The sequence below is a fragment of the Amborella trichopoda genome, chromosome 9 (assembly GCF_054954075.1).
Source record: "Amborella trichopoda isolate Santa Cruz 75 chromosome 9, AtrichopodaSantaCruz75HAP2 v2.0, whole genome shotgun sequence".
NCBI classification, from domain to species: Eukaryota; Viridiplantae; Streptophyta; class Magnoliopsida; order Amborellales; family Amborellaceae; genus Amborella; species Amborella trichopoda.
Genome location: NC_142344.1, coordinates 2,260,422 through 2,329,618, shown reverse-complemented (window position 1 = coordinate 2,329,618; position 69,197 = coordinate 2,260,422). Strand labels below are relative to the sequence as shown.

General features: G+C 35.9%; 9 protein-coding genes and 1 non-coding gene across 17 annotated transcripts in view; 4 read left to right on the top strand and 6 right to left on the bottom strand.

The window, feature by feature from the left end:
* LOC18437644 (transcription factor ILR3) overlaps nt 1–4,164 on the top strand; it is a 6,051-nt gene extending 1,887 nt beyond the window's left edge. For both annotated transcript variants that reach the window (XM_011626363.3, XM_006847847.4), the window contains exons 3-6: nt 1,064–1,126; nt 1,743–1,820; nt 2,115–2,277; nt 3,713–4,164. In XM_011626363.3, coding sequence (XP_011624665.1) covers nt 1,064–1,126; nt 1,743–1,820; nt 2,115–2,277; nt 3,713–3,979 — 571 coding nt within the window. In that variant the 3' untranslated portion in view covers nt 3,980–4,164. The remainder of the gene's footprint in view (nt 1–1,063; nt 1,127–1,742; nt 1,821–2,114; nt 2,278–3,712) is intronic.
* A 1,475-nt stretch (nt 4,165–5,639) lies between these two features.
* Nucleotides 5,640–8,278, bottom strand: LOC18437643 (Pentatricopeptide repeat (PPR-like) superfamily protein). Its single transcript, XM_006847846.4, has one exon. The coding sequence runs from the start codon at nt 8,039–8,041 to the stop codon at nt 6,185–6,187; it is 1,857 nt and encodes a 618-aa protein (XP_006847909.1). The 5' UTR covers nt 8,042–8,278; the 3' UTR covers nt 5,640–6,184.
* A 4,016-nt stretch (nt 8,279–12,294) lies between these two features.
* Nucleotides 12,295–21,478, top strand: LOC18437642 (large ribosomal subunit protein eL13z). 3 transcript variants are annotated; one of them, XM_011626360.3, is made up of 5 exons: nt 12,295–12,391; nt 17,992–18,107; nt 18,262–18,395; nt 18,542–18,700; nt 20,961–21,478. In XM_011626360.3, the coding sequence occupies exons 2-5, from the start codon at nt 17,999–18,001 to the stop codon at nt 21,180–21,182; spliced, it is 624 nt and encodes a 207-aa protein (XP_011624662.1). In that variant the 5' UTR covers nt 12,295–12,391; nt 17,992–17,998; the 3' UTR covers nt 21,183–21,478. The 3 variants fall into 3 exon arrangements, with proteins under 3 accessions (XP_011624662.1, XP_006847908.1, XP_088703146.1); XM_006847845.4 differs by having other exon boundaries at nt 17,977–18,107; XM_088847020.1 differs by having other exon boundaries at nt 12,295–12,575.
* A 2,013-nt stretch (nt 21,479–23,491) lies between these two features.
* On the top strand, nt 23,492–28,665 carry LOC18437641 (homeobox prospero protein). 4 transcript variants are annotated; one of them, XM_011626361.3, is made up of 5 exons: nt 23,492–23,583; nt 24,193–24,364; nt 24,634–24,696; nt 26,059–26,203; nt 28,157–28,665. In XM_011626361.3, the coding sequence occupies exons 2-5, from the start codon at nt 24,324–24,326 to the stop codon at nt 28,421–28,423; spliced, it is 516 nt and encodes a 171-aa protein (XP_011624663.1). In that variant the 5' UTR covers nt 23,492–23,583; nt 24,193–24,323; the 3' UTR covers nt 28,424–28,665. The 4 variants fall into 4 exon arrangements, with proteins under 4 accessions (XP_011624663.1, XP_006847907.1, XP_088703147.1 ...); XM_006847844.4 differs by having other exon boundaries at nt 23,492–23,839; XM_088847021.1 differs by lacking the exon at nt 24,634–24,696.
* A 259-nt stretch (nt 28,666–28,924) lies between these two features.
* On the bottom strand, nt 28,925–30,585 carry LOC110007592 (uncharacterized). Its single transcript, XM_020669457.2, has one exon. It carries the CDS (start codon nt 30,090–30,092, stop codon nt 29,016–29,018), a length of 1,077 nt encoding a protein of 358 aa, XP_020525116.2. The 5' UTR covers nt 30,093–30,585; the 3' UTR covers nt 28,925–29,015.
* A 6,654-nt stretch (nt 30,586–37,239) lies between these two features.
* On the top strand, nt 37,240–40,123 carry LAP3 (Calcium-dependent phosphotriesterase superfamily protein). The gene is made up of 4 exons (XM_006847842.4): nt 37,240–37,659; nt 38,227–38,511; nt 38,594–38,761; nt 39,379–40,123. The coding sequence occupies exons 1-4, from the start codon at nt 37,292–37,294 to the stop codon at nt 39,776–39,778; spliced, it is 1,221 nt and encodes a 406-aa protein (XP_006847905.1). The 5' UTR covers nt 37,240–37,291; the 3' UTR covers nt 39,779–40,123.
* Nucleotides 40,124–40,252: 129 nt separating this feature from the next.
* On the bottom strand, nt 40,253–43,078 carry LOC105420939 (pentatricopeptide repeat-containing protein At1g08070, chloroplastic). Its single transcript, XM_011626495.3, has one exon. The coding sequence runs from the start codon at nt 42,479–42,481 to the stop codon at nt 40,691–40,693; it is 1,791 nt and encodes a 596-aa protein (XP_011624797.2). The 5' UTR covers nt 42,482–43,078; the 3' UTR covers nt 40,253–40,690.
* A 3,822-nt stretch (nt 43,079–46,900) lies between these two features.
* Nucleotides 46,901–52,293, bottom strand: LOC18437637 (BTB/POZ domain-containing protein At3g19850). The gene is made up of 3 exons (XM_020669453.2): nt 52,225–52,293; nt 50,375–51,544; nt 46,901–47,761 (listed from the first exon to the last, which is right to left on the bottom strand). Exons 1-3 carry the CDS (start codon nt 52,285–52,287, stop codon nt 47,387–47,389), a joined length of 1,608 nt encoding a protein of 535 aa, XP_020525112.1. The 5' UTR covers nt 52,288–52,293; the 3' UTR covers nt 46,901–47,386.
* A 7,463-nt stretch (nt 52,294–59,756) lies between these two features.
* Nucleotides 59,757–66,024, bottom strand: LOC18437636 (large ribosomal subunit protein uL2x). Of its 2 annotated transcripts, none has more exons than XM_088847014.1 (3): nt 65,774–66,024; nt 64,126–64,591; nt 59,757–60,373 (listed from the first exon to the last, which is right to left on the bottom strand). In XM_088847014.1, exons 1-3 carry the CDS (start codon nt 65,844–65,846, stop codon nt 60,028–60,030), a joined length of 885 nt encoding a protein of 294 aa, XP_088703140.1. In that variant the 5' UTR covers nt 65,847–66,024; the 3' UTR covers nt 59,757–60,027. The 2 variants fall into 2 exon arrangements, with proteins under 2 accessions (XP_088703140.1, XP_006847902.1); XM_006847839.4 differs by having other exon boundaries at nt 65,974–66,024.
* LOC148780291 (small nucleolar RNA snoR118) lies at nt 62,771–62,856 on the bottom strand. Its single transcript, XR_016041826.1, has one exon. It is a non-coding gene; the product is annotated as a small nucleolar RNA snoR118 (small nucleolar RNA).
* Nucleotides 66,025–69,197: the final 3,173 nt, after the last annotated feature.

Sequence of the window (69,197 nt, the reverse complement as noted above, 5' to 3'; positions counted from 1 at the left end):
GTACCCATAAATGATTTGTATATCATTCGAGGAGATCAGACTCTAATGGCATGATGATATCTGTGTCTATAAGATTCACTTGCCTTGGAGCTAGTGGGGTGCATCCAATGTGTCTATAGGATTCACTTGCCATGTCTACTTGGAATCAGTGACTTGATAGAGATATGGCTGAGTGTATGATCCATTGATTGATCTAATTTTCCTGGTTTGGATTTGCCTGAGTTCCGATAGTGGTGTTTTGTGTTCATTTGTCCTGCAAAATGGTACAGACCAAGAGTATATATTTAGTGCTAGTACCATCAGGTGTTCAGAATTGGTGGCTCAAGAGAGGTCTAGTGAGGAGCCACTGAGCCAGTATTTTTCGTGTCTTATACCCCTAGGGTAGATTGTTTCCACTCTTATTGCTATGAAAATTTCGAAAATGACATATAATGCACCTTAATCTACAGCTACCCCCCCTCCAAAAAAAAAAAAAAAAAATTGAAAAAGGAAAAAAAAAAAAAAAAAAAACTCCAGGAATCTTTATTTCTAATGGACCTTTTTGGATAGACTTCATCCATGGAAGAGCCTCTGGAACAATCTGTCGTCAATGGAAGTTAATGGTTGTTCCCAAGCGGTGCAAGTAGACCAATCCTTTTTCAATAGAAATGCGTGCGGCACTGCCTTGTGACCATATTATCCTTTTGCAAATGGTTTGATGACTAAAGTTTTATTATAAATAAGTTAATGCCCAAGTTAAGTATGATCAGATGTTATAACCTATGACAAATTTGTATTTATTTAACTGTATATTATTTTGTAAATTTTGACTTTTGAAAGTATGTTATTTTTAATTTGTTGTGTTTATGTATTATAGATATGATCATATGTTTCTCATATCATCAATTGTTTTCTGAAAAATCTCAGTAGTTATTGTTCTTAAATTTTGACAAAGTATTTCAACTCTCATCCTTATAAGCTATTATTTATTATTATCTTGAAGTTCTTTATGTTCTCATTCTGAGCTAGTATTTACTGTTATCTTCAAGTTCTCATTCTAAGTGTTTTACATCTTTGATAACAGTTGGGATATTGACTGCATAAATGCAAATGCTGTTGGCCCAGAACAAACAAGCTCAAGGAAAAGGTAATACTCCTTTTTGATAGTTTTATACATTGTAGATTCTGTTTTGATATCTTATTGACAATTAATTATCCATTAATTTTTAGAAATAGATTAGATATTGAATTTCCGATGTTCGAAATCATGAATGCTGGTTGAGATACAGTACAAGGTTCCGTTATGGGATTAAGTATTTGGTGCAAAGTGGTCTTCTGCAACGATAAAATGGAATGTGATTCTGGTTAAATTCTTCATTTTGGTTCTTTTATATGTGGGAACTGCGTTCATGTCCTTGGTGTCTATATCTGGGTTTTTGTCGTTGCTGTTTGGAATATTGCACTTTCTCTTTAAAACTTATAATGGTGATCTAAGGTCAATGCAATATGTCTTGTACAGAGGGATTTTTTTTTTGGCAGGTTTTAAATGATGTGCTTAGCGGCCGAACAAGATGTTGTTTTTTGAATATGTGGCATATATAGAACTTTTTTTTTTTTTTTTAATCAATATTTTTGCATTTTATTAAGTTTATAGGAGTATGGATGGGGTGCAACTGTTTGATATTCAGAAAGTATTGTTGCATATTTGCCCACATTTTTATGAAGAATATGTAATATAAGATATCTGCGAATCCCTTTTCCAGAGCTAGAGATGAATCGTGCTGTGCACCTGGGTCCAAGGCCTGTCGCGAGAAAATGCGGAGAGATAGGCTGAATGACAGGCATGCTCTCTCTCTCTATCTCTCTTCCTAGCTTCCCCCACCCCAAACCCCCTCCCCCCCCCCATCTCTTTTCCTTCTCCCTCCCTCCCTCCCTCCCGCCCTCCCTCCCTAGTCCCTCTGTCTCCCACTTGTTTCTTATAGTCAATTGTATTTATGATCGTTATCATTATACCTCCCTCCCTCCCTCCCTCTCCTATTTGTTTCTTCATTGTCTTTGTATTTATCATAGTTAATTATTTGTGTATCACTCGTCGTGATCGACTTCCTACCTGTTTGATCGTAACTTTAATTTAGGTTTTTGGAGTTGGGATCTATCCTCGACCCAGGGAGGCCTCCTAAAGCTGACAAAGCAACCATTTTAAGTGATGCTGCCCGTGCCTTGAGTCAGCTACGAATTGAAGCACAGAAGCTCAAGGAAGCAAATGAAAAGCTCCAAGAAACTATTAAAGATTTGAAGGTTGGCGCGCATCTTACTTTCATCTTCTTTTGGTGTCATGTGAGAACAAGTGAAAGTTGTGCTTCATCATCATCATCATCATCTGAGCCTTATCCCAACTATTTGGGGTCGGCAAAGTGAAAGTTCTACTAATTAAAACAAAATGAAGCAACAGTTCTGAAATTCATCTAATTAAGTTATGAAATAATGATATTTTGGTCCTCAACCTTGTCGTTGTTCTAAGTACGTAGATTACTTTTGTCATTTTTTGATGATTAGATTGCTAGAAAACATTCTTTATAACAATAAGTATGCCCTTGCTCGTGATGATCAAAACTCTTTTGAAAACCACGTCTTTTGTGAGTAGTTATAAGTTATGACCTAAATTGCTCTGAATAATATATCTGATAGATAATTGAGATGTCTCAAAACCTAACCTAAGCATCTTACTGCTTAAGCCAGAACCAGAGACAGCTTGAATAGTGCATTACCAAAACTGAGAGTGTTCCAAAATCTTGGTTTGTGTTGGACGAAGTTCACTTTATGTAAGACTAACAATGGGCTGGGTGGGCCGGCCCAGTCCTAAAAACTAGGGCTTGTGCTCAGTGTTCGCAAACTCGGCCGGTCCAACTTGGAACTGGCCAGTCAAATTGGAACCGGGCACTGGTCGATTTGGTTTTGGCTGGTTTTGGTGGTCCAACTGGGTATTTTAAAAATATATATGTAAAATCCCAAAAAATAAGGCATTTGTTTGTATTGTGTTTTTTAATGTTTTTTTATCATTTTGGCAAAGATTGAAAAATGTTTTCTCCATGAACACTTATTTTTAAATTTTTGCTTTTTTTTTGGAAAATTTTGAAAATACCCCTGTGCACAAATCGATTATTTAAAATTCATTTTTTTCACTACTTTTCAACTTCTTTTGGATGTGCTTTGTTTAATTATGCTTTAAACATATTTTTCATATTTTTTTGGATTTATTTATTTTTTTTATTTTTCTTAATACCTTTTGAACTAGTGGGGACCTACCCGCTGAACCAGCCGGTTCACTGGTTACTCGGACCCAGCCCTCGGCCAATTTTTGAGGCCTGTTCGATTTTTCGAACACTGCTTGGCTACAAAATGTGGCCTGCGGCCCAGTCTGGGCTCTCCATCCCTATAGTGACCAGGGCCTGGCTAGTCGGCCTGACCCTGGTGCAGTCCATTGCCAGCCGTACAAATGTTAGCAAGTCCCTAGTTATTATTATCTTTGATAAAGAACGAGTAATGGGATTAGTTTAAGTTTCATGATAAATGCAACCTAAGTACATAAGCTGAGGAGAAATTACATAATCTGACTGACATGACCCAAAAAAGCAATAGATTGAGAAGTTAGGATTGTTTTTTGGTTGCTACCAATGTGATTATTATTCACAGTTGAAACCTCTCAAATCTCTTCATGCTTTGGGGTTTGCAGGTGGAGAAAAATGAGCTACGTGATGAGAAAACACGCCTGAAGGCTGACAAAGAGAGACTAGAACAGCAAGTTAAGGCCATGAGCATGGCCCCAACTGGGTTCATACCCCACCCAGCTGCCATCCATGCTTTTGCTGCTCCAAGTCAAGTAGGAGGAGCCAAGGCTGTACCTTACTCTGGATATCCTGCGATGACAATGTGGCAATGGATGCCCCCTACCGTTGTTGATACCTCTCAAGATCACAAGCTGAGGCCACCTGTTGCGTAGACTTCTTAATGTATCTTCTCGGTACTGATTCTGGCTATGAGTAGCTGCTATCAGTATCGGACTATGAGCAGGCGCTCCTTATTTTTTTCGCCACTAATTTTTCTTTTTAATTTTCTTTATGGATGCGGAAATATGTAATTACCGGTCTAATTTATCTGAATACATTTGTCTGATTTTCTGTTGCCTCACTGGGCTTGGGCAAGATCATGCTGCCTCTGTCTCTCTCTCTACTGTGTATATATGTATGTGATAATTTCTGCATCAAGTTTCTTGCTCTGTGATTCAAGTATTAAGAGAGTGGAGTTTTGTGTTTGGGCGAATTTGACAGGGTAGTAAAAGCAATGGAATTTGCGAGCTGAGTCCTAATTTGAATAACCATGTGATAGAAAATTGAGTTGTTATGGTTTGCGTTTCTGTAATTGGGGTATTTCTATTTAGACCTAAAACTTAATCTGCTTTGTTAGTTCTGTTAAATGCAGCAAATAATTTCAAACTATGATCTTATTCTCATCTCAATCCTCTGATTTAATCTGCTCTATTGTCTTGTTAAATGAAGGAAATAAGTGTCTAGCCGTGATTTCTTTTTCTCATCGACCAGCATAATATACATTCCATTTGCCCTGAGACCCCTTGAGGGTCGTTCTTCTAAGCCAATGTCTTCATTTAGAAAAAGTATATATAAGGTTACAACCTTATAAAGTCTATAGAAGAGTGTTTTGAAGAAGAGTGTTTTGATGTTGGAAAACCCTTCAATCGATCATCTTGATTTTGTTATGGATATGAAAAAAAGAATTTCACGTATAAAAGTAGTAGTTCATCTTGTTATGGATATGAAAAAAAGAATTTCACGTGTAAAAGTAGTTCATCTTATAACAAGTTAAACTGTTTATTTTCAAGATTTTCAATTGTTCACAGTTATGTTTGATCCGTGCCAATTTTTAAACTTTAAATTTCATAACTGTGAATAAAAGCACACTTTCAAGCCATCAGAAGATTTCCGACCAAGGAACTATATCTCCAAATAAATTTTATGGGTGCGCCTTGCTTCTACAATATAAGGACTACGCTCTATACAAATCTCACTCTTATGTATTTATGTGTATTGTGATAAGACTTTATGGTTACATGGTGTAATCATGGATCTTGTGAGAAAGGGGACTGAAAACAATGCATTACAAGCTCTGTGACAGATGAGATGTATTAGAGTACAACAGGATTGTTATGAATTTTCAGTATGAAAAGTACACTGCTACATATGCGCACTCGTTCCTCCAGTAAATATTAACTGGAGGACCCAGTTTTTTATGCGGCCAAGCCTGAATATGTAGAAATGTGGGCCTATTAATAAATATATTTTTTAGATGGATTTTTGGACTAAATTTTTAAGGACATGTAATGTCACATGGAGATCATAAATATGAATAAATAAGTAGATCATAAATATGAATAAATAAGTAAATTTTAAAAACTATAAATAATAAATCTAGTAAAACATTTGGAATGTGAGTTACCATTGTTTTTAAATGGAACTTGCATCCATCTTTAAGATGGATGCTTTACACTTTTTGGACCGCATGTTTAGTTATGCCTACCAGCCCACATGAAACAATTTTCCTTAAAAAAATTACATCTGTCAAGACTATTATATAGATCCAAATCAGGTCAAGAATGGAAGAATTTATAATAGAAAAACCCTGGACAAAGGAAGCAGTACATCAGAAAAAACAAATGAATAAATGGTGGGCTTTTGACGCCATCTTCAGGCCACCTATTCAACTTCGTGCACCGTCCAAGATCCATGCCGAAAGTGGATTTTGGATCCAAATTTCGCAATCGCAATCTATGTATCTCGGCCACCACAACAATGAATCCAAAAATAGCAAAAGGATTTTGAGCCTTGAAAACTGGCCCTCATGCCCTTTTATTGGACCGTTCAATTCAATTGTTGCAACTTCAAACGTCCAAGATCATCAGATTTGCAGTGTTTATAGATCTCCAAATTCATGGATCTGAGGATGAAACGGTTTGTGGTAGTTTAGAGTGATGAGGCTTCAGGTCCTAAAACCCTTTAAACTTAGGGCAGAGGCATGAGTTGGTGACCCACCCCAAATACTTGGATAGGTAAATGAATGGAACATGTTAACCATTCTTACCATTTCAATATATGTTAGAAATGAATTTTTCAGCTTGATCTGCATTATCGATCTATTGAACAACATCATAAAGATGTCCTTCAATGTCTGGCATGAATCCCTTTTCTATCATCTCATCCCTAACTAAATCATAGGTCACATGGTTTGGAACCAAACCTTTCTCCAACAGTTCATTCAAAAGCCTATTTGCTTCTTCCATTTTTCCTTTCCTGCAAAGACCCTTGATCAACACATTATATGTCGCGACATTCGCTTTTCTGCCTCCTCTCTCCATTCTCTCTCTCAGACTTAAAGCCACCCTTAAATTCCCCTCTTCACAAAACCCATCCATCAAAATATTGTAAGTGACATGTTTTGGGTCCACACCCAACTCCGACATTTCATCCAAGAGTTTGAGGGCCTTCCTAGACTCTCCTCGCCTGCATAATTCACCGATTAATATGTTATATGTTATCACATCAGCTTGAATGTTGTTCTCTCCCATTTCATCAAGCAACCTACTCGCCCCTTTCGTATTCCCGGCCCTGCAAAAGCCTGCAATAAGAGAATTGTAAGTTGAAACATCACAGCACAAACCTCTTTGAGACATTTTGGCTTGTAACTCGAGAGCTTCCTCCATTTTGCCCAACTTACAATACCCATCAATTAGAGAATTATATGTTACAAGACTAGGAGCCAGACCCTTCTCTATAACCTCATCTAGCACGTTCTTGGCTTCTATCATTTTACCCACTCTACAAAACCCATAAATAAGCTCATTATATGTAACAATTGTGGGCTGGACATTACAACCTTGCATTTGGGTATTTAAGTCTAGAGCTTCCTCAATTTTGCCTTCTTTAGACAGCCCATTGATCAATGAATTGTAAGTTATAGCATTCGGAGAAAAACCCTTCTTCTTCATTTCATCGAACACTCTTAATGCAGCCAAACTATTCCCATCTTTGCAATACCCATCAATCAAAATGTTGAAAGTAACTTGAGTGGGAGAGATCCTATTTGTGACCATCTCTTTGAGAAGAGACTCAGCTTTATACATCTTCCCAATTTTTCCCATCTTACAATGCCCGTCGATGAGGGTATTATATGTAATTACATTCGGAGAGCAACCCCATGACTCCATATCAGCTGCCAAATCAACTGCTTTTCTCAGCTTCCCAGCTTTGCAGACGCCATGAATTACAGTGTTGAAACTGACATGATTCAATGGAATTCTCCTCCTAATCGTCTCTTTGTAAACCAATTCTAGGGTTTTGATATCATTTGATTTTACCAGCTCATTCAGTAGAGAATTACAGGACAAAACGGAGAGCCGAATTCCATAATCTCCCGATCTTTTGAAGGCTTCCACGGCCATATCAATCCTAGAGTTCTTTGCATACGCAGAAACTAACATATCTGCAATAACTGGATTGAATTTTGGGCGATCGCTCGAAACCGTGAGAGCATGGAAAATCACAGAGCAAGAAGAGTCATTCTCTCTGTTAACCATGGAATGTAGAAGCGACCTAATTTTGTCATACTTTTTGGCATTTGACAACAAGTGAAGAAGCCTGCAACAAAATTCAAGGTTATGGGGGGACCCGTTTTCCTTTTCGGACCATTTGAAAAACCTAAGCAACAATTCTTCGTCCACGTTCCATTGAAACAAAAACTCGAGCAGTTTATGATAACCCAAATCTCCAATTTCGCGTTTCAGCGCAGTCCAGTGTTGTTTGCTTATACTGTGACAAACCCTAGATTTGAATCCTTCCAAATCGATAGTATCAGAAGATGGAATGGGTTCTGCCGATAATGGAACCGGAGGCATGAGAGAACAGTCCGGAGATGAAATTGTAGACAGAGAAAGCTTTCCAGGAGATTGGAATCCATGGCTTAGGGCGGGCAGAAAGCAGTTGAACTTTTTCATGTATTAGGGTTTTTTCCAGTTCTAGAGATTTCGGACCATGGGGTCTGTGTAACTTGGGATGATTTGCTTGTTGAACCGAAGGGAAGCCATGGGCCGATCGCTCTCTCCCTCTCTCTCTCTCTCTCGGGCGTGCATAGCGAACTGATAGTAGGTGACAGTATGCTCTCTCGGGAGCACAATGTCTTTTGACCTGTTAATAGGACGATATTTCAGTTTAGGATAATTGTTTATACAGCGAGGACCGCATTTCTACGAAATGCGGTCATCAAGGTATAACGTAAAAAGGCAGTCCATCTTAAAAATCTAATTTTTTTAATAGAATTATTATTTAAAAAAATATTTATTTTTTTATATTCATGATCTCCATATTAAAAATTATATACCTTTACAAATTAAGTCCAAAAATCCATCTCACAAAATAGACTTTTAAGAGGTGACTCATTCCTACATGGACTCATAAAAATCTTGTCCGTTGTGAGAAGACTTGCATTTCCATTGCTCTTTATCCTCTTAGGTTAGGCTACAATAAAATGTATGCTGCTTTTTTGTTCCTCCTCTCTTGGAATACATACATTATCTTGTTCATTCACACGAACACATTTTATAGTATTTTAGAAGCATAAGGCCGCAATATAGTCTCCAACTCTACATTGCACATGCATGATAAAATTTCACTCACCCCCACTCACACATACAATTGACTCACTCACACACTCACATATTTTAGAATATTTCACTCGCATACAAGTCTTCAATACAGACTCTCTTTCACTCACACACATTTTTAAATATTTCAGAATGCTAAAGCCCAAGGTCTACACTCTCTCCCACATACATGCACATAATGGAACTATAGAAGGCTAATGCTCAGTGTAGGAGTTGCATTCTCCCTCTCTGTTGTGTACATTCATTGTGTTATGCTTAGATTATAATTAAAGTTGATAACATAGTTGTATAATGTATTCATTTTATGCAAAAGGATTTTATACAATGAGATCATTTACCTTTGGTACAGAAATGTCACAATTACTTATAACCATCCGATGTGAAATCTGATAGCTTGGATGTGTTATAAAGTTCAATAAAATTTATTTTGAACTTTAAGCTTGGTCAATGAAATAAATGCAGCCACCCCATTTCACATCCAATTATGAATATTAATTATGACCACCTTGTACTAAAGGCAAATAGTTTTATTATATTATTTCCTTTATGTAAAAATGCAGACATAGACTGAAAAGAAACAACAAAAATTAGAGACCGGTGTTTATACTATGACAAAAGTATACATTTATTGCTCGCCTTTGATACATAAAGTTCACACTCATCTCTAGCTATAAGATATGAAGTTGGGTGGTTAAGAGCATGTCACATGCCAGAGAGTGTGCCATTGATTGAACTAAGCCTGACATATGGATAAATGACATGCCCCAACTGCCTGATTTTACATTTGATATGTGAGAGTAAGTGAGACATTCTTGTATAAAAAATAAAACGTCTAATACTATTGGTCCACTTAAATATTCATGGGAAATGTTTATATACTTTCCCTACAGCATATAAGATATATGTTTTCCCTCCTATCCATCAGTTTAATTTATATCAAGTGAGCCACTCACCATTTGATCTAGATCCGACGTTTCAAAGTATTTTATTTTTAATCTTTTTCCTACAAAGTTTAAGATTATGAAATTTGGTTCATACCATCTTCTCAATGGGGCGCACTTACAAAAAATATTAAAAAATATTTCGATAAAATATAATGACAGGGGCGAGTTTGAGAGAGGAGCGAATGTCCAAAAATTGGTGCAAAAAATAATTATTAGAAAAAGAAATTAAAATAAAATGATGTAAAAATGTAACATTGTGATTGGGACCCTCTCAACAATCCATTCAAAATGGACGGTTGGATAAGGAGAAGTATATAAAGTCTTATGTTGACTGTTTCAAGCAATGACCGGCACAAATAACTTATATTTATTTAAGCGTAATTTTATCTTTCTAGGTGGATTTTAGTTTGTTTTATTTTGTTAGATTTGTTGTAGAGTGAGGATTAGAGTCATTTATTTATCACACTCTCAAACATTGTTTTGTGAAAACTAAAAATAATGTAATGTAAATTTTTAACTTATCATTCTCTCTCTAGTTTTTTCTGCAAAAAATAATAGGCTAGCTTATAATTTATCATGCTTATCCATGGGAGCCTTTCCCATATAAATATTTTTATTCAAGAGTCTCTTTTTGATTATTAAATTTGAAAATGATCTTTATATTTCATATTTTATTCTCAAATCCCCATTTTCTATAAGCATATATTTTATTTTAATTTTATTCATCTTTACACATCGGATTATGCTCAATTTTCGATGTGTATAGTTCTCAACATAACGGAGCCATAAAAAAAAAGTTAAAAAACATTTGGAATAAATAAAATTATCAAAATACCCTTTGCTATTTTTTAGTAATTTTTTATTATTAGATTTTTTTTTTTTATAGGTCCAGGTGTGTAATAGATGCACGATCGTAAGAAATATAAATTTATAAACACACTAAATTTAGCTTAGCATGATGCGTCGAAAAAAAAAGAAGGAAAATGCATAATATGCACTAAAAAAATATATTGAATGTGTAAGTAGAGACATAGCAGACTATTATTAGATTTTGAAAATGAAATAGGAGTTTTCTGTAATTTTTTTTATAAACAGGACAACTCTCATATCGAGAGAGTTTTATCCAACTATCGGTGAAGAGCTGCAATAATTATTGCAGTGCGTTTCTTTCTTTGGATTTTCACTGGACGTGGCATATAATTGCAATGTGTTTTTCTCTCTAAATTATTTTAGAAAGAAAGCTAAAATGGTGTTCATGCAGCAACTCCTTTATCCCCAGCCTAGATTGAAGGATACGATTATTTTTAATTTTAAAAATATTATTTTGAACACTAAAGCACAAAATTATTTTTAATTTTATAAAGATAATTTTGTGTTTCGTCGACCTCGATATAAAATTGTCTATTTTTTTATTGTATTTTTAAATTTTAAAGTGTTTATTATTTTTATATGTAAATATATTTTATTAATATTAATTTTTTCAAAACATTCTAAATTATTTCTCCACTTTTTTCTGAACAAATTACCAAATCGAAGAACATTTCGAGTGGTGATGGAGTCTCAAAATTTAGAGAACTTTCCATACTGTAAAACTCTTTAATACCGTAGGAGTAATTTTTTGTGTGGAGACGTAGTTTGAATATTCATTTTTTGTGTGTGAGATGTAGTTTTAGTGTTAGATGTGTTTCAATATTTGAGAACTCTTTTTAAAAAAATCTTATGATGGCATGAAAAATTGTATTGGACTTTAAATATAAAACTGATTTTTTTTTTAATTACATATTTTTGGGTGCTTCGACAAAAGGAATCGAACTTGAGATGTGTTTCCAATTATATTACTAATGACATAAATATTTACTCCTAAATTTTAAATAAAAACTGAATTTTTTTTAATTACATATTTTTGGGTGCTTCGACAAAAGGAATCGAACTTGAGATGCGTTTCCAATTATATTGCTAATAACATAAATATTTACTCCTACATTTTAAATAAAGACAAAGCAATACAAACCGAGGCTCTAAACAATCAAATTAGAGCCCACCTTAAATAGTGTCGTGAAATATTGTTTCAATATTGGAAATCTTTGTGATAGCCTTAAAATATATTTTCATATTCAGTTATAAACTTCAAAGCTTAAAAAATACTGTAAATCGAACAATTCTATAAAAGCTTGAAAATTGATGGTCAAAAAGTGTGTTACAAGAAGCAATATTTCCAAAACTTGAATTTCATTTTTTTTCTAATGTCCATGTATCTTTATGTCGAGATGATTGATTTCAAAATATTTGAGCATCAAAACAACCTCTTCTAACGAAAATTTTGAGGCGGGCTCTAATTTGATTGTTAGAGCTTCGGCTCTGTATAAGTTTTTTCCAAGCAATAATTAAGTAAATATTGGTTTTTCTCACCAGATTTCCTCTTTATATATTTCCAACTAAACAAAAACTGAAATAAATGAAATAGAGATTTTCAAATATAAATAATTTTAGAAACTTAGCTTTAGTTTTATCTCCACATTGTGTTGCCGAGGTGGGCCAATGTAATGCTTGCATATCAAGTGGTCTTTGTGACAGTTCGTAAAAGGTTGGGGCCATCATGACAATTTCAAATCGTTCAAGGATACTTTCGTAAATGCAATCACTAGGGTTTTTTTTTGGCTCCCACTATAAGTTCAGAACGGATTGAGCTTCATTTTTCCCTGGTTTTCTCCTTCCATCTTGAAAGCTAGGGTTTTGCCTGGTACCCTCTCGCCCTACTCTTTAAATTATTATTAGTTCCATAAGATTCATATCTTAGCCAATAGTTTTGTGGATCATTTGTTTCAATGCCGATTGGTTAAGTGGTTATTAGATGAAATTTGGTTTTTAAATCAGCTTGGCACAACTTTTGTTTGATGAATGAATCAGTTTTGGTGATTCTGAAAGTAAGTTCCTTAGGCTATATTAAGAATTAATTTGTTTAGAAAATAACTTGGTTTTATTGCCTTGTAGATTTTGCATGATATTTCTTTGAATAATTAGATAAATATAAGTAATGAAAACATGTTTCAGAAAAGGAGTCTGACATGATAGCCTGCAGTCGATGAGAAAATTGATGGAACAAATAGTTGAACAATTACGTGAATCACCTAATTGGTAGTTGCTATCTCCAGATTTAGGTCGAGTATTAATAAAATGACTGAAGTATAGGCTTAAAATTATAAACTCGGACTAAAAAATATAGGCTGAATTAAGCGCAAATGGGTGAAATTATAATTGCATCTATGTTTCAGAAGCGTGAGGATCGATGCGATAATTTCTACCTTGGTGAGTTCCGGAATGTAGTTTTGGTTGTATGTGACAAATGGTTTTGAAAAGTACTGGATGATCATTTTGTAATACCATTTAATTTTCTTTATATTTTACTAGTTGTTGGTTTCTATAGATTTGAATGCATATCATTTACTTGATTTGGATAGAGAAGGGGAATTCAAATAGTTACTAGAATTTTCTCTTCAGACGAAAGATACGGAAGCAATTCAAGTTTGAGATTAGGCCCATATCAAATGTCCCCTTTTTTTTTTCTGGTCCACTAAAATGTAAATGAATAGCTGAATTACTTTTATTTACCATGACTCTGATATTCTTCAAAATTAAAAACAGTGGCTGTTATCTTCAAAACAGAACAATGTAATAATATATTTGAAATATTTTTTTGTTACCTCATTTTCATTTTCTGATGTCTTCTCCTTTTCTAATTTTCCTTTGTCGCATATTTTTTGAGCCCCGATCTGCTTTAGATGTTTCTTGAACCTGGTTTTTTTCTTGATAAATGTTAACTTTGTATTAAAAAAGTAAGAGTTTACAAAAAGTATTAAAAAAATGACAGTTTGTGGGTGATATATTAGAAAAGGCAGCCCACATGTCGGGTGCTCCGAATACAACCGAAACAATATAGGGAACTAGGAGAAGCATGAGAGAAAAGAGTTAGAGAGGGAATAGAGAGAAACAATTAAGAGGTAAAGGAAAGAAAGGAGAATAGATTACATGCCAAGTTCCTTACAATTCTAAAAGAAAAAGATTCAAAAGGTTCTATGCTGTCTTCGTCTTGAGCGAATCAATCGCCAGAAATTGCTTGTATAGCCTTTGTAGTGCACTGCAGAACTATGGGGTGAACCATGCGGGACTTGAGTTGGGGTTCCGGAAACTTAGAAATAGGGTCTTTGAGATTGTAGATTTATCTTCTGCTGTTATCTTGGAGTGTTGCTAGGACCCGAAAAGTTTGTTTAGAGAAGAGACATAGAACAAGAAAGGGATTTTCATTGCAGCAGAAGTGAGTGCTTCTTCGGTCAAATGTGAATGGTAGCTGCTTCTAGTTAGGAACAGTGGTAGCCGGTGCAAGGTATAAGCTGCAGTGTAAGTTGAGCAGGCCTTCCTGTAATGAGTGTGAGAGGTGAAGGAGTGCTGATAAAGCATGAGGCTTTGAAGTATCTTCTACCTGTAGTTGTTCATGAAATCCTAACCATGCCTTTGTACGGGATTGGTGGAGAGTGGGGTCTGAAATGGCCATAAAGAAGGGCAACAGAACTAGGTACTAAGACACGAGCCCTACTAACTGGTTGCTGAGAATATTTAGGGAAGAGAGATGAGTATGAGTTTGAGGATTGAGAGGGAGATATTAGAGGGGAAGTGGAAAAGAGAAAAGAAGTAATGCATAGGGGAGAGAAGGGAGAGGCTACAAGGGGAAGTAATGGTAGGGGTGTGGAAGAGAGTGGAGAAATAGCTCCTATTTAGGGCTTGCTGTAGGGGAAGCAGATGTTTAGGGGGAAGATGAGATAGCAGAAAAGCGGAAGTGAGAATAGAAGAGTATAAATGTTAGGGGGAGGGGGGGTGGGAGATGTGCGAGATCGAGAGGGACATACCTTTGAGAAGTCGAGGAAGACCGTCCAAACTTTGCTGTAAAGGTTTGCTTTGATGGCAAGCAAAAATCCTGAATTGTAGTAGAGGGTGGAAATATGGAGAGTTTTCTTGATTTCCATATTCTATTTTTTCCTTTTCCTTTTTTTTTTGTTTTTTCGTTTTTTTTTTTTTTCATTTTTTTTCATTTTTTTTGACTGTTCTCTTTTTTTTTCCTTTCCTTTTTTTTCTGTCCTTTTTTTTTGGGGGGTCAAATGTGATAGAAAGAGTTAGAGGGGGGAGATAGAAAGAGAGAGAAAGAAAAGGGAAGGTGAAACTGTCAAGCTGATAATTGGGCTCCCATGCCTAGAGCTGCGTCTTCTTTTGCCAATCTGTCTGCCTCAGAATTGGCTGCTCGGTGGATATGCGTGAAGGTGACCTGAGGGAGAGAGCTGCACAAGAAGTGAATATGCTCTAAAGTCGAAGCTAGCCCTCACGGGGGCTGTTGCTCTTTGGGTGGCCCAAAGAAGGGTGTTGGTGGAGTCAACTTCTACAAGGATACCTTGAGAGTTGATTCCCAAGTGGGCCACCCTCTTAAGTCCTTCAAGCAAAGCCATAGCCTCTGCATAAGTGGAGTCCTAAATCCCAATAAACTCTGAGAAGGTGAATGTAACGGTTGTACTGTTTGCAAGCAAGCCACCTATGCCCGAAGGTCCTCGGTTTCCTAACGAAGACCCATCAATATTCAACGTTAGGAATCCCAAAGGGGGTGGAGTCTAGAGAGGTCTTGGTTTGTCTGCTCGGGTTGATACATTGAGGAGCCCAGTTATTTAGAAAGTGTTGTATAGGAATTGTAGAGTATATAGGGATGTTTTTGGCCTAGAGAAAAATGAGAGCAAAGGAGGAATCAAATATAGATTGAATGTTTTTCAAGGTGCCTCTGAAAGTTCAAGAATTTCTTTTTATCCATAAACGCCAGATTAGGGTGGATACTGAAATGTGCCAAAGCTTTTTCCCATTTTTAGAGAAAGGGGGGGAAGAAAAGACTCAAAGAGACTATTTAGGTTTTGAGGTGTCACCCACTTCAGATCAAACAGTTGGAGGAGGGATGACTAGAGGGTGAGAAAGACTTTGCAGCGGATAAAGAGGTGTGGAATGGATTCCTCTTCCTCGAGGCACATAATGCACCGGTAAGGGAGAGAGAAGCCTCTCCTTTGGGGTTGATCTAGGGTAAGCGTCTTTCCTTGGAGGACCCAGATGAAGGCCTGTATTTTGTGGGGAACAGGGAGGGACCAAGAAAATTTGAGAAGTGGCTTAAGGTTCTGATTGGGGAGGAGTGAGGAGTACATGGAGGAGACGGAGAATGTTCCCGAAGGAGCCACATACCAAATTAGTGCGTCCTGTTTAGAGAGGGTAGAGTAGCTGGGGTCTAGGATTTGGAGTAGAGATAGCAAGAGATCAGAATCTTGATCCGTGAGATTTCTTCTAAAAATTGGTGTACAAACCAGTTTGGAGCCATTGAAATCTACGTAGTCCGCTACGAAGGCAACTGAAAGAGGAGAATTTCCAATCCACAAATCAGACCAAAAGAGTATGCAAGAGCCATCTCCTAACCTATATCAGGTGCGTTGTAGGAAAGTGTTCCTGGTTGTGGAGATGCTTTTCCATGCTCTTGAAGATCTATGAGGTGGGGCTCTAAGCAGCCATTCCCCATTGCTAGGACCATATTTCGCTTGAATGACTTGTTTCCAAAGGAGTGGGTAGGGAGACAAAAATTTCCACCACCATTTGCTAATAAGGGCAAGATTCATTGTTCTAAGATTTTTTATTCCAAGTCCCCTAAATTTGTTGGGGAGCATACAATGTCCCAGGCCACTAGATGAACTTTCTTTGTTTCTTCCACTCCAGACCACAAAAAATCCCTCATTAATTTCTCTAAGCACTGGATGATCGAGATGGGGATCTGAAAAAGGGACATGTAATAAATTGGGATACTAGCCATGGTAGCTCGAATGAGAGTAATTTTGCCCCCAAGAGATAGAAATCTTTCCATCCAGGAGGCAAACTTCCCAGTGAATATTTGAATAAGACCATCCCACGGTTCCTTTCTAGGTTTTCTTAGGCACAATGGGAGTCCTAGGTATGAGGAAGGTTGCTTGAACCTTGTTTTGATATTAATATAGGGTTTGATCTTCTGTTACACATACTTGGAAACCTGCAGCTCATATAGGTAAACTACCCTAGAGGCCACTTGATCTACAAGTATGACTCAATATGATTGAAGGGCATGGTTGGTTTTCTAAAGTTGTTTAAGAATGTTTTGCTAAATGTGACTTTAGGGTCTCTTGTTTCCCAATATAAGATCAAATATGAGTAAGCCTTGTTTTCTCTGCCTTTCTCCTGTCCAAATCATAGGGTTTTAGTAGGTATTTTCTTCTCTTTTTCTCTACCATTCAATTTTCTGTTGCCACAGCTCTTTTCTTTTAACCATAGTGATCTGTTGATTATTGCTTGTGATGTGGATTGATAATTGACAATGATATTGTTAGATAAACTGTCTTAAATAAGTTGCCCTTTTTTCTTTTTTTTTTCTCTGATAAGTCAGTTCCTTACTTTTTGATAGAATAATTCTGCTTTCTGCACTACTATGATTCTCTATTTCGAAAAATTGTTGAGTTAAAGTTCCATTCTAGGGTTAATTCTGTGGAATTTGCGCCATGGAGTACTGATTATTATTGTGTTTTCGGTGTCAATAGAAGGGTTTTATTTGTTATTTTATTGGTGTGTGTTTATTGAAGAAGAGATGGAAAGATCGGGCAAGTGGTGTCAATATTTTTGTATGATAAATTTGAGCTTTTCAAAAAAGTTTCAATTGTAACAATTTTAGTTTGCCATGATAATTTGCAACCAACCTTCTGTCATTCATATAATGCAGTGATTTTTGGAAAAGAAATTTAAATAATGAGGCAATGACAGTTTATGGTGATAATTAGGTAAAGGTGATAAATTATTTACACCTGTTATTATTGAAGTTGTCAATTGACTTTTGACATGCAGGAGCATGTTTTGACATTTGCAAAGCTTGAATTATGTATTTTTATACACAAAAATAAAAAAGTCTATTATTGTTTGTAAAGGCAGTGCAACTTTTTGTCATTAAAACAGTGATGCACATGAAAAATCGTACCATTTTTACCCGTAATCAGAAATTACGTAGTTTTTTTTTAACATTATAAACTACCAGTTTTGAATTTGTAAGATGGAGGCCGAGGATCTCTCTGATCCTCGTCCTGTATGTTGATTATACTATGAGTGTAGTATTTGTTTATTTAAATCAACATATAAAGTTTAGTTTCTTGATACCTATTCAAATTTTCTTGTATGTATGAAATCTCAGCATGTTTCAGTGTCTTCACATACCTGTATGGTTGTGCATTTTGATGACTTTAGGTTACTGGTCATCAGGTTAATTATGGTGAAGCATAACAATGTAGTGCCCAATGGGCACTTCAAAAAGCATTGGCAGAACTATGTTAAGACATGGTTTAATCAACCGGCTAGGAAACAAAGGAGAAGGATAGGTTTGGCATTCCCCTCTCCCCGCCCCTCCATTTCTCCTTTGTAATTTACTGTTTTGTTTTGGTATTTGTGAAATGAGAGAAGATGCAAGCATCCTTCTGTTGCAATAGAAATATATCATGATTTAATATGGGAGCCATTGTATTGAACTTGCAGCCCGCCAAAAGAAGGCAGTCAAAATTTTTCCCAGGCCTACTGCAGGGCCTCTTCGTCCCATAGTCCATGGGCAAACTCTTAAATACAATATGAAACTGAGGGCGGGGAGAGGCTTCTCTCTTGAAGAACTGAAGGTATTATAACCTATACCTTTTGATTATTTATCTTTTTCTAGAACGATACATGCTCATTATCTTCTCTTTCTAGAAAGCTTACATGGTAGTCCGTTACAATAAAAAATGAAATCTATTTATTTTCTTGTATGCTTTTTGTGTAATAGGCGGCTGGGATACCAAAGAAGTTGGCTCCAACCATTGGCATCGCAGTGGATCACCGCCGCAAAAACCGATCGTTGGAAGGATTGCAAACCAATGTCCAACGTCTTAAAACTTACAAAGCCAAGTTGGTTGTCTTCCCAAGGCGACCTAAGAAATTCAAGGTACTTAGAATTGATATTATTGTCTATTCTATACATTACATGAAAAGAAAGACTACTGTCAAATGAAAATTAGAAAAAAGTAGTTTTCCCTTCTATCATTTCATGTTCTTGTTGGCTCGAACTTTTCAACTTATATTGCATATCATGGGTCTTATGGTACATATTCGAAAACAGTTTTTTAATGACCACCCTTTACACTTTCTCTACTGAAATTTTAATTGCTTCTTTTTAATCCCTCTTTTTCTATCATAGCCATTCAGCACAAGTTATAGAACTACAACCATTTCAACACTGAACCTTAAACTTGGCAGATTATCCAGGGTAGGACCTTGAGTGTTCTATCACTATCATCCAGACAATGGCAGTACGAGATACTAGAGTATTTGACCTGTTAGGTTCATGTTGTTATTTTTCCTTTTCTTTGCTCAGAAAAATAAGGTGGGGTGTGAGGGGTGAAGGCATAAGCAAGGCCTATGGAAAAATATGAGAATGGGCTCTTATGTTTAATGTATGGGGTTTGTAATTAGATAAGTAACCTAGTTAATAGTACAAAGAATAAGGAGAAATATATTGGCTATGATCTAGAGGAGTATGTTAGTTTGCTAGTGGTGTGCTTGTCACATTTATGCTAATCTGTGTAATATCTTTTCACATCTCAAGCCCTTGGAGCCAAGCCAATGGATGTTTTGGTGTTGTTGTCTAACATCCCATTATGTGATAAATTGCCTACCGGTGATGGGGTGACTTCCCATGATAGGTAGTTTTTACATGATAGATGAATGTCTCATTGTCAATGCTATGAGACTTTTTTTTTTGAAAAGAAAAAAGATGTTAAGATACTCATCTGCAAGCCCAAGATTAGTGGTAATGGGATATATTATGAGAATTTAGGTCAATGTTTACTGAAAGCCAGGTTCTTGACATGGATTGGGAGGATTTGCACCTTATATGACTGTCTTCTCCTTCATGATTAAGGGTTTCAATTTAAACTTGTTACAGCCCATATGATGATGCATGGGCAACTATATGAGGTGAGAGGGGGAGATATAGAAAGACAAAAGTCTAAATGTTTTGGGCAATTTTATTTTAGATGAGATCCTTTTCTTCAGGAGAAAGATAAAACAGTTAGGGGAGAGACCAATTGACTTTGCCAATGCTAAATTCTGAAATAAATTTAAACTTGTAAAACATTGGATGTTTGTGTACTCTTAATTAACAAAATTCATACAATTGAAATATCCTACCTTTATCAATATATATTTTGACTTAAAATCTTTAAAATCTCTGAATAAAAGAAATCCAAGGAGAATGAGATGTCATTTTCATATGTTTCTGCAGGCAATTTTATATACCCCCTTCTAGCGAATTCATATACAAAATTCACTTGGATAAAGATGAAAATGCATCCCTTAAGTAGACCATCCTTAGGAAGGATAACCCAAAAAAAACAAAAACGTTAACTATTTATTAAATTGGAGAATTTAGTCTTGTATACGTAGGTAAACCTGATTTATCCGGATGCCTTCGTGCATGAGTGAGAAGAATATGGATTTCTTTGGTCCCTTATAAACAAGAAATAAACAAGAAAAAACTTGGAATCCCAGTAGATAAGGAAATCTTAGTATATAAGGAGAGAGGTATTAAAAATGTAGTGGTTTGGAACTTTGAATTAGAGCATAGAAAACCAGGTCCCAAATTACCTGATGAATAGAGAAAATTGAGATAGGTATTAGGGATTTAATGAAACTGATCAAAGGATTGATTTGAGCCTGTTTTGATGGGTTCAAATTCACATATGTTATCATCTCATCTATGGAGAAACAGATGTTTCAGCCAAGTGTCCTAGGGGTCACTCCCGACATTTCAAACTTAACACTGGGATACCCCTCTTCAACAATTTGTGCATGCTTTTGAATTTTATTTTAAAGAGATCTTCATCATGAATGCTGTCCCACTATATAAGGCTGCTTGTGTGTGTGTGTGAGGAAGAGAGAGAGAGAGAGAGAGAGAGAGAGAGAGAGAGAGAGAGGCACAACCTATGGCTTATGTGTGTGTATGTGAGAGAGAGAGAGAGAGAGAGGGATGAAAATGTGCCCATGCATTTATTCTGATGAAAATATTCCTTGTGGAAAGGTTTTCAAGTGAGATTTGCACCTGGAAATGGATTGATTCAGTCACCTATATTTGCTTGTATGTAGGAAAATATATGTTGTTTGGAGGTTTATTTTATGACAACCATTGCACCATGTCTGTGTTCTAGGGTGGTGATTCAAGTGCCGAGGAGTTGGCTACCGCCACACAAGTAAATGGCGAATTCATGCCAATCACACATGAGAAGCCAACGGTTGAGATGGTTCGAATCACAGATGAAATGAAGGCCTTTAAGGCCTATGACAAGCTTCGAGTTGAACGCATGAACCAGCGTCAACTTGGGCCTCGTTTGAAGAAGGCGGCTGAAGCTGAGAAAGACGAGAAGAAGTAGAAGTGAAGATGTTGGTATCAAGGGTCTTACATGAAATATGGACTAAAATTTTTGTTTCTTGTTTCGCAGACCTGTTGCATAGGATGAGTGAAATTTGCAGACATCTAGCAATTTCTGAGGAATGATTTTGCTACTGTTTTCTTCATGTCACATTGTGGGCATATAAACTCCCTCTCGCCTTCTCTCTCCCCAACCCCCTCTGTTAGAATTTCTTAATTTGAAGAATGATTGTCGGATTTTGCTACTGTCAAGTGTCCTACAAGCACATACTTAAACCTGTGGTATTCAGCATAAAATGTTCCCTCTCTCTCTCGCTCACATTTGGTTTCCACCCCTGCAATCACTCTCGTGTACATATAAATGGCCAATGGACCTCTCTCATCTCCATCTTATAACATTTTCACATTTTGTGTACAAATTCATAAGATAAACTTAGATTGGAAGTCCTGAATCGTTCTTTTAACCAAGCGTACTGTTTGTCCTGACAAACGGACTTAGGGATAATAAAAGGCTTGATGACACTTATTTCATATTTTTGGGGTTGTTAAGACCGAAGGTGTTTTGTTAGATGACCTATGAATCGAACTTGGGCTATGGTATTTTCTAATGTAAGCTATCAAGCACCCAAGCTTAAGGCTGATTCAATCTTAAGCATGATTCTTGATACATGACCACAACTTGCTCATTACAAAGAGTGTTTAATCTCTCATTACATAGGTTTAGTCATGCTCACCTATGAGTAGAGCTGCCAAGGGACTTCTGGTTTGGGATGGTGTTCAACTAGGTAGGGCACCCTATAGTTGGACTGGGCTAAGGGTACAAGGGTCAATTAAATCTTGGGCTGAGGCCGTGTGGGTCGTTCCCAGAAAATGAGTATTTTACAATCTATTTGCTGTGTTTTATGTAGTGTATATACTATATACTATGCTGTATACAGTATATATATTACTTTAGTATAACACTACGTTGTATATAGTATATTGTGTACCGGAAGGAAGTATGAAACTTTTATGTCAACCATATATAAACTTTTTTCAAGAATTTCAAGTATTTATAGATTTGTTCTTATTTATATTGTTTTTGAAATTTTAAAGTTTATAATTATAGTTGAATATGGATTTTCAAGCTATTATAAGGTATCCCATATGTGAGTTACATCTTTTGCAAAAAAAAAAAATTTAAAGATGCGCTTTACTTGTATAGTATGTGGGCATCTTACACAGACCTCACCCTAAACTTTTTCCTATATATTACAGTTTAGAGAAAATAATGTATGGATCCATTATATTTAATACTATTATGAAATTATTGTGAAATTTGCGCTATTTTCGGTTTTTCAAAAACTGACATCGCACTCTTTCAGGTTACTAAGTTATTACAAAATTATTGTGAAATTTGCGCTATTTTCGGTTTTTCAAAAACTGACATCGCCCACTTTCCGGTTACTAAAAATTGAAAGATAGCTTTTTGTTTTTTGAAAAACCAAAAATGTGACTTTTTCGATTTTTCAAAAATTGAAAATATATCTTCGTTTTTTTAAAAAACGAAAACACGACAACTTCGATTTTTAAAAAACCGAAACATTTGAACATTTCGGTTTTTCAAAAACTAAAGAGGGCAGTTCCGTTATTTTTTTTAAAAAATGTTATGAAGTTGAAAAAATGGATATACATGTAATAATGAAAATTTTACAGTAATTTCGTAATAATGCTAAATATAACAGATATATATGTTATTTTTTTTATAATATATAAAAACTTGTGTATGTTGTGAGAATCAGGCTCGAGCATGGGTGTGGGCTTGGGCTTGGGCTTGGGCTTGGGCTTGGGCTTGAACGGTTAGCAGTTGACGATAACAATATTGCATCTCAAGTTTGATTCCTACTATTGAACTATCTGTGAGGTTTGTATAAGATATCAATCTTATACTATTGAAGTAGAGTGCATCTCAAAACTATGCCGAAAATACAATTTCAGTGCTACAAAGCCTTGCGATGATATGAATATTTCTTGATGTCCCCAATTATGAAATTTAAAATTTCAGAAATGATGATGATCAAGCAAAATTTATATATACTAAAAATCTTGAAAATGGGCGGTCTAGATAATATGTTAGAAGATGAATTATTTTAAAACTATAAATTTTTTTAATTTATTTATTATTATTAAGTTTTATCATTCCTATGGATCACGAGGTCGAGATGATCTATTTAAGGGTTTGTTTAAACAACCTTTTTAAGTGGGTTTTTTAGGTGCATGTTGCTTGTACAGTAAAAGGTTGACACTTCTGTACGAGCACCGACTCAATTTGAGAATCTCTCCCATGGTTGAAACGAGAGGCCAAAACCAGAGCTATAAGTGCGGGAACTTTCAAATTGAGAACATCCAAGGTTAAGAAACAGGTAAAACTGCTTTATTTCTCTATCCCCTCGGGGCGGAAATTTTTTTTGGTGTCAATTAGAGCGCGAGCGGCCTCTCCTATTTATTTTGGTTTTTTCCTCCCGTCTCCCCCATTTACACTCTCCTATTCATTTGGTTTTCCTCTCTTTCCTCTCCAACTTCATCGCCCCCAAAACGATAAACCCAAGCCAAACTCTGTTAGTTTTACTTCCCTTCTTCATCTATAAGCATTGATTTGAGAGTTTTGGAGCACAACAGGTATGAATCTCAAGCTTGATCATGTATTTCTATAATTTTGCAAAGTTTGTCGTCATTTTTACTTGTTCTTTTGTCTAGTTTATCTTTTTCTCCCTGCGAAATTTAGGTCAATCTCTCTCTTGATTGATGTCTATGGATCTGAGTTCCATGCTTGTGTCGCAATGTGCAAAATGTTATTTCATATATCAATTGTTTATTTTAACATCTTTGAGGTCTTATTTTTATTCCTATTTGTGATATGCAATTAAGTTTGTCATGGTTTGGATTCTATGACTATTTAGAGGAAGTCACATTGTGCTAAGTCTAATTGTTCTTGTTACATGATCGTTACATTGCTGGTTGTTTCATTTCAGGGCCATTGCTGTTGTGTTTGTTAATTGTTTGAAGTAATGTTTTTTTGAGAGAGAGAGAGAGAGAGAGAGAGAGAGAGAGAGAGTCAATAAGGAACTGTCCGTCGAGTTTAGGGGGCTGGAAGAAGAGGACAATGAGTGAGGACAAAGTCAGGACTGTCCGTGAATTTCTCAGGTTATTCTCGTTTACGTTGAAGTAGACCTTCTCTCTCATTCATCATTTGGGTTTTGGGTCTCTCTCTCCACACACACATACACACAAAGAAGCGTCAAGAAGGGGAGGCAAAATTTACTCTTTCTCAAATTGAATGCACCACATTGTTTGTCAGTCATTTTAAGCTCCTTTTCTTTTTTTCTTTTTCTTTTTTTTTCTCCCTCTTTTCATAAACATCATGTGGAGGAATTTTTATAAAATTTTTATGACAAATGTGTTCCAATTTGTAGGGAGAAGAAGAGGGAAAAGAGAACAATGATGGATAATTTCAGGGATTCCGATAAATATCTCAGGTGTGTTGGTCAATCCAAAACAAGATAAAAAAGGGATTTCTAGACCTAAAAATAGGTCATCTTCTAACACATTATCTAAACCGTCCATTTTCAAGTGTTTATGAATCTGCTTGATCATCACCATTTCTGGAACTTGAAATTTCATAATTGTGGGCAACAATAGATTTTCATATCATTGCAAGGCTTTGCGGCACCGAAACTACATTTTCAGCATAGTTTTGAGGTCCACCTTACTTTAATAGTATAAGGTTGATACCTTATACAAACCTCACCCAAAAAAAAAATATACTCATTTGGAATAGATTCCAGGCAAAGGGCGATAGGTGCTACAATATGACATCTTGTATTTAATTCATGTCATGAGTAACGAAATTTATCCTTGTTGATTTACCAAAAAAAAAAAAAAAATGATGTATATAGCAAAAACTTAGATCGTCATCATTATCAAAGCCTTTTTTCAAGTCTAGAAATAAATCTCTTGCTTGGTTCAATTGTCCATAGTTTTGGCAGAAAAGTTCAGATTTAGCTTTTGTTTGGTGTATTGCTTTTGTCTTTTGGTTTCTGTTATAATTTTGTGGTGACTTATTTTCCAGAGGATAAGTGTTTGGTGAGTTAGCTGACTCACCTGCAGATGTGTGTCCCCCTTCGAAATCCATCTGAAAGATGGATTTTGGATCCAATTGGGGTTTGTTAATCTCAACTATGATGATGATCATGAATCTAGAGTTTTCCCTTTTTTTAAAAATAAAAAAAGGCACCTTGTTTAGACGTCCATCTCTAAGATTGTGGTCTGATGTATAAGGGGATCCGCAAGTTTTGGTGAGCCGGCTGACTCACCAAAACCGAGACCTTTTCCAAGTTATATTAAAATTATTGGAAAGCTTTCCATGGCATCTTATAGCCCCTCTAATATATCATTGTGCATCCTTTTTTTGATAGATCAGTGCGTCCTAAACTTTTACAGGTTTTGGAACTTAAAATGCATCATAGTCCATATACCAAACCTATGATTTCTGTGATCAAAACATCATCTTTTGGGGATTTCTTGGTTCGATTTTTATGCATGATATCCACTTAGTTTTCTGGTTCTGATTTCTCTCCAAATTGAAAATTTCAGTTGACACTCTTTCCTTTCTCAAAGCATTAATACATCTGGTACCCACATTTCATAATACATATCTTGGAAAATGGGAGCTTGTACTATTTTATGTGCCTTATATAGCTTATGTGATGCAGACTTACTCAAATACACATATTGAACAGACTAGAAAAATTGCTTTGACTAACACACACACACACAAACACACACGCACAAACACACAAGCCGTTGTTTAGGTTTTGCTTGTCGTTCCTTTTAAACAGTAAAGTGGGATTGGGGAAGAAGGATCGCCTGTTCTGGAAGCAAGTAGGCAAGGCTTTGTTATGCACCTATGCAGTGTTTGGAGCTGCCTGGTTATGGAATGAAACCTCCCCTCTTGGTTGGTGGACTCTCAAACCCCGGCCAAAGGTAAATTCGATGATATTTATGAATGTGTTTTATTAGTTATTGAATGACTACCTACGAGACAACAATATTATTTCTTCAATGAATTTGGCATTTTTACTCGCTTTATCATTCATGAATGGGTGGAGTAGGTGAAAAGTACTTGGAGAATGTTATCCTGGGAAAACCCCTTATTAAAATTGCATATTGAGTATCCTGAGGAGTTTTCTCTGCTATGCACCAGTTTCTCCATGGGGAAAGTTGGGGTGGTCTATATGTGCCCTTTGTTGTCGAGCCTCTGAGGCCTCATGTTAATAAGTACACAATAGTGCTTCAGTGGCGCCTCGAAATTTTTTCCTACCATGTCAATTCAAACAAAGCAAACACAATAGAAGGATTAAGGATAAAATTAGGGAGTGGACAAGATAAGAGATAAAATAAGAGCTACTGTCATATCATGGGCTAGACTAAAGTGAGAAAAGAGTTTTGGGAACACTCAATATCTAACTCTGAAAATCACTGGAAGGATATAGCTTACATGAAGACAAGATGAGAAAACTCGTAGATGGACTCCACCACCTGAAGGCAAGTTAAAAATTAAACTCTGATGGCAGCTTGTAAGGGATACCAAGTCTAGCAGGTGCAGGGGCATAATTACTAAGTGACCATCTAGGCACGATTTTGCTAAAATGGTCTGCTTCAGAATCTAAAAACTTGGCAAGTCTGACTCGGATGTCCTTAGATTTATTGGACGCAGCACATAGCCAGTCTGGATGACCACATCTGGATTGAGTTTGACCAAGTCTGCCTGAGTCTGACTAAGTCTTAATTTAGTATGTTTGGGTCTTTACAGGAACTGCTGATTGTGGTCCAAGTCCTGACCGGTTAAACTCAAGATTGGCAGGGCCAAAGTTGGCCTCACCTCTTGTCCTGCTTGTTTTTTTTTTTCTCCAGGTAAATCAGTGGGGATGACGATCCCCTGCCCGTTTTTTGTTTTTATTAAAATTTAAAGAAAGTTTACATGAAGGAAAGATACATATACGAACATTACACCACCCTTTCTAGGGGAATGGTGGCAGACTCCCTCAAAATGCACGGAAAAACGTCTGGGGGACAGGCTCGCCAGACCGTGGCTTGAGCCAAAGATGCTGCAGACTTGGCCAGGCAATCAGCAGCCGTGTTCGCCTCCTGGAAGACGTGTGATATCTGCCACTGCCTCTTGTCCCGCTCCATGCCCTGTTCTGCATTTTCAAACACTGCTCTGCACTTTCAAACACTGCTCTGCACCATTGTATATCTGTGAACCAATGAAGCAGAGGCAAGGTCGTTGCTTATTGGACTTGGAAACTTCTAAAAATCAAGCTGGGCGTCCATCATCACTAAGGGTGATTCCTGAAATGTGATCACTTGGGGCAAAAGGGAAAGGGTTTGCCTTTGGTATCTAAACAACCTTTTTGAAGTGATATGCAATCGTCTAGCGAAGATCAGAAACTCGTTACTGCCTATGTGGAGAGAATCGAATGAATTTGCAGGTGCCTTTGGCGAAGGAAGGAATAGAACTAGGTTTAATCCATTAGAGAGTCTAGTGCATATATAATCAGTTTTGTAAAGGATTTCTATAAATTTACATTTTTTTTTTTTTTTGCATTAATGAAAGTACAGTTCTCATTTCTTGAAAAGAGTTGTAGCCATAGAGAAAATTTATCAAAATTTGGCACTCTTAATTAATGATATTGGAAGTTATTTTCTTTTAGAAAAGTATACTATGGGGTTTTTCTTGCCATGCTATGGGAAGGCATGATTATCATAAAAGCTAGTAAAATTTGCATGTTATTAGGTTTTTTTTATGGCGATTTACTTAACATGCCACAATTCTCAGACTTCCATGAAGCGCCACCATCCTAGAATCATTTGATATGTTTTTTTCATGAGTTTTGTGGTTCTCATAATTGTTTTTTATATTTTTGAGCAAAATAGGAAGAGTGGGAGATGGCTCATCTCTATGAGCGTATAAAGTACCCATACCCAGGAGATGAAGAAGCAATGAAAGAGTTCATCGCAAGTGGTGGGGCAATTGGCACCGCAATTGGACCCAAGGGAATCATGGATGATGGAAATGATTCTGAAAATTTTCCGAAGAAACCCCAGTCTAAGAAGTTTGAGCAGGAATCTCAAAAGCTTTGGTTTAGGATGCGCAATGAGGTTATATCTGAGCTTCGTGAAAAAGGTTTTGATGTCGAGTAACTGGAAGGACAAATCCGTTAGTCTTTGAGCATGAATCTCAGAAGGTTTGGTTAGGATGCACAATGAGGTTATATCTGAGCTTCATGAAAAAGGTTTTGATGTCGAGTAAATGGAAGGACAAATCCGTAAGTCTTTATAGCAGTGACTTAAGGTGGTTTACTTAATGTAGAAATATGAACTCTGTTGAATTCTTACTGTGTTTTTTTGTGATATATGATAATGCAGTATCTTTCAAATTGAAATTTGGCCACTTTTATTTGGATGAGTAGTTCTTCTGTTCTTTTCAGTATTCTCACTCTAAACATAAAACATAATTTTGATCAAATGTGGGCAAGAAGCAAGAGAAGCTGAACTAAGTTTTCATTCATTCACGAGTTCTTCCTCTTGCTCTATCCACTACAAACGGATCTCTCCCTCTCTCTCTGTGCGTCCGATTGAGGTGCAAAGCTGTCGTACACTCTGGTCTTTTTGTGCAGTTAGAGGGAGAGAGGATCCAAATGCTTTTAACTAGGACGAAAATCTCCCTTCTATTTGAATTTATTTCATTGAATTTTTACAAATATACACTCCATAGTTTTCCTGTTTCCCTGTCCTATTTTATGTTCTCTCTTATATTATCCAACATTGAGTTTCTTGCACACAAAACAAGATGGAAAAAACCATTCACCTTCTCCAGCAAACTGTCCAAGCCTTCGGAAAATACCTCCACAATCTCTTCTACTTCTTTTACAGCCTTCCTCAACTCCTCTCTTTCCTCTTCATCACCAATAATCTTATTCTGTTTCTCACTTCCGTGCTCTATAGCTCCCAAAAACTTTCTAACACACTCATCCATGACCTTCAACTCTTCCAAGACTACCCCTGACCTACCTGAAAATCGCCCCAATTCTTTCAAAACTACCCCCGACCCACTGAAAAACCATCCCGATTCTTCCAAAACTACCCCTGAACGATCCAAAAACTGCCCCAATTCTTCCAAAACTACCCCTGACCGACTTGAAATATTCGCCATTTCTTTGCAAATTACTCCTGACCCACCGAAAAACTGCCCCAATTCTTCCAAGACTACCCCTGATGCCAACAAGGAGGCAGCAACTCCCCTGGTGAAAAAATGGGTTATAGTCTCGACTATGTATAATGTCTGTGCATGCAAAGACTTGGACAGGGGAGGGCATTTCTGGGGATGGGTTGAACTTTGGCATGTCCTAGACTTTCTTGGAGGTCTCAACATCCATTGCAGGAGGGCTTTGTGGGCTCCGTTGAGATTTTCCAGTGACTGGAAATTCGAAATCTGGTGATCGATAAGGTGGAGAGCATGTTTGATTGAGAGGCATTTATCTTGGAGCCTCGAGAGCGTTGAAGAGATGGAATTGCACAGATCTAAAAGCTCGAGAGAGTTTTCGAGAAACGAATGGAACCATTTTTCTGGTACGTTGGAATTTGGGACCATGGCTGTGGCTTTAGTATAGGTCATGCTGAGGATTTCCATGGCCTGGCAAAGCCATGACATGGTTATGCCATGGCCATCATCCAAATCTAGCTGTTTAAGCCTGACTTCGAGGATCTCCTCTAGGGGTGCTTTCTCTGGCGCCGGAAAAGTTTTCCGATGTAGCCGAAAGGGGCAGAATAGAAACTTCAGAGAGAGAATGGAGATATGGGTTCTAGTCATGATGCCAAAGAAAGCTGGTAAATGAAGAGTTTCGAGATTTCTGCACGTTCTCTCTCACACTAAAACTATACACACGCAAAAGAGAGAATGGTTGTCTTCTGTCTGTGTATATATACACGGAGAGAGAGAGTTTATGGGAGGGGGACCATACAAACGTGGGTGTAACTGAAAAGTGAAGTTTGCTTAGGAAAGATGGTGAGTGGAAATGGGATTAGTTGTAGTGAGAGACTTGGTGTGGATTTTAGAAGAGAGAGAAAAGGAGAAGAAAGGAGCATTTCTTGGCGGGAGGTGCACGCCATTGTGTGTATATATAAAGGGGAGGAGATTTTTGCTGATATTTTGCAATGGAAGTGAGTTTCCTCACGCCATGTTAGATAAAGCTCATTAGGTTGAATATGCATAGTTAGTTTAGGTCAGCAAATTACTCTCTCTCTCTCTCTCTCTCTCTCTCTCTCAAAAACCAGCAAAGGAATATTTTGTTGTATTTGACTCTACAAAATCTCAAGAAATTCTTGCAAATATCCCCCGACTTTTTTCACGTAGTAAACAGAGACTCATACAAATATCAGCTGGTGTTTCAAAGATGGGAATCGGCCCCAGATCGTGTTGCGTCTGATTCCAATTCTGTAGGTCTAATTTAGACGATTTCCGAGATGGGATTACATTTAACAAATAAATAAAAAATTAGGAGAATCAAAGCAGTTTTTCATACACATTTCATTTATTTAAGTCCAAGTTCAACAAAGGTGCACTGATAGTTATGTCACACATTAAATGCAGCCAAACCAGCGGAGTTGTGAAGTCTACACCATTGCTGTCAACTCACTGACGGTTCTAGTCTTGATCGAACGTATGGTTGTTGATCCAAAACGCATTTTTATGGGAGCTATAGAAATATTTATTTCTGATTATTTCACAATTATTGTGACTTGTGTCACTCATTTCAATTATGCATGAGGTTTCTACAAGGTATCAACCTCAAACAATCCAGGAAAACGATCTTAAAACTCTGCCAAAAGATGAGTCCTGGACTTTGGTCCACGGCATGAATAAAGTACACCTCAATTATAGAAGTTAAAGTTCCAAAAAATGGTGTTAAACCAAATCGATCTATAGATATTTGATTTTTATTTTTTTATTTTATTTTTTCATATCAATACATCTTGAAATTCGGTTTTCTAATGTCTAAACAACATTATGTGGTAAATTTTGAGGTGCACTTTATTTATGCCGTACATTAATCATATTTAATACCAAAAATCGCCGTTATGAGTTTCCTTAATTCTTACAGCTGCGTGGCCTTCAAGCGATGTGAGACCTTATATGCACATATGCATGCCTGCTCACTCGCTTATGCATGTACATCCATATATATGCATTTATGCAACACAGGAAATAGAATGAAGGGAAAAAGATATAAACCCTACTCTCTAAAATTATAATTTTAAATGAACCTTTGGTTCCGATAAATATCTCATAGAACCTCCAACTTAAAAAAAAAAAAAGGTTAAACCCATCTTTACTTTTTTCATTATCCATATTATAGGATTTGCTTTTTTTATTTTTTCTGATAACTCCATCATAAAAATCGAGTTAGTGATGCCTTCTAATTTATTTGTGCGGTTTGCAAGGTGAGAAAGAGAAAAAAGTATTTTGGAAAGGTTGCTAGAGAGGGAGGAAGATGTACCTGGTGAGGAAGAGAAAGAAAGAAGAGAGCGTTTTTAGGATTTAGATAACACGGTGATTAAGAAAAAAAAAAGGGTAAATCTATAATTTAGTTGTACAGGATATTTATGGGATTAAAGGGTTATTTAGAATTATAATTTTAGAGAGGGGGGTTTATGTCTTTTTCTTAATGGTTTATATTCTTCCACCTTGATTTAAAAATATTAACATATGTCTTGCTCTTGTAAGCACGTGAGATCATGCCCATATACATGCATTTATACAAAAGGAAACGGTTTTGGTAAGTCAGCCGACTCACCTATTACAGTGTAGTCCCTTGTCTATCTAACGTCCATCTCTATGATGGATGTCAAAAATATTACATCAACTAAAAGTTAAAATGGACGGTGAAGAAAGGAATTCAAAAAATTATATTTATATTTTGAAAAAGAAAAATTCTAAATTTAGATCATTGTCACTGTTGACATTATTGAACTCTAAAATTTTGGACAAAAAATACATATTTGAGATATTTGTTGTAAAGAGACTGTACAAGAATAGTGTGAAACCAAAGCATGCATCTCTTTTTATACGTACTTCAAAAGCAAACGAAGCGACAAAAGAAAGAGGAAAGGAAAAGAAAAAAGGGAAATTGTTTCATGTGGGCTGGACTGCATAGCTATATACGCGGTCCAAAAAATGTAAAGCAAGATGGATGCAAGTAGGTGTTCCATCTAAAAACAATATAAACTAATAGTTCAAATATTTTTTTACTAGAAATATTATTTTTTAATTTTTAAAATTTATTTACTTATTCATGTTCATGATCTCCATGATAGAAAATTACACGTCCTAAAAAAAAATCCATCTCAAAAATAGATGGGTGCGGTTTGTATGGAGCCTAGGCTCCAAAAAATCAAATTAGAGCCTACCTTCAAATAGTAATTTTTGTAATAGGCTTAAAATGTATTTTCATTTTTATTTACAAAGTTTAAAAAAAATAGTATAGACAGACAGAGATCTGTAGAACCTTGAAAATCTTGAAAATCGACCGTAAAAAAATGCATTACAAAACACACTATTTTCCAAAACTTGAAATCCATTTTTTTCTCATGTCCATGCATCTCAATGACCGATTTAATTTGAAGATAAAATTTTTGAAATAGGCTCCTATTTGATTGTTGAGAGCGTGGGGTCTGTATAAGCTTTTCCCAAAATAGAATTATGAATAGGCTTGGCTTGCCCATGCGATCGAAAGAAAAAATCGAAACTTCCATGTAAAGAGAAAGGAGGTTAGGTGTGAAAGGCGGTAGCCAGGAAGCGTGCACGGGTTTCCCCTTAATTAATGTCACAATCATAGAAACTGCCTTCTCTCTCTCTCTCTCTCTCTCTCTCTCCCTCTCTTTAAGGGAAAGCATAAGACTGGTTGGGCCCACATGTGTATTTGTCAAGGTACGCTTTCCACGTGGAGGACCGGTAGGCCCCCACCTTAAGTTAAGTGGGCATGAGGATTGATTTGTTATTTGGAAATATGTTTGTCATGCAGTGATACCTGTTTATAAGCCTGCAGTGGAATAACAGGTTCTTTAGCCATAGAGGTTTGCTGTGAACTAACTGTCCACACAGGACAACAATCCATGACACACTAAGAAGTGGGGATAGTTCTAGGATTGAAAAATTCGCAAATTGATTATCTTGATCTCGAAGTAAATAGATATGAAAACAACATACTCCAAGCCTTAAAAAAAATAATGCACCTCGTAACACATTATCCATTATTTTCATCTACAATTGATTATCTTGATCACGACATAAATAGTTATGAAAATAAGGAGTTAAAGTCTCAAAAAATAATGCATCTCATAACACATTGTTTATAATTTTCATCTGTTTAAACGATTTGTTTTATTTATGTTATTTTTGAAGCTTTAAATTTCATAATTAAAGTTGAAAATAGATTTAGAGGCTGTTATAGATATTTCCAGCACTAAAACTAAATCTTTTGGAAAAGTTAAGCCTTATTTTGATGGTTTAGAGTTGATGCCTAAACTGCTCTAGAGACAAAATCATACAATGCTCATTTTCACCAAAGTGGTAGGCCCAAATCTTCAAGTTGTTCCGCTAATAAGAGAAACCCACAAGAATGGGTAACTCTATTGGGCATGAAAGCTGAGATGAAGAAAGAGAATGGGTAACTATAACGATACCGATATTTTATATGAAATAAAAAGATATATACAATGAAACAATTTACCTTTGATACAAGGTAGTCACAATTAATCTTGACCATTGGATGTAAAATTAGTCGGTGGCATTTATTGCATTGACCAAGCTCAAAATTCAAAATATTTTTTTTCAAACTTTATGACACACGCAAACTATCAGATTTCATATCGGATCGGATGGTTATAAGCAATTGTGATCTCCTTGTGTCAAAGATAAGTGGCCTCATATTATACAATCCCACAAAATAGTGAAAATTATGGTTACTTTTCATTTGTACTTTCCAGGCATGCTCTCCAGACACTTTTGACACTACAATATTTAACCTAACACTATTTTTCCTTGTGAACACCCCTCAAGTAAAATAATTATTATTTTTGGACAAAAATACTCTCTTGTTGTTAATTTGTATTTCTAAAACATAATGTCCCATAGGTCTTTCTCTGACACAAAAATGGTATGGTAGATTTTTCATGCGAAAAACACAAAAAACCGCAACGGCTCTACGAGAATCGTTGATACTCATATACACTCCCAGCATGCAGATTAAAGCCAGTTCACTATCTTTTCTTGCATAAAAACAAAAATGGAAGTAGAGGCTCCTTCTAAATGTGGAATTGCTTAATCATCACTCTAATGTAATTTGACTTATTTTTTGTAAAGGGAAAAAGTTTACATAAGGTCGCAACCTTAAAATGTAGAAATAAAGATGCACCTAAAAAATTGATCGGAAAGTTTTGTTTTAATGTTGAAAAACCCTTTAATTGATTATCTCGGCATCAAGATGTATGAAAATGGAAAAAATAATAATTTAAGTCTTATAAATAATGTATCTTGCAACACATTATCTAGATCGTCTATTTTCATATGTTTATAGAGCTACTTGATTTTAACCATTTTTGGAGTTTCAAATTTTATAATTAAATATGAAAATAGATTTTTAGATAATTCTAAGAAATTTTTATACCAAAATTACATGTTATGATAAAATTTGGAGGCGCACCTTAATTGGATTGTTTAAGGTTGCAACTTTATATAAACCACACCCTTTGTATATGGCTAGCCATGCATACTTGTGCATCATATAAGTTTGTAGAAACTAGATATCCTAAACCCTATTTTTTGGGGTTAAGTACTAGAGAAAGTTATATCAATATCCCTCTAAATTGCCATTATTTTAGAACTTAACTAGAGAAATTTATACTAATATCCCTCTAAATTACCATTATTTTAGAAATCCATCTCAAAAGTTGGATTTTACATGCTTTTTTTCTCCCAAATTATCCTACTTTAGAACTTGAAGGTTTGAAGTTTAATCTCTTAATTCATTATTTTACTTTGGCCATTGAGGATTTGAAGTTATTCCAAGCATTAACTACGAACATTCAGGATCTAAAGAAAAATAATTAACAAATTCAACTCCCAACAAATGTCTCAAACACCAACTTTGGACCTTGGAGATTCTAAGTTGATGCTTGAAATGAGGTATTAGTGAGGTATTAGTGAGGTTTTTGAAAAAATGGGTTTTTTTCAATATCACGAATAAAGGAGTATTTTAGATAAATTCATTTTATTTTATGGGTACCTACAAATAGGATAAATATTTGGTAAGCTAAGGGGATTATGCATCGCCCATCTCCCACATTGAAATGTTCAAATTTTGTTGAGTACAATGATAAATTACTCCATAGTGTGAGCACCCTAATATAACCCTAAAAAATATAGTCCAATCGACCGTTAATTTTACATACACATGCATCTCATCTACTTACTTTAAATGGAAAAAAAAACTTATGCTAAAAAAAATGCATCTACCACTCTCAACTATCAAAATCACCCCCTCTCCTTCAATGTGGGAGATGTGCATTGGCATAATCTCCTCGGCTTACCAAATCTTTATCCTATTTGTACACGTACCCATAAAATAAAGGGAAATTATCTATTGGACTTCGGGTTATGTTAAGGTACTCGTAATTTATCTTTGTACTAATAATTTTTGGAAACTTCTATATCCTTGTTTTGTAGATGTATCAATTTTTTCAGGGTGCGGTTTGTATGGAGCCTAGGCTCTAAGCAACCAAAGTAGAGCCTACCTTCAAATGGTGTCAAAAAATATGGTTTCAATGCCGAAAATCTTTTTGATAGCCTTAAAATATGTTTTCATCTCTATTTATAAAGTTTAAACCTTAAAAAATAATGTAGTTCGAGAGATCTATGAAAACCTGAAAATCTTGAAATTTGACGGTCCAAAAGTGTATTACAAAATACACTAGTTTCAAAACTTGAAATCCATTTATTTATCATGTCCATGCATCTTGATATCGAGATGATGATTTTGAGGATATTTGAGCATCAAAGCAATATCTTCTAGTGAAATTTTTGAGGTAGGTTCGAATTTGATTGTTTAGAGTCTCGGCTCTTTATAAACTTTTCTCGTTTTTTAAGATTGACAACTCCTTGATTCGGATCACCCATTCTTGTAACTGTTATGGAGTAGATCGTTGGGGACCTCCCTAATTTGGGTCGACCATTTCTTACAACTATTATAGAGAATACTAATTTTTTTTGGATAGATCACTGAGGAAGGGGTTCTAAAAATAGAACTGCAGATGTCATGTAATGCCACCCTTCACCTTGATCACATGTGCCTAGTGTCCTTCCTTGAGAGTACTAAAATTAATATTTTACATATTAAATAGTTAAAATTTAAAATATTAAAAAGTAAATTGGGTGCAAACCTAACGATTAAGCAATCCTAATCACCCAGTTCCTTTCTAGACTAGCTCAATTCTTGACAAAACCCCTTAAAATCAGACCAATTTCTATTTCCCCATGAGAAACTAGATGGGTCCCCACCGATTCCAGATAAAGATAACCGAATCAGGATGCAGATCCTAGAAATAATAAAAGCCACTTCACTCCTAGGCTTAGACAAAAAGAGGAATTGGTCCGATTATAAAAAAAGGGAGGGTGGTCTGTCTCTAGCATGTCTAAAAGTAGGATCGCCACCTCAGGTAAAAAAAGAGGAGATTGTGGAAATGTCAAAAGGGAAGGTGGAGGTTACAACTCTCTCTCCACTAATTGTAAGAAGAGGGCCTTCCAAGAGTGATTTGTAGTCCTTCATAATCCATCCATCCATCCATGTGCTTTTTGGGAGCACCAAAAGCATGGCCAACTAACATTCACTCACTCCCAACCATCACCACTCCATGTTCCTAGTGTGATACTACTTATAAATTAGATTGAACAAATACACAGCAATCCTCTAAAGTAGTTTCTACTCTCTTCTTCTGTACTCAAAGAACTTGGCCATGGAGAAAATAAGCTTCTTTGGGCATGAAGGGCCATGCCAACACCTACTACTTGCCCTCATAGCACTTGCTATAGCCTTCATTGTCTTGAATCCCTTTCACTTGGGACCTTTAGGGGGCCACGACTTCAGACCAGTAAGGCACAATATAGCTCCTTATAGAGAAGTTATGGCGAATTGGCCAAAAGATAACCAGAGCCGCCTGCGGTTCGGGAAGAGAGAGTTTGTCAATGAGGTCTACGGCCCCGAGTCGATAGACTTTGACTTAGAGGGAAGGGGTCCTTACACTGGCTTGGCCGATGGCCGAGTTGTGAGGTGGATGGGGGATGGTCTAGGATGGGAGACCTTTGCACTCGTTACTCCCGGCTGGTAAGAATGAAGCAGGGTTTAAAATATGGACTCAGTCTTGGACTCGTAAGGAGTTATGAAGTTTTCTCGCTTGGCCTGCCAAGTTGGCGATTTTTTAAACACTGGAATGAAGAAATATAGACGTCCATTTTTGCCAGTGATATAGTTCCATTTAGTAAATATACAATTCACAGTTGTTTTGCATTAGTGGTAGGACTCAATAAACATAGACCGCCCTTATTTCTATTCTTATTGATTCCAATTTACAGATTCCTAAAAAGTATAGTACTGGGGCCACAATCCTTGAGTCTAGAATAAAAGGAAGAAAATTTTTTAAAAAAAGAAACTACTCTTTCCCATTAGTTCTTGAAGGCAATACGCATAGCTACTTACCACTGACTACCTTCTAATTAGATGTATACCTTAAAGAGTTTATGGGATAGAAAATGACTTTGGGAAGAACAAACTTGAAAATATATGGATTGCAACATCTTACATTTTACCTCGTGATATGTTACACTCATGGATGCAGCTGGATATGAAATAATGGCTGTATGATATTGATTTATTTTATTTTTTGAAAAATAGGTCTGAGAGCCTATGTGCTAATGGTATCCACTCAACCACATCAAAGCAATCAAAGCACGAGCACAGGTGTGGCCGGCCTCTCGGCCTGCGGTTCAACAGAAAGAGTGGAGACTTGTACATTGCAGATGCCTACCATGGCCTCATGATGGTGGGTCCGCAAGGGGGGATCGCTACCCCTTTGGCTACTCATGCAGAAGGAGAGCCAATCCTTTTTGCAAATGACTTAGACATCCATAGAAATGGGTCCATTTTCTTCACTGACACTAGCAGAAGATACAATAGATTGTAAGATTTATGAAACACTTCTAGCTTATTCTTTGGTTCACATAGAAATTCATAGGATCTCATGTAGTGGTCTTTGGTGTAGGAATCATTTCTTTATACTATTGGAAGGAGAGGATACAGGAAGACTACTCAGATATGATCCTTTAACTAAAATGACCTCAGTTGTTCTTAGAGGTTTGTCCTTTGCAAATGGAGTGCAGATATCTAAAGATCAAACATATCTCCTCTTCACTGAGACCACAAATTGCAGGTAATATATACATACTCTCATGTTCAAAGTTCCAGTATGCATCTAATTAAGATGAGGATCAATTATGAAATGCTTGAGAAAGGACTAAAATTGGGACTTTGGACTCAACTTGGCTACAATTATGTGACTAGAAAGAAAGAGGGTTACTTAAGTGATATAACGGAAAGTTTTAAAACATGGAACAGTTCCCATAACTTGGATTTTGGAGTCATCTTGGTTCTATTATGCATTTTCTGTATGAGCTAGTTGAGGATTTTGATGGGCAGTAGAAAGAAAAGGACTAGTTCAGGAAATAAGTAGAGAAAGAGACACTACTTACACAAGTTAATCTAGATAAGGAGCATTTCAAACAAATTCCTCTTTACAGAGGTTGATTTCATTTTTCTAAAATGCAAAATCTTTAAAAAAGAATCATGAAAACCAATCAGGAGGGGTTATTTAAGGAAGAACTGTTTCCAAGTAGAGCTTTTTCCAGTCAAGAATGCAATCAGATTTACCTCTTACAGTTTGGGTATGGCATTTTCAACTCATTGTTAAAAAAAAAATCCCTTCAAAAAGGGAAGCTTCTTGGGATTTGGGCTTCCATTGATCCTTAATTAAATTATTTTTTGTGTTAGGATAATGAGATATTGGCTGGAGGGACCAAAAGCTGGAAGCATGGAGCTGTTTGCAGATTTGCCTGGTTTCCCGGACAATGTGAGACTGAATGATAAGGGCCAATTTTGGGTTGCAATTGACTGTTGTCGAACACCTGTCCAGGAGATACTCTCTCACAATCCATGGATTAGAAACATATATTTCAGGTTGCCCCTAAAGATGAGCATTTTAGCTAGGAAAATGGGAATGAAGATGTACACAGTCATAGCCCTCTTCAATGAGGATAGAGAGATTGTAGAAGTCTTAGAAGATAGAAGAGGTGATGTAGCAAAACTAGTCAGTGAGGTTAAAGAGGTGAATGGGAGACTTTGGATAGGAACTGTGGCCCACAATCAAATCACTACTCTCTCCTTTCCTTGATTTGTAAGAATAGAAGGCCTTTGTAGAGCCTAAATTCATGAATTCATCCTCCTATTTAATGAAACATAATTTTGGCAAGAAGATCCCTTCAAGATTAGGTAGATATTAAGGGCTGCAAAACTTGTGTCTGTACCTTGGGTCTTAATTTATCCACCATCCCATTAGAATTGCTCTTTCTGAAAGGCTAAACATGTGTTATAATCTCCCTTGTTATATATGTTGTCAATGTATTGATGCTTGTGTTGATATCTTCATTTGTTTGGTAGATAAGCTGGGTTGTAATTTATAAGTACAAGTTTGTTGTAGCCAGTACCTTTCAAATGGACTATGTATAGGTATTTGAAATCTTCTTCTTCATCATCATCATTTTTATTTTTATTTTTGTCACGGGACAGAAAAGTTGGCATTCGACGTCAATTATACCATAAAGTTTTAATTCGATGCTATTTGACAGAGGGGATGCATGCCAACCAATTCTGTATTTCCAAACAAAGCATTGCCAGATGAATAATTCTCATTGGAATCCACCGTTGGAGCCATATGGGTCTCCATGTAACGGTCAATTATCTTCCCTAAATTAATGAAAGTATCATATACATGTTAGTTCCCCAATTTTGAACATGTTGAAAAGACAAGGGAGAAATAAGTAAAGCATCCTTGCAGTTACAAAAAAATATATAACTAGTGCTAGATCATCAAAATACGACAACTTTGGCCTGCTCCCATTATGGCCATTGCTTTTGAAAATGTCTGCTCTGCCCTCATGAACCATCTAGGAGAATCGATGGATCACTGCTGCTTGGGTTCACCAGGGATGGCATATGGATGGCCAATGCAAGAATCACTTGCTTGGGTGATCTTATTTTTCACGTTAGAATAAAGAATCTTTGCTACCTTTATTCTTCATCAGTGTCAAGCAAATGCTTGAATTGTGTTTGGCATATAACCAGCTCCTCTCAGGCCCATTTTGATTGCATCTAGCATTAAATAAATTCCTTTGAAACTGGGATGTGACATATCCAATGCTACAAATTCATGAATGGCACCATTCACCTCTATCAGGCTACAACCTGGGATCTTTTCAACCCCTTTGGTTTTCATCAATCTCCTTATGTAGGCTACATCATCCCACCTATCGTCTAATGCATACAAGTTGGCGAGAAGCATATATCTACCACTATGATGAGGTTGCAACTTGATGAGATGCTTTCCTATAATCTCACCTAGCTCAACATCCTTGTGTATCATACAAGCACTAAACAAGGCCCCCCATACACCAGCACTAGGTTCCATAGACATACTTTGAATCATACTCATTGCCTCTTTTAAAAGTCCTGCCCGTCCTAAAAGGTCAATCATACAACCATAGTGCTCTATTTTAGGGGCAATTCCATAAACTTGGGTCATTCTATTGAAATGGTTTTTTCCCTGTTCCACTAATCCTCCATGTGAACAAGCGCAAAGAACTCCAATGTAAGTAATGGAATTGGGTCGAATCCCCACCCTCTCCATCTTAGAGAAGAGACATAAAGCAACCTTAGCACTACCGTTCATTGCCAATCCTCCAATCATGGCCGTCCATGGATACACATCCTTATTACGCAATGAATTAAAAACATTGAATGCTTGAAATATGCACCCACACTTAGCATACATATCTATAAGTGCCGTTCCTAACCTCAAATTTAAGTCAATTTTGTTCCTTTCTATATATGCATGAATCCATCTACCTTGGTCCAAGGCACCCAATTGTGCACACCCAGTAAGCACACTTGCCAGTATTGCTTGATCAGGCCTTAACCCCTCCTTATGCATGTCTTGCAAAGAATCCAATGCTTCCTTAAACCTGCCACACTGTATATATCCAGTTATCATTGCACTCCAAGCAATAGAGTTTCCATAAGGCATCTTGTCGAAAACTAAACGAGCACTATCAATGTCTTGGCACTTGGCATACATATCAAGAAGTGCGCAACCCAAAATTGAGTCATAAATAACTTTCTTTGGCTCTATAAAGTGAGCATGGACACATCTCCCCAAACGCAAAGCCCCAACTAACCCAATTGCACAGAGAACACTAACCATGGTTATCTCATCTGGTTCAATACCAACCAATCTCATCTTAGCGAACAAATCTAGGCCCATAGTTGCCCGATTAGCCCGAACATAGCCATCAATCAGAGCTGTCCACGTGACCACGTCTCTTTGTGGGGTTTCATCAAACACGCGATATGCACAATCCAAAGCATCACATTTAGAATACATTGCAATAAGAGAATTACAAACAAATGTATCATGGACTAAGCCATTTTTTAGGACATGGGTATAAATCACATTCCCTTGTTTAGAGTTTACACAAGCTCTTAGGACGAAAGGGAACGTGTGCTTATCAGGAGACAAAGACTTTTGAAGCATTTTGGTGAAAATGAGGATTGCTTTTTGAGGGTTTTGGCTAATGGAGAATCCTCTGATCATGGTGTTCCATATAAAATTGGTTGGATTAGTTACTTGATTGAAGAGTGACAAAGCATATTCGAGGTTTTTTGGATCCGAAACTGCACAAAAATGGATGATTTTGCTCATGGCAAAGTTGCAGTGAGAGAGGCCCGTCGTGATCATGAGAGAATGAATTTGGTGTACTTGTTTGATGGTGGTGCACCTCTTTATGAGAAAAAGGCACTGGTGGCTCCAACCAGCGACCATTATACCTCTCTAAATTAACCGACATTTAAATTTTATGAGAGAAAAGGAGGGAGAAGAAGGTGCCTGCAATCCTGGTTTACTTCTCTCTCTATAAAATGGGACTTGTTCATTTTGGGAGCATTGAAGAGAGAAGCACGGGTGCCTGAGATTTGAAGCCATTTCTCTCTCTAACCTTTGGAAGACAGAAGAACCGGTGCCTGAAACCATAGTATAGTCCACTTCTTTCTCTAACTGGACTAACGAACTTCTGAAATTTTGGGTTCAACATTCAGGAAGAGTTTTGGATAGGAAAAATGACGATTTTCACTTTATTAGCTACTATGCCTGAAAATGCTTCAATCTACTATTAATGAGCTGATTTTGTACTATTTAATATTTGATTCTATGTCTAAGCTTGAGGGAATTAGGAAAGTCTTATGAGAAACGAGATAGGGACTTTATATGTGGTTTTTATGTATGAAAATAGTTTGATAGGGCTGCACTCCTATCAAAATAAGTAACGCCTCACCTTTAGCTTATAGAAAATTGTAATTCAAGTATTGAAAAATCTTTACGTCAATCAGCTTGGTTTTGAATTTTATAGTCATAAAAACAAAAAAAAATTTCAAACTCCAAAAATAATATATATTTTAAAAAAATATCTAAACTGTCCATTTCTCCCTAAAAATAAGTGTTCAAAGATCCTGTACCATTTTTTGAGTTTCATAGAGATTTTTGTTTTAGAAAGTGCTTTCTGGATGAGGATTTGAGTTGATGCCTTTTTTTTGTTTTCATAAAGCCTAAGCCTTATAGAAACTTCAATGTATGGCTTCTTCTGTTTTTTTTCATTTTATAATAGATTCATTCCGTTTGTAATACGGAGTAGGATTCTTACATATTTACATAGACTCCGGTACGACATAAATATATATGGTTCTTTAGAAATGGGAGGAAAAGACCGTGATTAATAGTTAATCATTTGGTTATAATTTGATAAATTTTTGAGAAATTAAAATGCAGTAGGTGTGCATTACCGTCTACAAAAATTTAGATTTCACTTGGTATTTAATTACTAATTAAAAGAAACACATTCTTTTACTATGCATTCCTTTACATTTGGCAAACTCAATGAATTTTTAGTAGAGTAAAACCATATTAACTTGGGTGTGATTTCCATAAAGACTTACAACCCTAAACCATTGAGCTCCATACTTTGTCAAATGATACAATTTTGGTGTCGAAAATTCTTAGAATAGCCAATGAATCTATTTTCATTTCAAACTATAAAATTTTAAATTTCAAAATAGTCCAAACCAAGCAAATCTTATAAACACATGAAAATATTGAAAATTGACGGTTCAGATAATGTATTGTAAGATTTACTATTTTATTAAACTTCAAATCTCTTTTTTTTTTTTTTTTTTCATATTCATATATCTCGATGTCAAAATGATCAATCAGATGGTTTTTCAAAGTCAAAACGCATTTTTTTTTATATATATTTTAGTTGCGCCTTAATTCTACAATATAGGGCATCAACCTTATATAAATTTGTTCCCCTAATGAGTTTGTCCGGTTCATCTTTAGATATGAAACAAAAGATCGAGGGTGTAGTTCATATAAGGCCGTAATTTTACTCATAAATAGTAAGGTCGTGTGTACTAAATTAGCTCAACGATGTAGATTAGATGTATTTTAATGCATTTATCTTAAAAACACATACCATTCAATTAAAATAGATAGAACATTACCACTTTTGCCTCCTTGTATAACCTTTTTTCAAACATTAATTATACTTTATGCCAACTTAGAGAGAGAGAGAGAATGATTATTTAAAAAGTTTTAGTAGGTCTATAGCATGTATCCTCCAAACCGCCAAGGCATTCCCTGTAGACAAGCAAATTAAGTCACCTGGTCCCCATGCTACCCTCTCTCTGACGGAACCATTAAATGCATTCACTCATTTTCTAAAACATGGAGTGATGAGAGAGAAAGGAGCCATTGATGAATCCATTTGTTCTCTACCATTTATTTTGCCAAGCCGTGTCCTTCTCAGTTCCCATCCTTGCAATTCAGGTGTCATGAAAACATGCCAATAAACCCCATGTGCTGTAACGTGCAGAGCTTTTGCTCTTTGAGTTCACAAAAAAATGCCTTGCCTGTTTCATAGAAAAAGCAAATTGCCTTCTCCACACAAGCTATTGAAATAAAACCAACATGTATGTATGTATGGGGAATTACATTATTGTCTGGCATACCTCAATTAGTTTGGATAAGATTCGAATCAGCGTTCAATAGCACAAATCGGTCATAGAAACTTGCCATGAGCTGAGTCAGGGTAACCCGATACCAGTTCGGATAACCGACCCTAAGTTGAGCAGGTATCGATTGGGCAAAAATAGTGTTAAAAAAATAAGGAAAACCAATAAATCCAAAAAAAATAGAAAATATATAGATTATGAAAATGAGGCTAAAAAACATATCTTAATGAGGCTAAAAAAGTAGCAAAAAATTTAGATTTTAAAGATTAATTTGTGACCAGGAATATATTAAAAAATAATCTAAAAAATACGAAAAAAAAATAAAAATGAGTATTCATGGCCAAAATACTTTTCAATCTTTTCCAAAATAATAGAACACATAAAAAACATGATGCAAATAGATTTCTTGTTTGTAAATTTTTTAAAACAATTCCTTTTTAGGATCCCTTAGTTAGACACCCAACTTGGGAATACTCAGGCTCGCCACATGTTACTCAGGCAAGTTTGAGCTGACTCACCAGCATTGGCTTGAATGATGATGATAATCTCTCTAACATATAAATGAAAATATCATTAAGATATCAAAATCCCTTGTAATTCACTAAGAGGATCAAAACATCCAATTAATCCTAATGACTTTATTTTTTTATTTTCTATTCACCAAGTACCTAATAAACCCATGTTACTCAAGCAAGTTTGAGCTGACTCACCAACATTGGCTTGAATGATGATGATAATCTCTCGACCATGTAAATGAAAATATCATTAAGATATCAAAATCCCTTATAATTCACTAAGAGGATCAAAACATCCAATTAATCCTAATGACTTATTTTTTATTTTCTATTCACCAAGTACCTAATAAAAAAATATCTTTCAAAATGCCCAAATGGCTTAAGAACCCTAAACAAGTGAGGCTATTTTAGTATTTTGGTTCACCTTAGATAAATAGGTATACTCGAGTCATAGGGCCTCTTGAGTAGGTCAAATCACTAGACTGACCCTTCTTGTTCGGGGTTTCCAAAAAGCAATTTAGATATTTTTGAAGATATTTCTTGAAGAAGTATTTAGGTGAGAAGACAATTAAAAATAAAACTTATGCATTTTAATTAGAATATTTTGACCCTCTTAACGAAAGTATTTTTTTTTAACTATTTTTTTGGGTGAACTATTTTATTTTAGGGCTTTTTTTTGGGTGAATAATTTTATAAGTAGTTACGATCCTTTAAATGATATTTCCCCCCTAGATAATTCAGAAGCAAAGTCAGTGAACACAAAAGATCTTAGGGCAGTTGTGATAGGGTCTATATTGTGCCGTTGCTACCGTAGATGAAGACATAAAATTTAACTCGATGGGAACTAATATATTGCTGGGGAGCCTTTTAGGAAGCTGAAATACAGTTGAGTATCCCATCTTTCTCGCTCTCTCTCTCTCAAGTCTCAGCTACATGGAAAAAGCTCTTCCGTATGAAAGAAAAAATTTCAACAGCCTAAAGAAAAAGTCCCAAAACTGGTTTTTTAAACTGGGTTAGGGGTATAATTACAGGCGGCTAAATCTAGCCCGAACTCAAAATTATTTACAGAAAAAATTAATGTAAGGCTGCAACTTTAATGTGGAAGTACGATTCTCATAATCTACTATCTTTATTTTATTATTTTATTAGGATGATGTAGCTTTAAGACTATCTAAAAAAAAAAGTGCCGCTTTTTTAGAGTACATCAAATCTTCAGCGTCTACTTCAAATAAATATTGCATAGCATCATAATATTATTTCTGCAAGTACGTTGGTCACCTTATACAAACCCCACCCTTTTCTGAAAATCACTCATCTATGGCAGCAAGGCAGTTTCATATAGATCAAGTAATGTGCTTGAGGCGCGATCTAAGATTGGTTTTGATTTCAGAAAATAGAGCGCTAGAGATTTCTGTATTTTTCTATCTCCTTTTAAAATTTGATTTTACGCATTTTTAATTTATTTTCCCCAATCTTAACACCAGACAATTGAGTGTGAGTCTAGTTTTGCACCTGGAGATAATAAGAACAGTTCAGCTGTCCACCCTTTGACAGACAAAATCCTACCCCAAGGAGATAATGAAAACGACTTAACTGGAAGTAGCACAGCGGCCTCTTTATGCTAAAGCTTCATCATCCCTAGAATAAAAATGTGAGCTCATCACTTGGAAATTCTCCATCTTTCTCTTTCAACTAATATCAAAATTATCTGCTACACAGTAATTTTCCTTGAATCCAAAGAAAAAGTCTCGCATACAAAAACAAAGACAAACAGCTTATCTCATCATATACACATATATCATACAAATTACTTAAAAAAAAAAGAGAACAGGTTTTTCTTTTTTCATTTTTCATTTTTCATCCTATGATCTACTAAACCCCATCCCGGACATGGTGATGTGAAAAGGGCTAAAATCCCACCCAAAACAATTCCTGAAAACCAAGAGAAAGGTCGCAAAAGGAAGGTGGCTGTTCCCACGAGAACAGAGCATATGGGCAAGGGATTAGTTAAAAATCACGATGAGAGAAAATTGAATTTGAAACAGGAAAAGAACTAGAAAAAGTAAAGCTTCTTTGATGAGAGAGAGAGGGTTAAAAAGTAGAAAAATAAACATTTCTTTGATGATGAGAGAGAGAGAGAGCGAGAGAGGTCATAAGCAGAGCTTAGAGAAGAGCATGGTGTTTGTCAAGGGAGAAGTGAGCTTGGTGTTCCTTGAGAGCTTAGGCATCTGGCTCTGCATCTCTCTGCAAGCCTTCTCCAGCTCCACCACCCTCCTCTTCATCCTATCAACACTTGCCTTGACCTCTTCCTTCTTTTGTGGTCGGTTCAGAGGTGAACAAGGAGAGGACTGTGTTTTTCTGTGTAATTGGGGGCTGGATTGGCGCGAGACGAGAGCTTGAATGGCCAAACGTGGGGGAAAATTGGGGTTGTGGGCGAGGTGCCTACAAGCTCCATGAGAGAGCTTCTCAAAATTCAGGGACTTGCAGAGCTTTGCACGGTCCTCTGATGATAGCCCCTGGTGAGCCTGCAGAGAGAGACAGAGAGAGTGTTAGAGTTCAGCCACATTTAGACAGAGAGAAGGAAATCCTAGATATATTAAGAAAGAGAGACAGAGAGAGAGTTGGAGTTCAGCCACATTTAGACATAGAGAAGGAGATCCAAGAGATATCGGGTCTTTCTTAGAGAGGAAGATTCAGATCAGTTATTAGAGTCTCAATCATTTGTGTGTGTAATGAGTGTTTGTGTCTGTGCGCGCATGTGTGTTGTAGAACGAGAGAGAGAGATCGGAATCAGCCATTCTAGCCGGAGCAAAGGAGATTGATAGAGAGATTCAGTGATTTAGAGAGGGTGGTTCCCGAATTGTTAGTGTCAGTTATTTGTCTGGGTAACGCAGAGAGAGAGAGAGAGATAGTGATCAGCCATTCTAGCAGGAGAAGGGCAATTGAAAGAGAGATTCGGTGATTTTTAGAGAGGGCGATTCCCTCAACTCTTAGAGAGTTTCAGTCATTTGTGTATCACAGAGAGAGAGAGAGAGAGAGAGAGAGAGTTGAGTTCATTTTGGAGATAGTCAGAGAAATTTGTCTCCACTTCCACAATTTGGAAACTTTTATTAGATTATTGGCCAAAAAGGTATAAAATCACAAAAGCAGTTCAAAGTTCAAACCACTAAGTAAAAGAAGATTGGGATTTGGCCCTTAACCTTCAACAAGACCTAAAGCAGAGAGGGCAAAAGAAAAAGAGTGGTCATGTCCATAGTAGGAGTCACTTTAAATGAAAGGAATAGAAAAGAAATAAAAAGGACAGAGGATTTAATATAGCTGAAAGCAGTCATTTCAAAGCAGGAAAAGAAAAAGGCAAAGGGTTGAGTTATTGAATATAGACCTCAACACCAGCACAGCCATGAATCTAAAAGCTAGAATAACCTTGTGTTCTCTCAAAAGATGAAAAATGGATTCTGCACTATTACACCCCCAAAATCTTTTGTTTGTATGTTTTGGTGAAAGTTTGCATGGTTATCTTTTTTAGCATTTATTCGTGTATAATTTTACTAAGAAAAAAAAGTATAAAATGACTGTTTGCTTTTAATATAAGGTCACCATTACTCTTGTTTATTAGATTTCAAATCATGGGGTTGTGAGTTTGTCATTGATTAAATTTAAAGGTCAGAAAATATTTTTCAAACTTTATGACACACCCAATTCAACCAATTTGACATCCAAGGGCTAGTAGCAATTATGGCCTCCTTGTAACAAAGATCAATAGTCTCCTTGTAACAAAAATAAATAGTTTTACAGTGTATGGTCCATCTCACTAATGCCCATTTGCTAACATGTCACTATTTGTAGCAACTAATAAGTATCATATCACCCTGGCTGCATATTAATAGAGTTATTGGGGATAAGGTTTTGGCAAAGCCATGTCTTTAAGATTTGGTAAAGCCGCGTCTTAAAACATTATTGGAAAATGCAATTCCAGTGTTGCATGGAAATCTAATTTTTAGCTCCAAAAACAGAAGCCTAAAAACATACTCTCCCATTACCCCAAAAGCATGAACTTAGTTTGGTGCATTTTGAGAAACTCTTAACACAATTTATGAGACATTTCAGGTTTTGTTAGCTTTAAGTAAGGGACTTGTACTTTTCGGAAACAACCCCCTTGATTGGTATGCAAACTAAGGCTACGAGTCTCCCCCCTTTCTCACACTAAACTAGGCATATTATCTATTTCTCACTCTATTTTGTCCCATATTTTTCTGTCTTCCATCCCTCCCCATTGGTAAAGGAACACACAAACCTAGAGCCCCAAAAATCAAGGCACCATTTCACCATCAACCAGGCCCAACAAACATCGATATTCATTCCAAAAATATCACAACATTCCATACAATCACCAATCCTATCACACCGACCTTTCCATAGCAACTCCTTTGCTCCAAAAAATAATATATATATATATATATATATATATATATATATATATAACCAAATTCAGTCCTTTTAGCCTCAGAAAACAAAATAAATGAAACAAACCACCAAAGCATTAAGGAAAATTGTTTTATGTGGGCTGGACTGCATTTCTACATATGTAGTCCAGAAAATGTAAAGCATCCATCTTAAAGATGGATGCAAGTGTTCTATTTAAAAACAATGGAAATTAGCGGTCCAAATGTTATAGATTGCATGTCTTTAAAAATTATTACTTCTAACTTTTTTATTTTATTTATTTTTCATATTCATGATCTCCGTGTTATAGATTGCATGTCTTTAAAAATTAAGTCTTAAAGTTCATCTAAGAGGCCCACATTTCTACACATGCAGGCTTGGCCGGGTAGAAACCGGGTCACATGAATACGTGGAGATAGACAAGGTTAAAAAAAAAAGCCTAAACCCATCATTTCATGTATCTATTGAAAGACAGAGAGGTCAAAAGAAATGGCTAAACCCAACATGAGAGAGAGAATGAACTGAAGATACATGACATGTATGTGAAGCGCGAAAGCTCCAATGGAATATACCTAACCCAACAGGAGAGAGAGAACTCTGTAAGTAACATGAAATGTATGTAGAGACGAGAGGAGATCAAACGATACGGCTAAACGCCAAAACCCAATTAAAAAGAGAGAGAGAAAGAGGCTGACCTGAAGGTACATGTCAATGGCAGCATAAACCCCATCATGAGAGTCCCTGGCATAATCAGGTAAGCTCACCACCAGGGCCACAAACTTAGAGACCTTCAGGCTTGGGTCAGGGGCAATTTGGACCAAATATTTGTCAACCAACCTCCCCACTCTCTTCACCCTATCCATATCCGAACCCTCTCCATTACTACCCAAGAAAACCCTAACCAGCCTCAGAACCAGGCTCACATCATAAAAGCCACCGGATTTTCCAATACCACTTTTGTTGAAACCACTCGGTTTCACAAAACCAGAGACCAAAATGTCATCCAGAGTGGCTTGATCAAGCATGGAACCGATTAATTCCTCTACCTTTTGCCTGCAATCCTTGTTACCCTCAAAACCAGAAACGACCCTTAAAACCCCAAATAAACCCCTGCAAGAAAAACCGCTTTTCCTCAAAACCACCCCTGAAACAGCAATTTCGCTAATACCGCTGTAACCTTCTATCGATCCGGAACTGCCTCGTGTCAGTACGGCATACCTTAGGTAATGGAGTAGAAAGCGGGAAAGTAACAGAGAATCCACGCCGTTACGCCTCATGGTAACTGACAACCGTTGGATTATAACGGGGCTTAACGCCGTTAGGTCATCAAACCACCACGGCCTCGACCCCCGTTTCGTAACGTCAGGGGAAAACCGGAAACCGGATATATCAGGTGAAGACGAAGCAGAGGAGGAAGAAGAAGAAGAAAGCGGTTTTCCGTAATGGTGTGGGAACATTCCATCGGAGTTGACTGCGATTCGGTTCAGGAGCGAGTCAATGAGCTTGTCTAGGAGGCCTGACGAGTCCGCAACACTGACGAAGGATTCGCATTGCTTTAACGCCGCTAAGGTGTCGTTGAAGGTCCAGTAAAAGAGGCCTTGGAGAAAGGTTTGTGTCTGGTTCAGTAGGTTAAAGGATGAGAGCTTCGAGTTCATTTCCATGGCGATAGAGATACAGAAGAGGAGGGCAACGTTCTTTGTTGAGATGTGGATTTTGCCATTGTTGTAGCAGAACCTTGATGCCAGCTCGAAGCCATGGGCGCCACCTGGTATATCGTTGATCTTGATGATGGGATTTAGGGTCAGTGTTTCTCTTTCTTGATTTAGAAGCTTTCTGAATCGGCCTGAGTATGATGAGATTATCCTCTGAGAATGAAGAAACAATGAAGAGAAGAGATTAGATGAAGGTTTACCTTTCAGTTACTATAAATGAAAAGAAATTGCAGAAAGAAGCGTACTTAATCGTAGCAGTTAATGCAAAAGGAAAAGAACTTCGTAAAGATGCTTTCGCAAGAAATAGAAGTATTAACTGTAAATGGAAATAAAATGCAGAAATAAACCATTACATTATTGTCCAGTGTTTGATTGAAACTTTGAATCCATTAAATTTCTATTAGTAGAAATAAATCTCAGAAAGAAGGACTTATGCAATGTCGCTGTTACAATGAACTACAAATGCGCAAAGGACATGCCAAAGTGGCGATTCAACCCCTAAAACTGCTGAGAAATCCACTGGGACGAATAAATTCCATAATAAGCAGCAGTTTCAATTGTCATTAAATCTGAAAAGGATTTAAAGAGAGATGGATTCACAGAACCTTCTCCAGAGGCATAGTAAATAGAATTGCTCTCTGTGTCATTTAAGGCTACCATAAATGGAAAGAATTTGCAGATGATTGTAAGAGGATTCTGTTAAAGAAGTCATAAAATGGGTACAAGTAACATAACAGGAATCGCTTGTGAAATCATTTACAGTTGCTATAAATAGAAAGAAATTGCAGGCAATTGCTGACATGAGAGCTAAGACTTTTTCGCCATTTACTTACCTTATTTACAAAGAATGTGGAATGGCCATTGACAAGAACTTGCAGATCACAGGGCTCTGGCATGGCGCTTAACTGAAGAGAGAGAGAGAATGTGAAGAGTGAGAAACAGAAGTTTGGAGCGCGAGTTTTATATTCCTTTTCACTTTCTTGTATTCCGTGTTTTGATATTTCGGAAATTAGAGGGAAAATTTATTATTGCTGCTATTAATATTTATTTGATTTTTCTCTGAGTTTATGGAAATTGATATTAATGAAGCAGCATGCCGCCAAATTAATAGGCTTAAAGTCAATGGGGAATGTGTAGTTATTGTTATATTACTGAGTGGTCTTTTTGTCGCATTCGGCGGTTTTGTTTGTGTCCGCCCGCGAGGGGCATTTGGGTCATGTGAGATGTTTGCTTCCCTCTCTTTTTTCTCTCCCTTTCAATACTGAAAATCTTTATTATGAAAATTTATTTTTATCTTTAATTATAAAATTTAAATTTAATTTATAAACACCTAAAAATTACCGGTTTGAAAATATATTACAAAATGCACTATTTTCACAACTTAAAATCCATTTTGTCAATTGTCCATACATCTTGAAGTTGAGATGATCAATTCTAGGATCTTTTAGCATCAAAATAACCTCTTCAAGTGAAAATTTTAATGTTCACTCTAACTTGATTGTTTAGAGCCTCGCACTTATATAAATTTTTTTCAGATGTAAATTTGTTCATTTGATCTCTCTTTCTTTCTTTAGATCAGTGTTCACAAAATGAACCAGAACGGTTAATCGGACATGGGCTTGGAAGCGATTTAACCGGCCTAACCAGTAAATCGGTTGAATAAGTTCGGAACAATCAAAAAAATGTTAAAAAAAAAAAAAAAAACATCTACTAAAATATGAAAAGCATATAAAGAATGCGATTAAAACAAAACACGCTCAAATGAAATTGAAAATTAATGAAAAAATGAATTTTAACAAGTCGATTTGTGTCTAGGGGTATTTTTTATTTTTTTTGAAAATATAGGAAAATATAAAAGTGAGTATCAATGACCAAAATATTTTTTAATCTTTACCATAATGTAATTAATATTAAAATAGTGTTAAAAAAATGACTTGGCCAACTCTTTTTTTTTAAAGAAAATTATCTTGTACATAATACAAACCCTTATTTTTATCAATTAAGTAGTAAATGACATGATCAACTAAGTAGTGAATGGCATATAGTTTTAAATGACATGATCAATTAAGTAGTAAATGGTATATGGTTTTTTAACCACCCAATTAATTAGTAAATGGCATAAATTAAAGCAGAAAGCGTTGGCGATAGGATTCGAACCCTGATTCATATAAAACCAACAAAGCTAATCAATAAACGACTTTAATGTATTTGATTTGAATATGAAGTATTATTATATTAAAAGTTTAAAATAATGAGTGACCACCAAAACCGGCCAAAATTGGAACCAGTCGCTAGCCACTTCCAATCTAACCGACCGATTAACGATTAGATCGGCCAGTTTTGTGAACATTGCTCTAGATGACCATTTGTTCATTAGATCTCTTTCTCATGGACATTATATTTATTCATTTTGATCCCACCCTCTCACACATATACACTATATTAAGATATGCTCTGTTTGTGTGCTCTCTTTCTCTCTCTATAACTCCATTGATTCTCTCTACACGTCCATTTATTTGTTCATTCTTGTATTTTAAAATCCGGCGATTCTTAATTTGGATTGCCAAATATCGATGGAAAATCGGTTGGAAACAAACCGGTTTTAAAATGATATAGGTCCCGACCCAAATATGGGTGGAAAATCACTTGGGATCGATCTATGATATAGGTCTTGATCCAATTACCTCTTATACCTCCCGCTATATATCTATATAATTTTTTTAGGCTTATCCACTGCTTTGTTATAACCTTGGTCTAACATGGGCATTTAGATAATGTTATTTTTTAGTGGATTAATAGGGATTACAAGCCTTTACTCATTTTAGAAATAATTATCGATTTTCGAATGCGTTCGTGAAAATAAAAACTTGGACCTCAACCCCATTCCTGTATTTAAGTAATGTTAGTCAAAGGCTGTTTTGTTTTTATCACCAAAGCCAAGAATTTTTGGTCTTCTCCTAAATTTCTGCATTTTCCTCTTCTTAAATACTAAGGTGGAGGATTATTGTTCAGTTTATATGAGGTTGCCGCCTTACAATGAAAAGTAAAGCCGCATCACCGAAACCTACCGCGGAGTACTGTTGTGGAATTCGAAAACCCTTTAAATTCATGAGGTTGTAACATATTATCTCGAGCGTCCTCCATTTTTTAGTGTTTATAGATTTGCACTTTGAATTTCATGATGGGAGGTAGAGCTAGATTTTTCAAGCCAGTGTGGCGATTTCCGGTGCCGGATCATCACTTTTCAGTGGTGTTTGAATGGTGCGGCCTTAGATTTTTCATGAGCCCGATGCCTTATGCAAATTGCACCCTATCATTGAAAAAGTTTATATAATATCACAAGCTTATACTATTGAAGTATGGTGCATTTAAACAGTTCTCTAGAAGAGAGTGTTCCGCTATTCGAGAACTCCCCAATTGAAGAAATGAAGAAATTTTTTTTTTCAAATCTTAAAAATAGTACATCTTGTAACAAGTTATCTAAGCCGTCTATTTTCAAGATTTTCAAAGTGTTTATATATTTTTAAATTTTAAATTTCACAACTGGGGATGAATATATACTTTTCAGCGATCGTAAGGTTTATGACACTAGATTTACATCTCATGCAAATTCAAATGTGTGCTCGACACTCGAACTACATCTCCAAGCAAAATTTAGAAATATGCCTTACAATAATATATACTATAGGTCTAACAAGGGCGATCACATTAAACTTTTTCTTAACCTATTTCATGCTCGGTTAAAAGGGTATGATTGTGTTAGGTAGATAGCCAACGTAAAAATTTTGCCAAATTTTACTTGAACATACGAAAAATTGTAAATTTTGGGGGCATTTTAGTCTTCAACTCCCACTCCATTTCTTAGTATGCAACAACATTTTCCTACAAGGATGGTAGGGCACCATAATCTCATGACACACTCTCTCTCTCAAATCACTCTGTAAATATCCTGAAAAACCCATGGCCAAATCACAAGCTCTTACCCCAGGACTATGGGAACTCTCTCTCAAACGCTTATTCTCTCTGTCTTCTCTCTATTATCTGCAACTACCAGTGTTTCTGCTACGACGCATATAGTTGGAGATGATCATGGATGGACCCTAAGCTACAACTACCAAAAATGGTCCATGGACCACCGATTCCATGTTGGTGACGAACTGGGTAAACCCTTCCCCTAATTTTAGCTTCATTCATTTTCTTTTATCAAGCGAACACATAATAAATGGAAAAGTTTATATAGAGCCGAGGCTCTAAACAATCAAATTAGAGCTTCATTAGAAGAGATTGTTTTGATGACCAAATATCCTCAAATTGATCATCTTTACATCAAGATGCATGGCCATGAGAAAAAAATAGATTTCAAGTTATGAAAATAATATATTTTGTAACACATTTTTTGACCGTTAATTTTCAAGATTTCATAGATCTGTCGATCTACATTATTTTTAAAGCTTTAAATTTTATAAATAAAGACCAAAATATATTTTAAAGCCATCACAAAGATATCCACTATTGAAACCACATTTCTCGACACTATTAGAAGGTAAGCTCTCATTTGATTGTTTAGAGCCTAGGCTCTATAAAAACCTCACCCCATGCGTAAATACGTACTAGTTTCTTACCGATAAGAGAAATAAGAAGAAGAAATCTCAGTAACAGTTTCTCAAAAAAAAAGAGAGATAAGAAGAAAAGCTTCATTTTCTGCACTCTCTCTCTCTCTCTCTCTCTCTCTCAAGTTGCAAAATCATCTCATACCAGCATATTTGAAGTACCAAAATCATCTCATACTAGTGTCTAAAAAAGTTGAGGTGTGTATAAGGTGTTAACATTAAATAATCAAAGTAAAGCGCACCGTCAAATTTAGTCGGAAGAGGAATTCTTAGGATTGCTTTAAAAATCCATTTTTATATTTAATTACGAAATTTAAAACTCTAAAAATAGTGTAAATTAAGTAGATCTACTTGAAAATATTAAAAATAGACTGTCTAGGTATTGTGTTACATGATATATTATTTTTAAGACTTGAAATACATTTTTTTCTCCATATTTTTACATCTTGGAGTTGAGATCATCAATTGAAGGGTTCTCCAACATCGGAAAAACATTTTTGTGACGGATTTTTAAGATGCTCCTTGCTTCTATAGTACAAGGTTAACAAAACTTTTCCCTTTTTAAAATATTGGAATAGCATACTTCTTCTAGAGCACACTCATATGGGGATATACTTTAGAATCACTGGACGAGTATTTTCAAAAATTCTTAGGATTGTCTGAGAGTCCCTTTTCATCTCTAATTTTTCAATTTTAAACTCCCAAAATGGTTCGAATCAAGTAGATCTATAAACATGTAAAATTCTTGAAAATGGACGGTCAAGATAATGTCTTGCAAGATACACTATTTTTTATATTCAAAATCCTTTTTCTTTTATTTTTTTGCATTTATAAATCTTGATATCAATATGATCGCTTAGAAAGTTTTCCAATATTAAAAAAAATAGGCCACTAAAACGTTTAGGTCCAACCATCCAAAAATTAGATGTCTTTATTCAGTATTAAGATATTATTTCTTCAAGCACTTTTAAAGTGCTTCTTTTTTTTTTTTTTTTGAAAAAGAATACAAGAGACCATTTATTTTTTTGATACAAAAAGGTCACAATCACTTTTATCCATCAGATTTTAATCAGATGGTTGTGAGTATATCATTAACTATACCCCAAATTCAAAACAAAAAAATTCTCGAACTTTATGACACACCCCCAAGCTGTTCAATTTGACATCTAATCGATAGTCTCAATTGTGACCTCTTTGTAACAAAAATAAATGGTCTCATAGTATACGAACCCTTTTTCTTCTTTTTGTATGTTCTTTTATCTCTGTAGCATGAGAAGCACGCATTTTAAAAAATTTAGGATATTTCCAAATTTGGCCAGTTTCATAAGCATGACACTAGAACAATGTTTTCCTCTAAACTTTTGGCAGTGTTTAAATACAATGCGAGTCATCACAGTGTAGTGAGAGTTAATGAGACAGCTTTCACAAATTGCATAAAGGAGCCAAATTTGGGGATAGAAAGGTCTGGACATGATACCATAAGCCTGGAGGAAGAGGGCCAAAGATGGTACATTTGCGGTGAGGACATCCATTGTGAATTAGGGCAGAAGCTGCAGATTAAAGTACTCCTGGCTTCAAGGAGGAAGCTTTGATATCAGTGGCAGAACACCTTCTATGGGTTTTATTTGGTGGTGTCTACTTAGCTCCCCTGTTTCTCTCTCTCTCAGCCTTTGATATCAATAGAAAGAAGGAAGCTGAAGAGTCTTCCATAGTTTTGCTCCTCTGTTTCTCTCTCTCTCTCTCTCTCTCAGCCTTTGATATCAATAGAAAGAAGGAAGCTGAAGAATCTTACATAGTTTTGGACTTCTCTCGTTCTGTGTATGTGTGCCTGTGAGTGGCACCCCCTTTCTGTCTAATCTAAATGGATGGTTATAATGTTACAAGTTAGCCTCTCCTCTCACAAGTCATAATCTGATGCTGATCACAGCTCGTTAGTATTTTATTTTATTTATTATATAAACAATTTTAATAAGTCGTACCCACTTCTCATAGAGGCGCACCAAGTAATTTAAAGAAAAAAAGTCCAAGGATAGAACAATTTAGTAATGTTGTGAGATTCGCTTAGGGGTTTTTTTTGGTTTGATGAGAAAAATAAAGCAATTAGGTGTTTCAGTTGATTCGGGAGAAGATTTTAAACTTTTTTTTAAAACAAATAATATAAAAATAAATTATATATTATATATAAAATAGAGCAATGAATTCATGTAACCGTTGTATAGTAATATGATGCAACAACGTTAAAAAACCATCTTATGGCCATTTGTTTGATCCCAAGTTTGAAATATACACTCTTTTTATGCTAATGAACAATTATAATATATATATATATATATATATATATATATATATTTGAAAAGATAACCTAGAAAATACTTTTTTTAGCCCAATTAACATAGGCTATTCATTTGGGTGAGATGTTTAAATCTAAACCCTAGAAGGATTTTTTCATTTCCAATTTTTTTGGATGGCTTAATTATCATTAGATGAACAATGTTAAGAAAGAAAAAAAAACGATTTTTATAAAGGCTAAGATCTTGAAATTCACAAAATGAATGGACTAGATTCATTTTTGTAGGGAACTCATTTTGACCCTATCTAGGTTGAAATTGAAGTTTTTTTTGAGGGGGATTGATTATTGAGATGAAGAGAATGTGTGTGCAAAATTTGGAGTCATATAAATACCACAAACGTTGTTTTTTAAAAACATTGTTGCATTATATTATAATACAACCGTTGTATTATACTATAATACAACCGTTGCATTTTATCATTGTTGTATACTATGATAAACCGTTGCATTAGATCATTGTTCTATAAAATAATGATGTACATTAAAATTAATATATATATATATATATATATATATATATATATTTTTTATATAGATATTCTTTTTCTGATCGAAACAGCCTGAAACTTCGGCCGAAACAGACTGAAACAACAACACCACACTTCTCTTCGCTTTGGTTTATGCTTAAAATCTTAAGTCTTGAGCCTCTTCGGCCGAAGAGGAGCTAATTTAATAACATTGCAAATTAGAGCTGCATTAACGGTGGTGTATAGGCAAGCAAAACAGGCCCTAAAAGATCTACACGAATAGGAATGGAGTAGACAATGGAGAGAGGATCAGTACAACACCATTAAAACTCTTTAACGATCGTTAATCCAGATTGCCAAACTAGATGGGAATTACCTAAGACCAAACCAATTTTTTTAAACATTTGAAAATCTTGAAAATGATAATGCGTTGCCATGATACTATTTTTAAGACTTGAAAATCTTTTTTTTTCTCCATATCAATGCATCCCAATGTCGAGATGGTCAAAGGAATATTTTTCTAATATCAATATATCCTTACTCAAAAAGGATTTTAAAGGTGCATCCTAGTTCTACATTTTATGGTATCTTACAGAAGCTTTTTCCTCTTAACATGTTACCTTTCTCACTTATAACCCAAAAACATAAATTCATGTGACTTGCAAAAATAAGCATTTCAAAGTTGAAATAAGGTGAACTATGATAAAAAAAAATGGCAGAAAGGGATAAAAAAACTCAACCAATACAACAAATTTAAGATGGAGAATAACATCTCCGAGGAATATCTTGTCAGAATCCACCCACTTTAAATAGAAGACGGACATCAATCACAACCCATAGAGAAAGAATCCACAATCCACAAGTGATAGACAATTACACATCACAAGCCATCAATCAGAGAGAGAGAGAGAGAGAGAGATCACAAGTGCCTCACAAAAGAGGAAACTTTTAACTAAATTACTTATAAATGCAACCTCCAAGAGGGATATAAAGTCATAACAACTTGAGCTATCAAAAGAGATGAAAAGTCTCAACATCTTCAACCAAAACATGCATTCAAATGAACCAAAATCTGATAAATGTCCACTAAACTAAGAATCCTCTTAGTCTCGCCCTCCCAAAAACAACAAAATTCGAGACAAAATGTCAAAAGAGAAACAGGGGGCAACAAAGAACACTAAATGAGAAACAGCAAGAGAAAGAAATGCATTATGCTCCTTTGTCGGCCTTGGAAGCAGTGGCAGCAGCCTGTCCACGAAGACGCCCAGTTCTTCTAGCAGCAATAAGACCAACCTTTTGACCAGGGGGAGCATCCCTCCTAACAGTACTGGCATGACCAATGTGTTGATGGTTACCACCACCATGGGGATGCTCGACTGGGTTCATGGCCACACCACGCACCTTAGGCCAGCAGTTGCGCTTCACTCTGAACTTGTGGTATGCGTTCCCAGCCTTGAGGAGAGGCTTCTCTGTCCTTCCACCGCCTGCTACTTGACCAATCATGGCACGGCACCCGCTTGGTACTACTTTCTTTGCACCTGATGGGAGCTTGATCCTGGAAAAGTGAGACAAACAAGTCAATGAATGATTAGGAAAAAATGAGGAAGCCATCTCTCCCTCTCTCTCTCTCTCTCTCTCTCTCTCTCTCTCTCTCACACACACACACACACACATATATATGCGCACACAAGCGAAGCATAGAAATTAGAAGCGAGATTTGAAATCTCAAATATACCAAAATTAGTAAATGTTGTAAATTAAAACAAAACCATGCATATACACCACAAAAACCTGAAACTTCCAATAATTGGTACAACATATCCATTTAGGTTCATAAACTTAAACGAATTTTCCTCTTAAAAAATTAAATAAATATGATTAAGAGGAACGAATCAAGTGACTGTCACATATCCTATGTTTAAAGGATAAATGTATAATCACATAATAGATCAGAAACTAGTTCAACGGTGTCAATAAAAATCGAGTTCATAGGCCCATCAACAGTCAAACAAATAACAGATGATAATAGAAAAATAGATTTACATATCCAGCTTGTATGCCCAACAAGGTTGAAAAAATCGGCCGCCTAGGGCCTCGCAGCAAATCCGCCTAGGCGTAGCTTAGGCAGGTGGCTCTAGGCAGGCATGTCCAAGGCAGGTGGCTCTAGGCAGGTATGTCCAAGGTGCCTAGTGCCTGCCAACCCCTTCAAAAAAAACCCACATTGAAGAGAAAAAAAAAAGTTGAAAGGCCTATCTAAGGCCTCTTTCTCTCTCTATCTCTATCTTTTTCTCTCACTCTCATGGGCCCATGTGCTCTCTACATATAAAAGAAACAGAAGAAGATAGCCTCCAAGCGTTTGATGTGAGACCTACATTTCTCTTACATGCACACAAGCACATATGTACACAAAGACACAACAGACCCATGTGCACTCTCTTTATATGCAAGAAGAAGATGACATCCAAGTGTTCGATGCAAGTTCCCTCCCTCTCTCTCTCTCTCTCTCTCTCTCTCTGGACATATTAGAAGAAAATGAGCATACCCCAAGGTGGTCAAGACCTCACTCCCACACACGTGCTCTGACACACGGACACACACACACAACATATGCCATCCCACCTCAAACAACCCTCCCTCGAGGCCCCAGGGCCGCCTTGGCGGTCAAGGCCCCTAGCCAACTAGGCAGCCGCCTCCACCTTTTTTAACATTGATGCCCAGCAACAGCCAATTCAACAAACTTACAATAGTACTAAAGATCAATATACATCTCATTGATCACCACCCACAATCCAGCAAACACACCCTCTCCTAACAGAACAGTGCAGATAGATAAGTTTACATAGCAGTTTCAAACATTCATGAAAAGCATTTGAATCCAAAGCATTCAGCACAGTCATAAGTATCTAATGCGTGCGGAAGAGAGAGTGATATAGTACAGGGTGATACCATGGCAGACACTTTGAGCTTGACAGGTGTTTCATTTTGAGGGGTTAATCATTTCAAAGATGTATCATTCATCAAACCTAAGTGTTCTATTTTCACAAAAGTGTGCAGAAAAACATCAACACATTATGATCCAACCCATTACATTGCAACGGAGATCACCCAATAGAGAAATAATCTAGGGATTAACAAAAGAAAGAGACAGAGAGAGCCCTTAAATTTTTCACTCCCACAGGTGAGAGAAAGAGCCCTTGAATTATCTGACTTCATTTAATCAGTTGATATGACACATGTGAGCAATATCATAATGATGCCAGAAATTTACCAGACCAATATCCATTTCGCAGACTCTGATATATATCAAGAAGACTTATTTCACATCCACATGAAGCGGATACTCAAAATGATGCACAAGCACAGAAGCACCTCTAATGGTCCAGATTAAAAGGACATAAAATTGACAGCCACAATTTTCTATTCCATTTTACATTTTTTCCCCTGCAAACGGTTTTAAAGTTAAGTCCATACTTATCAATCAGGTGCATCTATAACAAATATTGAAAATAATTTATTACAAATAAATTGACCAAAGTAACTTGATTATTTCATGGTATTTGGTCTATTTATTCTTCACAAGTAATTTTTTGATATTTTCTTAGGTGTGCCTGATTGAGTAGTGTATACAACTGAATTTTAAATTCAATACAATTTGTAGAAAAAATTAAAATTGAAAAACAAAATGAACTCATGACAAATCATGTTTTATTTCGAATCTTAACTGTAGAGAAGGTGCTTGTGCATATTTCAGCATCCACATTATGTGTAGGGCTGAGAATTCTTCAGATCTGATCCGGATCCACCCAGATCCAGATCCGAATCCAAAACTATAGGATACGAATCCGGATGATCGGATCAATTCCAATTTTGGTGTTAATCCAAGGCCCTCCTATTTAAGTTAATTTCGATTTTGGTGTTTTTTTTGCCACTCTTGGCTGTTGATTGCGTGCTATGGTCAGACAATGCTTTCTAGGCAAATGCATTTCCATCAATTCGCAAGCGAAAATTGCTCAGAGCCCAGTGCATCTCATCATTCATTCACAACATTCCAAATTCTTAGGGCCAAAAATAAAGGAACAAAAGCCCAAACCAAAGAGACGAATATTAATAAATATTAAAAAGTGAGAATAAACTATGGAATTTTTTTTCAGGAAAATCAAAATCGTGCTACTCCCTATTTTCGTCTTGTTGAATAAACATGACAAAAGATGTGGAAAATAGCAAAGGAAAAACAGAGTCCTCAGTCACATGCAAAGCTGTCATCAGAGAGAAATCAGGTCTCAAAGATTATAACTACATCACAGGACCCGCATTTATACTCCAATCCATTAAAAAACAAAATTAATTCAAAAAAACCTTTCATAAAAGGACTGTAACCAAGGAGTCTCAAGCTAAGGAGGTAAAATTAAGGGTTTTAGGTTCATTTGAAACCTAAAACCCATCGGAGGCTATTTTGAAGAGAGAAAACCCCCCAAAAAAATATTTCTACTTGACCACCTACATTCTGGGCACCCGCCTGGGTGCCTGCCTAGGCGCTAGGTGGCCCGGAGCCCCCTGACCGCCTAGGAGCCGCCTAACGCTTTTTGAAACACTGGTCTCGAGCCAGTTAAAACAGTAAACTCAAGGAGGCCACAGCCACTCCTGCAAGAGGAGAGGGGAGAGTCTTTTACTTGAGAATAGCGGCAAGAGAGAGAGAGAGAAAGACTTGTTTACTTAAGAACAGCGGCGTGCTATCAAGTGTCTTTTGGAGCTAGGGTTTCCACAGTGATATATAGATGAAAAATTTAGCATGGAGCCCCAATCTTTTCTACAAATGATGCAGCTTTCCCCCCCAATCTTGGACCCAAATTCGGATCCCGATCGGATCTACCTGTTCCCGGATCCAATCCAAATTTCTATTTGGATCTAATATTTGGATCCAAATCTTGGGTCCATATCCCGATCCGAATCGAATCCAAATTTCGGGTTTCAAATCCAGAGCAGATAAATTCTCAGCCCTCAGCCCTATTCATGTGGACTCTATACTTTACCTATCAAGAAAAAACCTAACACAACACAAAGACTCCCAACAAGTCTTTGACAATTTGAACACCCAAAATAAGATAATACAAATATGACAACAAGATATAGAGGTCAAGTATCCAAACAAAACAGAACAAGAAATAGAGGTCAAGTATCCAAACAAAACAGAACAAGAAATTCAGATAAAAAAAAAAAACCCACTAAACAACACAATGCAAAATCATAATAATAGATATAAACTCCTCATCCAAAAAGGAAAAAAAAAAAGGCAGAATAAGAACCCACCTGGTGGTACCATTGTCAGGGTTGTGGCTGATCACAATGCAATAGTCCCCAGATGCCCTGGCAAAGGATCCACGGTCCCCAGCATGGTGCTCAACGTTGCACACGACCGCACCCTCAGGGATTGAACGCAAGGGGAGTACATTCCCAACAATCAGATTGGCCTTCTTACCACAGTACACAAACTGACCTGTGTACATTCCCTCTGCTGCCACAAAGAGCTCCTTCTGGATCTTGTAGCGAAATGGGTGGCGAAATGAGACTTTGCAGAGTGGTGCTCCACGACCAGGGTCATGAATGACATCAGTCACGACCCCCTTGAGGTAACCATTGCGCTCACCATAGTCGAGACTACGGAAACGAGCTGGGCCCTTGCGATGGTGGGTGTGGGACTTGAACACAGAGCCGGCACCCTTCCTCTGGGCTCTGATGACACGACCCATGATATCTAATTGTGGTGTTGATGCTCCTGATTAGAGAAACAGGTGAGTTCTTTGGATGAGCGAGAGCGAGAGAGAGAGAGAGGGTGGTGAATACAGCACGGGAATTTTGAAGGTAGGTTTTCCTTGTCTTGAGATTTTCTGACACCGTCGATTTCTAAATAAATGCTGTAATTACACTTAGAACGTGCAGAGAAGTGAAATTTGAATGTGGTTATAGTAGTCCCACTTTTTTGGAGTGGCAGAGCCAATATGCCATTGATTCTAAAGGAAATCCATAATTTCAGTTGCTACATACAGAAAAGTGAATTTAGAATGTGTTTTCTTAGAATTAGGGTTTAAAGATGAAGAGATTAAGAAAATACTAGCAGTTTTTTAAATCAATAACATTAACACAGTTAATTATAAGCTTTGGCAGTATATTTGAGCGAGAAGATATTTATAGAAAGAGAAAGACAATGGAATGAGATTTTGAGAAAGGTTTTGTTAGCCTTTGCAATGAAACTAATAAACTGCCATTGTTTTAGAAATTAAAGTAATATGGGGTTTAGTAAACATAAAGTTACTAAATACCTAGGGTTTCACTGGGGGTTTCTGATTTTAGACAGAGTGAATGAGAGGTGAATCAAGGAGGTTGAGTGAGACAAGACCATCGGTTTTAGAAATCAAACTTTTGATGTAAATGGGTCCCAATGAAGAGTAAAGCCCCTCCCCTCCATATTCAATTCATATTTACTGCAAATTTGACAATAATCATTTTTAACCAATAAAGTTTTTCAGTTCCCCCCTCCATATTGCAGAAAATCCAGATTGATAGGAGAGAGAGAAAAAGAGAGAATCGTTTCAGCTTCACACAATTTATTTTCAGTGGGTTTGAAAGTTACAGAGGAAAAGCAAATATGGCATGCATTTCAGATAAAACAATCACTTAATAAACTTTTTATAAATTTCCTGCAAAACCATGACGTCAGATTCAAATGGTATTATAACAGAATCTACAACTATTTCAATAGAAATACAAAGACGTATGACCATATCTAAATGCAGTAACAAAAGATTCAAGTAAAACATTCACTAATTGACCCATGTCATACACATATTGCTAGATTATTTTGCAGGATTTCTTCAAAGTAGTTCTTTTTTCTTCAAGTTACAGAGAGATCAAGTGTGATATCCATCTCAAAAACATAACAATAGTAACATGCTAAAACCTGATAACTTCAGGATCATGAAGAGCATAGAAATGGTAATGTACTTCACCAAATATATTGATAATATACACATCGATGACACATTATTCAGTTAAAACAGCGCATGGAATAGGACGGATTCATTTCAGATAGAGAGAGATGACAAGCGGTGCAGAGAGAGAGAGAGAGAGAGAGAGAGGGAGAGAGAGAAAGAAACGTACCTTATGATTCTTGTTCCTATAAGCTGCAGAGACCTTAAGGGAGAGAAGCACAGAGAGAGAATAAAAAGAGAAAGCGATAAGGCTGAGGACCCTTTGAGGAAACCCTAGCGACGGAGAAACCCTAACTGAGTTATTTTTGGACTTAAAAAGGACGAATGTTACCCTTGTCAATGTCGTCATAGACGAAATTGTTAAGATGTACTAATTATGCAGGGGTGTGGTTTCCATAAGGTTAAACATTAAACAATTAAATTAAGACGCACCTCCAAATTTTATCATATATATAATTTTAGTGTAAAAATTTGTTTGGATGGCTTAAAAATCTATTTTTATTTTTAATTATAAAATATTAAAATCCAATTTTCATCTTTAATTATGAAATTTTAAACTTCAAAGGGGTTCAAATTAAATAGATCTATAAATATTTTAAAATATTAAAAATGGACTATCCATATAATGTATTGCAATATACACTATTTTTAAAAATTGAATTTTTAAAAGTTTATATAAAGTTCACACTTTAAAATGTAGAATTAAGATACACATGTAAAATCCTTCCCAAAAGGTTGTTTTGATTTTGGAAAAATATCTAATTAACCATCTCGCAATCGAGATATATAGATATGGAGAAAAAAAGAGATTTCAAGTCTTAAAAATAGTACACCTTGCAACTCATTATCTTGACGGTCTATTTTAAAATTTTCATATGTTGATAGATCTATTTCATTTCAATTATTTATGGAGTTTAAAATTTTATGATTAAAGATAAAAATAATTTTTTGCATCATCCTCTAAATTTCGACTCTATAATTGCATCTTATGATTAACTTTGGAGATGCACCTTAATTTGATTGTTTAATGTTGCAACTTTTTGCAAACTCCACCCATGTTTAATATTATAACAATCATTTGATTTTAAAGTATCCATCCAAAAACACATAATTTCCAGTTGGAATAGTAGAAAGGTATTGTATACTATAATATCATTCATTTGTATTACAAGGAAGTTGCAATTGCTACTAATCATTAGAAATCGATTTGGATGGCTTGAGGCGTGTCACAAAGTTCGACATTCTTTTTAAAAAACCTAGAGGCTAGTAAATGGCACACTCACAATCACCCAAATTGAAATCTGATAGACAAAAATGACTATCTCCTTCCTATATTAAAAATGTATGTTCTCTGTGTATAATTTTCCTATAATAAAATAGTAAAATGTAAAAAAGAGGTTCATATAAGCTGCCCACCTTATGCTCACCTCTAAAATTTGCCAAAAGACGTAGTTTTAGTGTTGAAAACCTTACGATGGCTTGAAAATTGATTATCAACCCTAATTACAAAGTTTAAGATTGAAAAAATGGTACATATCGAATAATTTTATAAACATGTGAAAATCTTGAAAATAGATGGTCAAGATAACTTGTTACAAGATTAATTATTTTTATGACTTGAATTTTATTTTTTTTCTTTTGAGATGATCAATTGGAAGTTTTTCCAACAACTGAACATTATTTTCTACTAAATCTTTGATGTGCATCTTCTTTTTATAGCATAAGGCTGCAACATTGTATAAAGTTCTTCGAATGTTAAATAGGTGAATTGATGTATTTTGATAGACTTCCCATAAAAAAATAAAATAAATAATAATAATAATAATAATAATAATAATAATAATAATATTATTATTATTATTATTATTAATAATAACAACAACAACAACAAAGTAAACAAAGGGAAGTAAAAGGTATGCTTAATTCTATGAACTTGTTTGTTTTTTTTGTTGATTCGACTGGCAAAACATTGCTAAGTTCGACCATTTATATATTTTTAAGTCTTAGTTAATCCATGTTATTCCAAATGAGCTATTTTATTCTTTCAAAATGTGTGAGTAAATAATTTAACCTAAAAAGAGACTAGGATTTATCAAGATTTATCTACGATTTTCTTTTTCTTTTCTGTTTTTCTTTGGAATGTTATCACGCTTACCTACAATCAAGATTTGAATTACTTAGGTGCGGTTTTTATGGAGCCGAGGCTCTAAACAATCAAAGTAGAGTGCACCTTCAAATAGTATTGAGAAATGTGGTTTCAATGCTGAAAATATTTGTAATAGACTTAAAAAATATTTTCATATCTAATTATATAATTTAAAGTTAAAAAATAGTGTAGATTGAGCAAATCTATTAAAACTTGAAAGTCTTGAAAATTGATGGTCAAAAATGCATTATTTAAAAAACTTGAGATCCATTTTTTTTCTCATGTCCATGCATGTTGATGTCAAGATGATCAACTTGATGATATTTTGGCATCAAAACAATCTCTTATGGTGAAATTTTTTATGTGTGTTCTAATTTGATTGTTTAGAGCCTCGGCTCTATAGAAACTTTTTCCTTACTTAAAATCTTACCCTTTTCATTCCAATTCAAACAACCAATGTTCTTTTGAACAAATTTCAAATATCCCAAAGACACATCACATTGGGTTTCGAAGCTTGTCAAATTAGAGCTATAGTAAAATATTGAATAATAAGTTCAAAAAAGTAAAATATTATATTATTCAGCTTTTAGTTGTATATTGATAAATTTCTCTAAATATACTTAAAATAATGAAAATTCAAAATTATCTTGAAATAAAAAATTGTGAGAAAATCCTATAACCCCAAATGAGTAGTAATATTTTAGTACTTAAAAATTTTGTATGTTGAACTTAAGAAGTGACCCAAATCAGACTGGATTGGGAGGCCAACAACTGTAGGTTGAAGAACTGAAAAATCACCCAAGTTTCATGATTTTTAAGTAGTTTTTAGTTTTTCATTAAAGCTTCCAGAGACTCGGCTCAGACCCCTACTAAGTTGAGGCCCCGATCCAACTTCTAAAACACCAGTAATGTAATAATTGGCATGAATAACCAATGTACTCTCATATCTATTTCTTCTCTCTCGTTGTTTTGTTTTGTTGTTGTTTTTTTTCGTTTTTTCTTTTTTTGTGTGTGTGTTCTCTCTGATTTTTAACTTGGCAAGTCTCATAATAAATTACTCCAAGTCTTGGTGGTCAGGGTGGCAGTGTGCCACAATGTGACATCTAGAGTTCAATTGATGCCGAGCTCTAGGATAATGAAGTCTCGTATCGAACAAACTATTAGTGACTGATTTTTAAAGGCAATAAGTTTATAAGGAAACAACCTCACCTTCATCATCATCGACTTCTTACACAACCAACATAAGC

What these genes read in the sequence shown, in the direction of transcription:
- LOC18437643 (XM_006847846.4), bottom strand. Translation starts at nt 8,041, where the DNA reads ATGAAAAAGTTCAACTGCTTTCTGCCCGCCCTAAGCCATGGATTCCAA.
- LOC18437642 (XM_011626360.3), top strand. Translation starts at nt 17,999, where the DNA reads ATGGTGAAGCATAACAATGTAGTGCCCAATGGGCACTTCAAAAAGCAT. An exon ending in TCTCTCTTGAAGAACTGAAG is followed by an intron (nt 18,396 to 18,541) that starts GTATTATAACCT and finishes TTTGTGTAATAG; the next exon opens with GCGGCTGGGATACCAAAGAA. An exon ending in GGCGACCTAAGAAATTCAAG is followed by an intron (nt 18,701 to 20,960) that starts GTACTTAGAATT and finishes TCTGTGTTCTAG; the next exon opens with GGTGGTGATTCAAGTGCCGA.
- LOC18437641 (XM_011626361.3), top strand. Translation starts at nt 24,324, where the DNA reads ATGAGTGAGGACAAAGTCAGGACTGTCCGTGAATTTCTCAG. An exon ending in ACTGTCCGTGAATTTCTCAG is followed by an intron (nt 24,365 to 24,633) that starts GTTATTCTCGTT and finishes TCCAATTTGTAG; the next exon opens with GGAGAAGAAGAGGGAAAAGA. An exon ending in CTCTCAAACCCCGGCCAAAG is followed by an intron (nt 26,204 to 28,156) that starts GTAAATTCGATG and finishes TGAGCAAAATAG; the next exon opens with GAAGAGTGGGAGATGGCTCA.
- LOC110007592 (XM_020669457.2), bottom strand. Translation starts at nt 30,092, where the DNA reads ATGACTAGAACCCATATCTCCATTCTCTCTCTGAAGTTTCTATTCTGC.
- LAP3 (XM_006847842.4), top strand. Translation starts at nt 37,292, where the DNA reads ATGGAGAAAATAAGCTTCTTTGGGCATGAAGGGCCATGCCAACACCTA. An exon ending in GCACTCGTTACTCCCGGCTG is followed by an intron (nt 37,660 to 38,226) that starts GTAAGAATGAAG and finishes TTTGAAAAATAG; the next exon opens with GTCTGAGAGCCTATGTGCTA. An exon ending in ACTGAGACCACAAATTGCAG is followed by an intron (nt 38,762 to 39,378) that starts GTAATATATACA and finishes TTTTTGTGTTAG; the next exon opens with GATAATGAGATATTGGCTGG.
- LOC105420939 (XM_011626495.3), bottom strand. Translation starts at nt 42,481, where the DNA reads ATGGTCGCTGGTTGGAGCCACCAGTGCCTTTTTCTCATAAAGAGGTGC.
- LOC18437637 (XM_020669453.2), bottom strand. Translation starts at nt 52,287, where the DNA reads ATGCCAGAGCCCTGTGATCTGCAAGTTCTTGTCAATGGCCATTCCACA. An exon ending in CCACATTCTTTGTAAATAAG is followed by an intron (nt 51,545 to 52,224) that starts GTAAGTAAATGG and finishes CTTCATTCTCAG; the next exon opens with AGGATAATCTCATCATACTC. An exon ending in CCATTGACATGTACCTTCAG is followed by an intron (nt 47,762 to 50,374) that starts GTCAGCCTCTTT and finishes CTCTCTCTGCAG; the next exon opens with GCTCACCAGGGGCTATCATC.
- LOC18437636 (XM_088847014.1), bottom strand. Translation starts at nt 65,846, where the DNA reads ATGTGTATATTATCAATATATTTGGTGAAGTACATTACCATTTCTATG. An exon ending in CATGATCCTGAAGTTATCAG is followed by an intron (nt 64,592 to 65,773) that starts GTTTTAGCATGT and finishes TTCTCTAATCAG; the next exon opens with GAGCATCAACACCACAATTA. An exon ending in CCTGACAATGGTACCACCAG is followed by an intron (nt 60,374 to 64,125) that starts GTGGGTTCTTAT and finishes TCACTTTTCCAG; the next exon opens with GATCAAGCTCCCATCAGGTG.